The 72,089-nt window shown below is 37.0% G+C and overlaps 4 protein-coding genes and 2 pseudogenes across 4 annotated transcripts; 5 read left to right on the top strand and 1 right to left on the bottom strand.

Moving 5' to 3' along the window:
• The first annotated feature begins 14,531 nt into the window (after positions 1–14,531).
• LOC143569726 (F-box/FBD/LRR-repeat protein At1g13570-like) lies at positions 14,532–15,876 on the top strand (annotated as a pseudogene).
• A 2,560-nt stretch (positions 15,877–18,436) lies between these two features.
• On the top strand, positions 18,437–19,613 carry LOC143569725 (F-box/FBD/LRR-repeat protein At1g13570-like). Its single transcript, XM_077055567.1, has 2 exons — positions 18,437–19,249; positions 19,377–19,613. The coding sequence occupies exons 1-2, from the start codon at positions 18,452–18,454 to the stop codon at positions 19,611–19,613; spliced, it is 1,035 nt and encodes a 344-aa protein (XP_076911682.1). The 5' UTR covers positions 18,437–18,451.
• Positions 19,614–22,181: 2,568 nt separating this feature from the next.
• On the top strand, positions 22,182–23,758 carry LOC143569702 (beta-1,6-galactosyltransferase GALT29A-like). The gene has a single exon (XM_077055550.1). The coding sequence runs from the start codon at positions 22,395–22,397 to the stop codon at positions 23,553–23,555; it is 1,161 nt and encodes a 386-aa protein (XP_076911665.1). The 5' UTR covers positions 22,182–22,394; the 3' UTR covers positions 23,556–23,758.
• A 16,170-nt stretch (positions 23,759–39,928) lies between these two features.
• On the bottom strand, positions 39,929–40,811 carry LOC143569724 (cytidine deaminase 1 pseudogene; annotated as a pseudogene).
• A 3,316-nt stretch (positions 40,812–44,127) lies between these two features.
• On the top strand, positions 44,128–47,785 carry LOC143569716 (patellin-3-like). The gene is made up of 4 exons (XM_077055562.1): positions 44,128–45,093; positions 45,919–46,043; positions 46,963–47,113; positions 47,186–47,785. Exons 1-4 carry the CDS (start codon positions 44,185–44,187, stop codon positions 47,438–47,440), a joined length of 1,440 nt encoding a protein of 479 aa, XP_076911677.1. The 5' UTR covers positions 44,128–44,184; the 3' UTR covers positions 47,441–47,785.
• A 3,195-nt stretch (positions 47,786–50,980) lies between these two features.
• LOC143569717 (protein CENTRORADIALIS-like) lies at positions 50,981–56,423 on the top strand. Its single transcript, XM_077055563.1, has 5 exons — positions 50,981–51,229; positions 51,761–51,822; positions 53,063–53,103; positions 56,047–56,098; positions 56,202–56,423. The coding sequence occupies exons 1-5, from the start codon at positions 51,023–51,025 to the stop codon at positions 56,365–56,367; spliced, it is 528 nt and encodes a 175-aa protein (XP_076911678.1). The 5' UTR covers positions 50,981–51,022; the 3' UTR covers positions 56,368–56,423.
• The last annotated feature ends 15,666 nt before the right edge of the window (positions 56,424–72,089 follow it).

Below are 72,089 nucleotides of genomic sequence, written 5' to 3'. Positions count from 1 at the left end.
AGTAGTCGAGTTGATTAACAAAGTCAACCTGCTTACGTTCGAGAACTTCCATGTTGTGGATGGCCACAACAAGGATGTGACTTCCAAACTTAACTTTCTCAACCGAGAAATCGCCACGCTCAACAAAAACTTGACGAACTTTTGGAAGCCAAACGAGCACCACCACACATCTAGGACTTGTTCGGGAGAGGTGGTCGTTGAAGTTCTGACTTTGTTTCATGTTTAAGTTGTTCCCGCTAGTGCTATGTGTTAGGACCCGAGAATTGTTGTTGTACTTTTCATTTCATCTATCTTTAATTATGTTTTTAGTTTTATGTTTTTAATGAAAATTAGGATGTTTAAATTACCAAGTTTAAAATAACCAGAAAATAAAAACACAGTTAAAAATAAACCAGCTCGACAAATAAACAAAACAGTACTGTCTGCACTAAGCAGCACGGTACCGTGCTTCTAAAAGCACGGGGCCGTGTTTTTGGTGTCAGGGCAGTTACGAGTTTTAACTTGATAAAATAACTTTCTCACACAACCAACCCTATTTTTCACTGCATTCTGAACCGAAAACCGCCGACCTTCAATTGTTTTGCTAATTTCTTCATTAATTCGTCAATTCTAAACCTAAGGTATGTTAATTTAACAATTGTATTGTCCAAATTCGTCATTCTAGGTTTAGATTAACCCTAAAATTGTTCAAATCGACCAAATCGGGTCAAAACCCGAAGAGGGTATGGGTTATTATGCTTGTTTATGATGAATTGATTGTTGAATATTGATGGTTAGCGTATAATTGAAAGAAACAATTCGGGTTTTTGGGTTTTTGCATAAATACCCGACACACCATTAAACCCAATTGATATAACCGGTTAGAAACGAGGGTTCGAGTCTGAGTAAGTTAGAAATCGATATTAAAAACACGAGCCGTGCCCAAAACAACACGAGTCGTGGTCAACCAAAAGTCAAACATCAAAGGAATTGAACCAGAAGCAGCAGCACGGTATCGTGCTTCTGAAAGCACGCTGCTGTGCTTTGCTTTCTTTTTCAGCAAAATGAAAATTTTTCATGAATTTTTGACTAATTTAAGTGTGAATTGCAGATGGCTGAGTATGGGGAAGATTTTCATGCATTCCTAGTCTTCGGAAACCGCAAGACAAAGGACCGATCGACAAACGAAAGATTAACGTATCTCAACAACAGATATCCAGAAGCCCACTTCCGTGCATGTGAAGACACCCTTAGAAACGTAAACCAATGGGACCGCTATCAAAGCATTGTGAAGGGACCTTGGAGACGGGTTTTTAACCAGACAGGGGATTCAGTGACGGAACTCACAAAAGAATTCCTAGCCTCGTTCAACATAAAGAAGAAAAAGTTTGACATATGGGATACCAAGGCAATCGAGTTCCGATGTGGGGGTGTTTGGCATACAACTTCTGTCACCCAACTGGGAATTGATTTGGGTATTTACACGGCCGAGGAAACTGACACCGACATCTGGTTCGAAGCAAAAACAACATTTACAGATGAAGGTGACGATGATGAATCCGTAGCAGGTGCCATAAGGGAAGAATCTTGGGAACAATTGAGTTATGGAACAGCAACGTATAGACCAAGCGTCTCTAAAAGCACAGCCCTGCGTGACCCGCTGATGAGGTACATCCACCGTTTCCTGAGTCATACCGTCAACGCTAGAGGACAGAGTGAGGGGGTTGTTAACCTGAAGGATCTTTGGGCATTGTACTGCATAAAAAACGAAATACCATGCAATATCACTATGCTATTTTGCAAACTTTTCATGACAAATGCTACTGCCCGAGGAAATTCCCCGATCTTCGGTGGTCCCTGGATCTACAACCTCTACCAGGCCTATAATGAAGACACAGAAGGAACTCCAAGCCCAAACACGATCGCTCTCAACCTTGATTACTGTGAGAGCATGCAGATGGTTCAGCAAATCAGCCCGAGTGTGTGGAGATTTTGTGACAAGAACAACCAAGTTTGGGACCCAAAAGACCCGTCAGAGATGATGATACAGGATGTGCACGAGAGACGACAATCACCTCCCAGACAATACCGCCGCCGAACTTACCATCAGAGAGGGGGCCCATCTTCATCAGGGGCCGGCCCCAGTTCATCACACGATAGCCGATACTCTTTCGAGGGTATTTATGGACTTATTGATAAGTTCTCAGCTAATACTACCGCCTCATTTAACAGGATTATAGAGCAGATGGCTGCCTCAGATGCATAGTGACCGAATATGTAGAGACGAGGCGAGAGATTGATCGTTTGGGCTATCGCATGGACAGGCAGTGGGGACCGTTTGACCCCGGATGCGGGTAACCTATGACTGGCGGCACTGGTAGGTCGGGCACAGGCATGGGTTGGAAGTATTTTATGAACTTATTATGTGTGTTTTGAACAATTTACTTTTCGTACTTGTTTGTTTGTTTTTATGTTGGTTTGGATACTTTTATGGTCGTGGGTGCCAAAGACAGTATGCTAGGTACTAATTTAGCCCGATAGGGCAAGGGATGGATGATTCCATACCCAATTTTCAGCAGTTTATGCTTGGTTGTTTATGGATGTTTGCAGTTTTATATTATATAGGTACAAAAACAGGAAAACGGACGAAAAACAGGGGACGCTCTTTCGAAATTTCGTTAACCCGTAGGGAAGTAACTCTCCATTTTTACCCAAAATACTTAATTAGAATTTTTATATTTTCATGAATCTTGTCACATTGAGGACAATGTGAGATTCAAGTGTGGGGAGGGGAATTACTTGACCAATTGTTTGTCCAACTAATTATAACAATTCTCTAAAACAAATATTTTTGCAGCAAACAAAGATTACTTAAAAACCTAAAGCGGAAACCAAGAAAATTTTTTGCAAACAACCAATCATTACATAAAAGTGAAAAGGTAAGAAAAAGTTTTGTAATATTGAGAATAAATTTATGCAAAATATGGCGTTAATACCCAATTCCTCCGTTACTGTGAGATAAACCTCATGTCATATAAATATTTTTTCGGAAGCTTTGAGTGAGTCATATGTTTCATGTGATTTAGAACTTGTCGCAATTAATCATTTCAAGACCGCATGAAGCGTTGTATAAGGAAGAAGGTAATATCTACACAATTCCATCAAACCCATTATCAAATTACAAAACCCAAGAATCCGATCACCTTATCCACTTTCACCGGTAAAATACAACACTGGTCTTTTACTGGCAGACCCTAAAGAACTGGAAATGCATTCTTTCGATTTCAATTTTCTTTGTTGCATACACTTCACAAAACCTAGGTTGCCTCCAGAACTTAGGGAGAGAATCTTTCTCTTTAGCAATGAGGTGAGGAAAAAGTGGCGCCAAAACGAACAAAGGCCACCATTATGTGGAATTTCCAAAAACGCAATGAAAAGAAGAGCAAAAAGATATGAATGATGTTTAGGTTGCGGAAACTGGTCCCACGAAGGAAGATGTAGAAAAAGTCAAACTCAGTCTCAGCATGAATATACCGAGTTAATGAGGGTGGGGGCTATTAGGCTCAAAGTCGAACGATCCATTAGAGTTGGAAGTTATATTCAGAATAGGATTGAGGAAGAATTGATCCACATCCTCGATAAAACCGGTCTTGACGATCTGACCTTAAAAGAGTCATTAGGTATATAAAAAAAAACTCAGAGAAAAGGAGTTAACCAATGAAGACATCTCAACCTCCCGAGAATCAGTTGAAGTTGTATTTACCATTAACCCTTGAACCGCCACAAAATACCAATTCTTACTCACACTAAACCAAAACCCTTTTTACCTTCTGATCTATGCAACCCTTCAAAAGGTGGAGATTTGAGCTTGTTACAAGCTTATTTATCACAGGTTGCATTTTGGCTAAGAGTGTTCACATACAAACATCACAGGTATGATCAGATATAAAACCGAGTGTGAGTGAACATTATGAGAACGTTACGTTTTGCATAAACGGAAGCTCATAAAAAAAAGTTCTCTCTCTTTTATCACTAACATAAAGATTGGTTATTTTGTTTCGTCTTCTTGGAGCTCACTTAAGGGATAGCTATAATCTAAATTTGTTGTTTTTAGAGGATATTTATAAGAAGATTACTTGAGGACAAGCAATGTTCAAGTGTGGGGATGTTTGATGTACATAGAAATATACATCTTTTCGGCATCAAATAATCTCTAAAAACTGCAATTTCTATCTAACAAACATAGCATAAAATGCTACTTATCATAATAAACATAATTTCAGGTGAAACCAACCCCCAAACGAAGAAACAAGCAAAAAGACGAAGAAAAACAAAAGAAAACAAAATAAAACAAAGAAACACGCCCTCATGCCTCAAGAAACACGCCCCCATGCTTCTGACACAAGAAAAGACAAAATCTGGAAACAAAAGCACGCGGCCGTGCTCATCATGCACGGGGCCGTGGATGGGAATGCAGAAAAGACAAAGAAGAATTGAGCACATGTCACTAAAAACCACGGGGCCGTGCCTACTAACCACGGGGCCGTGGACGGGAATGAAGAAAAGACAAAGAAGAATTGAGCACATGTCACTAAAAACCACGGGGCCGTGCCTCCTAACCACGGGGTCGTTGCCACCTCACACAAAAGACAAAACAAATCTGGCACATGTCATAAAAATCCACGGGGGCGTGCCTCAGGAAGCACGGGGCCATGCTTACCTTCCAGAAACGACAAAAACAAATATGGCACATGTCAAAAAAATGCACGGGGGCGTGCTCACCAAGCACGGGGCCGTGCCTCACCATCCAGATTGCCTATAAATAGTGGCTCATGTTGCATTCATTTGGTGTGCCTTGAAAAGATTTCTATCCGATTCTCTCGTATAAAAACACACACTAACACTCACATAGAAGGTTTAGTGAAGAGTTTGAAAGCTTGGAGGTCATCACCATCAACCATCATCATCAACCATCATCAACATCATTAAGAAGGAAGATTTGTTATCATCATTCATCTTAATGTTTATCATCATGCTCATTATGAGCTAAACTCCTTTTACCATCTAAAATATATGAAGAAGCTTTGTTTTACTTGATAATTAATCAAGACATGTGGTGTAGTCTAGTAAAGTACATGGTTATATTACAATTATCTTTTGATGAGAAATGTTTCACCATCTTAAATCACTAATTCAAAGTTGGTGGTTGTAAATTCTATTGGCAATCGTTCATGATTGATTCATGTTCTTGAAAGACAGAAATACTTTGATACATTATCGAAACACGGATCCTTATATTATACTTAGAAATGATGAGATATAAGTTATGATGTATTTCTCTAAGTCTTGGTAATCCGAAAATGGCTTTGCCTAGGATATCATGCTAGTTAAAGAAATCATATGTTAATGGAATGTGTAATTATAACCTACATATCAACCAAGGGGAGGTTGTGTGAGTTAACTACAACCACCCGAAGTTAGAATTGGTATTTGAGAAATCGAAGTCAATCCTAATCTTTCTACTTTACGAAACTACTTACCAACTTAAATTGACATCATTGAGATGGCATGACATTAGGAAAGGATGGACTTTAAAATGCTCATGTTATCTCCTTAGTGCCAAAGATGCTCACTTAAGGTTTAAGGAGCTATCTATCATATATTGCTACGGCAAGTTTACCACATGTTTAAATATTAATTATCAATGCTAAAATGGAGTGGATTCTTGATCTTAGATGGTAACATTCGCATAATTGAACAACTCGTTTAGAATTTCTTATCTTGGTCACCTATATATTATATATAAGTTTTTATATTTTATAAAAAGTTCAAAAATTAACCCCAAAATGATTAAAACCTCGAATTAAAGTAAAACAACGATTTATCATTAAAACATTTGTGTCCACGGATCGATACTTGGTTCTTACCAATACTATTCTGCAAATACGATAGGTATATTTGCCTATTTTGTGTGTGTTTAGTCTTTGTAGAAATCACTTTTATAAATTTAAAACATGATCTTGTGCAAAAACAAATCATCCCATCATATCATATTTTATACCACACGCATGCACGCATCATACCACCATAACTCACAATGGAGCTACCGATCACGTCCCCATTACCCCCCCCCCCCACTCCCCGTTTTGCCCTTTCGAGCAATACCCAGCTACCGCATGCACCTTTACCGCCCCTCAAACACAGTTTTTTTAACGCCCCTTGCCACCCCTCTGCTTGCAAAAGTGATGTCACGTTGACGATGATGTGGGCAACTTAGATTGATTAACCCACAGCGTTCAGTCTAGCACATACATGCACACGTATGAATATAAACATACAGTCCACAAGCATTTTAACACATGCACGCACACACACACACACACACGCACGCACATACATACACTAATGCATACACATACTTACGCACGTACATACATTAACACTTACACGCAGTCAAACATAGACATACACTAACACGTATACACACGCGCGTACACTAACATCTACTTATAAAACACACTCTTATAGCTTTTACACATACACTGCTACCATGTATGCATACACACACTCACAGACATATATGCACTAACACATACGGGTAGACACTTCTACACGTACACGCACTAACTAAGACGCACACGACACACGCGATAAGGCATATGCGTGTATAAATACGTATACACATGATGTAAAAAACATAAATAATACTTAATTATAGATTTTTCTTTTTATTATAGTGTGTTCATAACAATAATATTCTTTTATTACAAAGTCTTTAACTATTAATGTTATTAAAATTATTAATTATATTTCAAAAAATTATTTATATTATTATTACTTATAATTAGTAGGCTTAATAAACAAAGTATTTAATTCTTAATGCTAAATAATAGCTTTTTCTTTATTTTATTAGTCGATTAGATGTATTAATAATTTAATAAAAGTAACTTCAATAAATTGTTTCAACATTCCTTGGAAAATTATCAGAAAGTTTATATTATTCTGACAATGTTCTGACAATTGTTAAGAAAGTAATAATTTTTTCTTTATTAAATTGATGTATTAGATTATCTAATAACCTGAATAAATAAAAATATTAATATTTTTAGTATTTGTCAGAAATTTGTCGGAATATTTATAAAGTCTTCGATAGGTTTCCAACGAAACATAAAAATGTTATTATTTTTCTTATTTAACTTAATAGATTAAATTTATTAACAAATAAATGGAAAATTTGTCGGTAAAGTGAAGGAACCCTATGAAAACTAGCGATGGAATTGCGCGGAAATTTAGTTTGAAGCTATTTAGTCGGAAAATTGTCAGAAAAATCATTGTATATTTTTCTACAATTTTTTTGTCGGAAAAATCCCGCTAAATTGTGGGAAATTTCATTTGCCGGTATTTTGTAGGAAAAATTAGTAGGAAACTTCCCCTTTTCTAGTACTATCATCCTATCAGAATTCGCCACGTGTACAAATGTTCTGTCGTATCCGGCAAAAAAATAGTCCGAGTTTTTAGTCATAAACCGACATCAAATTAAACTCGGACCGGTGGTTTAATTTCTGCTACCGGCGAATTCAACATATTAATCTTCTATCGAATTTCTCTAAATTGAATTCAATGGTTTGTCACTTTTTTGCACGAATTTCTTAACAACAAATGTAACTCGTGGGAATATAAACACTATGGTTGTGTTCTCCTCGAAAAACTAAGCGCATTACATTATGGATTTACTTGATTGTGTGGAGAAATAAGAAAAATGAAGATTGAGGTTGGTTATGGAGGTTTAGGGTTTGAGATGTAGAAGATGAAATATTACGTCGGAAGAAGAAAAAAAAATATATCGGAGAAGGTTTTATTTACGCCAGATCCGACAAAAAATGGCTATTTTGGGTATTATTTTTTTTCAAAATCATGACTAAAGTTAGAAAATAAGGGTAAGAAATGGCTATTTTGAAAATTTTTCCTTAAAATTCTGTTTACGGTCAGTTGCTGCCAAAAACCATAAACTAAACAATTCATTAGAAGACCAAACAACATGATACGTGGCGAGATTTTAGAGGCTCATCTAATCTATCAGAGAAGGTTTTATTTACGTCGGATCCGACAAAAATGGCTATTTTGGGTATTTTTTTCAAAATCATGACTAAAGTTGAAAAATGAGGGTAAAAAATGGGTATTTTAAGAATTTTTCCTTAAAATTATGTTGTAAATTTCTTACGATCTGATCCAATTTTTACGATCAGTTGCCGCCAAAAACCATAAACTAAACAATTCATTATAGTTTTCATATTTACTAATTAACATAAGTTAAAACACAATGAAGTATCAACCGAATAACACACCCAAATTTGTTAGTTCGTATTGGTCATTACCAATTACCGATATCATTAAAACTGAAGAGAATAAAGGAAACAAGAAATTGGAGTTAATTGAATTTAAAGTATAGTCACATAGATCATGGTATGAAAATTGGAGTGGTTCGTGCATTGTAACATGGTAGTTATGCAAAATTGAAACAAGAAATTAGAGTTAATTGAATTTAAAGTATAGTCACATGGATCATGGTATGGAAATTGGAGTGGTTCGTGCATTTCAAAAAATTGGTACTAGGGCCAATAGTTTAATTCGGAACGCCAGGTGTACCATATAGTCTAGTATATCTTATCATATACAAAACAACTTGAATAGATTTTTGTAATAATTTTTTATAAGTTTCTAACATAAGTTAATTAACTTTATATAAACTTATTTATGGTTTAATCTATAAATAACATCTATCTACAAAATTAAAGGTAAACTTTAATAAAATCTCAACTTCATGGGTGAAAAGTGTAATTTTTAAATAATAAATAGTCTTAGACGTTACTAATTTCTAAACCTAATGCGTGTTCTTCTCCTCTGCCGTCACCGCCTCCATCCACCGTCACCGCCTCCATCCACCGTCACACCCTCCTCAATCTACCGAATCAAGGAAATTACTTTGTCAGATGCTCGTCAGGCGTAACCTGGTAAGTCTTTAATAACATTTAATTTATAGAAGATGAAGTTACTTTGCGATTCAATCGGTTAAAAAGAGTGTGAAACTGGTTTTTGGGTTTTCGGTACAAAATTTTCATGATCCCAAACACCAAAATCGTTTACCGGGACTCGAATTTGATGAAATTATCACGCTTCCTTTATCAATCGGTACGGTTAATTTTTCCGATCCGTATAGAGTACCACTGGCGATCGATTTGATTCTTTACCTCGATCCACTATAGACGATTTGGATCGCTTCGTGGGACGATTTGGATTTGATTCTAATACTACCTTGTATCAATGCGTTTTAGAGGATTTGAACCAAGACACATATAAATACTTTCCTGACTCTTAAATATATATAAATATCAATTATTTTTAAATGATTATATATTTTGTAAAAAGGTATAAGTATTCACGCAAAAGGGGTTGAGCGTATTCACTTTTTGATGAGTTGTTCAATTAACAATTTCTTTGTTTCCGATGAACGATTACCTCGGACCTATAGTTCGAGAATAATAATTTAATAAGTTATCTAGATCGAATGATCTAGCTTCAGACCTTTACTCCGATTTATAGCTTTAAACATTGATAAAACATTTCTTTTGATATAAAGTCATTTTTATTCAAAATGATTACTTTAGTTCGAATGACGTTTGGTGTGGCATGTTTTGGCATAATAGGTTCGAACACTCTCATGAAGCTCTCAAGAAAAGTAAACGGGTCCGCGATTGATTAGGATTTATACGAATTACATTACTTTCCTTAGAAAAAGGTTCGACTACCGGTATTGCCACCCTTCCAGTTACTACATGCCCATCGCACTTTTCTGTTTTATTATTTATGTTATTTTTCTTTTTCATGAAGAACATATCTACTACTCTAATAAAAGAATACTACTATGTGCCACTTGTCACACTCTCAACCATCCTCACATTTTTTAAACTCATTTTGTTATTTGGATCCCATGTGGGTTATTACCCAACCCAAAATAACCTTATTCTTATGTATATATAAAGCAAGTGTGTTAATGTTTATTTTTCTTCTTTTTTTTTTGCTTTTTATATTTTAACGTAATAAAATGAAACAATTTAGATATAGAAAAAGAACATGTCAAATAGGATAGAAGTGGTCGAAACATTGCTTTATAATTATTCTTTTTAGTACTTTCAAGAATATAAAATAAAAGACAATTAAAATACTTTCTTCCTTAATACGATTTTGTTTTATATTATTCGTTTCTAATATTAATATATTTTTTTGGATATTAATACTATTTATTGTAAGAAAGTTATTAATATACTTAGGATTTGATGATTAAAGAGTTTCACTAATAAATGAGATGTTATAACCCGGTTTAAAAGCTATATGGGTTTGATGAGACCCATGACTCATTTTTTTACTATAAAATTGTTTATTAATTATAAATAATATCTTAAAAAAGACGGATACTAATTGTTAGTATATAATTTTAGGGGATTTTCATATCAAATATTTGATGAGATTAATTTTTAATATAATGATATGTTATAACTCATTCAAAAGGCTATCTGGGTTTGGTGATACCCATACCCGTGAATTCGGTTTGAATGTATGAGAAACATTCATTTACAAATAAAGCAGTCTGGTGGCTTGAGAAAATTTAATGAGGTTTCGCTTATATGTATCTAAGATTAAGATTTAATACATAATATTGCTTTTATTATTTATGGTTGGCTTGTACTTGAAAAAACCTGTGTTTTCACACGGACATCTATACGTCGCTTTGCCAAGATTTAAAGGCAGGCATTGACTAAAAGTTTTGATTATTGATAAACTAGGTATATTGACCAACACAACCGCAAACGTAGTATACAAGGAAATTTTTTCTTATTAGCAAATATTTGCGTAATGTTTCTTTAGTAACTCCTATAATTTTAATATAAATTATAATTTTATTAACAATATATAATAATTGTGTTTCCGATTGTATTTTGATTTATGTTCAAATTTAAAATTTTTATCAATTTCCCGTGTAATACACGGGGCTCAAACTAGTATGTTATAAATATCTTCAAACATATATGTTATAAATATCTTTCATCACAAACATATTTGTATATATGTAAAACTTTTCATTTCTTAATAATAAAGAAACATTTATTTATTTAAAGCTATATATATATATATATATATATATATATAGGATGAGTATCATTACAGAACTGTTAAATTATTTAAGAACTTGAAGGAACCTTTGAAAACTGATGTTTTATATAAATATTTTTGTATGTTAATGTTATTTGAGAGTTAGTTTTATCATTTTTTATATCTATATGTACGATTACAATTTTGAAAATTAGTTTATATACATATCTATGTTTTGTATTACACCTATGTAAATTTGTTTGTACATAAATTTTACATATATGTAAACTTGTGATTAATATATGTAATAAAAAATTTTATATGAAATATGATATAACTACTCTTAAATAATGTTAATATATAAAAAAAATTAAAAAATTGTTTGGTTGTTAAGGGTTCCTAAGAGTTCTTGAATTTTTTAGAGTTATTAAATGATACCATATATATATATATATATATATATATATATATATATATATATATATATATAACTTTCGAAGGTTTAGGCTATACCCTAGACTAAGGTCTAAGCTATATATTGAAGTGACTTAAGCATAACTTCTACCTTAAAATGGGTATAACGTTTAAGGACGAACAACAACACTTCGACTATGCGTAGGGTACCATCGGGGTATGAAACGTCGGAACTCCTGAATGGAGTCGGTATGGCACGAACTTCAAAAAAGTGAGAGTGATTTGGTATTTAGGATGCAACAAATGAGCATCTTGTGTCCCTTTGGACCATCGCTTGCCACCATTCACTCTTGTGATGACACATGTCCTTTCGTGTTGACATTTTGCCACATGTCATTCCATCTAAGTCACGTTTCGCTTCGTGAGCCTTTTATTAGTCATGTGTAGTTTTATATGATTAGTCATCAGCCACGTGTCGTTTCGTGAGCCTTTTATATTTTTATTTTAGCTAAATGACTAGCTGATCCCTTAACTTCCTTGTCAAAATTTGTATGAAAATTTTCGGGATGTTACACCGATGCTTTGATTAATGTAACATATACTTGTCAAAAGAATATTAAATACTATAAGAACAAGTGAATATACTTGTTAAAAGAAGGTTATGACAAGTTTGCATTAGTTGTTCCCAATTACCTTGAGGTAGGTACATTAATCCACTTAGTTTATGATGAAGAGGGTTGCATTATAATGTTTGCAACAACCCATATATATATATATATATATTTCATTGACTTATATACTAAGTGTTCTTAACCTTGAACTTTCATGTTGTTTCATAAACATGTAGGTCGGTGTTTAGGAGTTTTGTTTTAATGTTCGTCTATTATGGTTCTAAAGTATTATAAGCCACTAGAACAGTAGTGATTTTCAAAGAGACTTTTTGTTAGATTGGTAAGAATGTTCTTCAATAATATTCCTTATTGAGTATAACCTTTAGCAATCAGACAAATCTAATGTATTAACGTTTCCATTCAGATTAGTTTAGTTTTGAACTCTTTTTCGATCTTTCGGGCAATTCAATCAAATCTCAAGCGTTATTATGATTAATGGAGTCAAGCTTATCAATAATAGTTTAATTCCATTTAAAAGATTGATTGATGCTAGCTAATGCTTCTAAGTTAGAGATATGATCGATTAAATTTTCCAGTATTCATTTCAAGTTCAGCCACAGAGGATACATAATCATCAAAGTTAGTAGGTTTATTAGACCTAGTCCTAAATGACCTCATGATTGAATATTGGGTTTATAATGTGTTTTCATTTTCAAGTATACTAGGAGCATTATAGATTTTTTAAGTGTCTATGAGTTGGTGTACTAGTGGTGTAATGGGAGTTAATATCGGCATAAGCTTTAACGAGTCCCCACCCCCCCCCCCCCCCTACTTATGGCAAGTCATTATGTCATGATAATGCATGACTTTTACCACTCCTATTGACGTTAGAAATCTTTAGGAATTCAGTGTGCTTAGGGTCAACAACAAATTCTAATAGAGAAACAACTTAAATATGTTTGCGTTAGTTTCTCTTATTGAGGATTAATTTAGTTTTGGAAAGAAATCTAAGAGTGCTCACAGTTAAGTATCGCTTAAACTTTGTTAGGAGCATCATTAAATTCTTGATGAGATAAGTTGTGATGGAGTAGTGTCTTGTACAAGAGGCACACAGAGGTGTAATCGGAGGTAAGATCAAGTTTTTCTTCCCCCCACCTCTTGCAAGTTACGATTAAGACTCTTAACTTAAAATAAGGAAGACTTGTGGCGGCTAGGTAGGGCTTGGTGCTAGCCCATATCGTTACTACGAAAGTTGGTTGATATTCTATAAGCCTACGACTTACCCCTTTGTAAATAGTTTTAAGTATTTAATCAATCTTTTAACAAGCCAAAAAGCAAGGATATGAGAGAGAGATTGAAAGAGAATAATATGATTAATATGCATAGGGAGTGAAACTTCATGACCAAACTAATCTATATTAGTGGTTAACAACCATAACAATAAATACAACAATACTTGTATATATAGCACAAAAAAATCTAATATTTAAGAGAAGTATAAATATAATTACCATAGTGGGGATCACGAGTCCTTCATTCAAATTTGCTGATCAAATCCATTAACCCTATTCGTGGTCCACGTTGCACTGTCTGGTTCCACCATATTTGTCCTTGACACGACAAGATCAGCCGTTTTGCCAAGTATGATTGACAATTAAGATAGGTACCGTATCTATACTAAAAAAATACTGAAACCGAAAAGGAGTAAAACTATAAACTACCGACTATGGTTCGGTTGGTACCTGTCGGTATCGGTATCATTAAAATATGGAACCAAAGTGCGCTGATACCGAAAACATGAAGACCGAATACCGGCATTGATATGGCCGGATATTGATGTATCGTTGGTACTTCATATTGGTGTGGTTTGGCACAGTATCGGTACTACAAAAATTTCATTCATATATATGTCTGTGTGACATAGGCAGTTTTTACTAGTTGAAACTAATGAATTGAAAGACTTATGTTTTATGATTTAATTGAAGATGTCAGATTTATCTTTATTTTTTTTATTAATTAAAGTGGTTTACATGCATCCTCGTTCATCAACAAGTCATACCTTTCATTTTATTATTTAGAATAAGTATACCATTTATAAGGGTTTCTATACATGTTGTAACTATTTAAAGAGGCATTATTAAGTATCGTCTACCAATGAGGTTGGTGGTCCATTGTTAAAGGCAAAACCTTTTAAACACGAAGGGTTTAGGAGGTTGAGTTCAAGTCTCCAGAAAACAAAAATCAGACATCCAAAAAAACAAAGTATCACATTTTATTTTAAATCAATATTTACTCTTTACAGTAACTATATTTGCAGCATTAAGTATCGTCTTTGAAAAAAAATAGCTCGGGATGGAAGCAAAACGTTTGCGTTCTGATATGATAAGCAACCTTCCTTCTTCCATAATAGAAACCATCTTATCTCTTCTTCCATTTAAAGAGGCAGCAAGGATAAGTATCCTCGCTAGGGAATGGAGATATTATTGGACCAAATACCCGAAACTTGAATTTGTTGCAAATAAAGTAAAATTTTCAAGTTGGGATGATGATGAGGAACGCATGACTCGAGAAGATCGTAAAATTGTAAATGCTATAAACCAAGTTATGCCAATTTACCGGGGTCCAATACAAGAGTTTTCCCTATCCATGTATGCCTTTGACCCGTGTGTTGAAGTCGATCGTATTATAGATTATTTGCCAAGGAACAATACTACTCTCAAGAAATTAACAGTTGATATGTGTGGGTATTGTTTACCTAAATCTATTTTCTCCTTGTATAACTTAACCGACCTGTATCTCCATCACTGTCATCTTGATGTTCCGCCAACATTTAGTGGTTTTGGTAGCCTTGCAAACTTATACTTGGCGAATGTAATCATCAATAAACAAATGCTTTTGCTTTTCCTATCAAGTTGCCCATTACTTAAGACCGTCATTCTGGTAAGTTCTTACTACAATTTAAAATCGATCATCATGGGCTTTCATCTTATTTGAATGACGTATGTTGCTGCAGACTCCTAATCTTGAAAGCTTGCCAGACATTGATGATTTCAATGTTATCAAGCTGTTCGAGTGTTAGCCTATGATTGAAACTTTGACAATTGATCTTCTAATGTTAAAGGTAATATTTTTCGCATGTTTATAGTTGATTCAACCTTTTCACTTATGGTTAATCTTTTGTTTGCTATGGTTCAAGCATTTTGCCCAAGGCAGAGTTCCTAACAAGCTTCCAGCTGCATTAGTCCACCTTAAATACTTACGTATTATAGATAGGCCTTCGTATTACATGTACAGAAATCCTTGTTATGCTTTTTTGATCAGAAGCAGCCTGAACCTGGAGAAACTTAAGCTGATGGTAAATGACATAAATCTATCCTGTGTGTATCTTGTTTATTTACAAAAAATAATAATAATAATAATAATAATAATACATTACTCATGACTCTTGTAGATTTATCCTGATCTATATGGGAGATTTGATAAAGCGGAAAGTTATTCAGATATGTGGTTGGAACATTTGAATGAGCTAGAGATTCAATTTTGTGCAAGAAGGCATAGCTTGGATTTAGTGAAGCTTATCTTGGCTAAGTCACCTGTGTTGAAGAAGCTAAAGATACTGCGTTGGTACAAGGTTACTAAGGATGAAGAGTTGGAGCTTGTTGAAATGTTTTTACGATCTCCACGTGCATCACCGGTGATTGAAGTAATTGTTGAAAGAGATTGAGTTTTCTGAAATGTTTTAACCTTGGTTAATGTATTGGATTTTTTTCGAAGTATTTCGCCTGTTGGATGTTTACAACTTTTAAAATGTTAACTGGTTTAGGAGGGTATGTGCATTTTATATGTGATTCTACTCATTTGACCTGACTTTAATTTTCCTTTTTACTTCATGTTGACAGGGTCATATTGTACATCTTTGCTTAAGCAAATTGCACATAACGATCAACACTGCGAGCAATGAATTGTGTGCACGCACCGACTACTTATTGTACTATATATACAGAATAATTAACAATATGAAATTTTAAACGTATGTGCATTATACCAAGTATCAAGATAAATACTTCTCTAAATGGTTGAGGGTCTAGTTTCATGATTATTAAAAACGTGTAAATTTAAGAGTAAGATTAAAGGGCGTGCTGGGTGAACGATCAAGCATGGCCTAAACGTTTGAGGGGCCCTATATTATTTTTCCTTCTTTTACATATATAAGATAGTTCGGTTATTATATGGCTTTTTATCAATATGATCGTGAAAGCTTTCCGAATAGGTGTATGATTCTGTTAGCTTAACCAAAGCTTTTTCTACATTTGGATTGTCATCTTATGAAAATAAGAACCCGAACTCAATTGTGTCCTTCCTGAGGAGCCAACCGAAGTGACTCTTTCTTTGATTATCTTTTACCATTAGTTGGTTCACTTTATTTATTTAGCTAAATATCATTTTAAAGCCTCATTATTTGAATTTGATTAGACGATGACTGTTTTACGTATTGAAAGCCTTTGTGTTCTTGGACAATACCGGAATCTTACCAAAAGATATAATACTCGTATGATGGATTCACTTTCCTTCTGTATATCATAGTGAGCAGACATACTAAATCGTGTTTATAAATTTAACCTTTTTTTATGTTTAGAAATCATCAATCAGTTATATATACCACCACGAGCAAAATGTAGGGACTTTTCATCATGTAATTTAAATTCACCTTTACACTTTTGCCTATTAGAAAAATTCGTTAAGGGTTTTCACTTTCTTCAACCATTGTAAAACTAGTATAAATACCACACTTCATAGATACTACTAGGGATGACCTCTGGCCGGTAACGGTCTCAAATTTCCGGATCTCGAATTTTTTAAGAACTTGGCATCTGTAGGCAAAAATTCCGAAAATAGCGTTACTCTCTAATGCAGCGGTAAAACAATAGCGAAGATCGAATCACGTTGATTCTAAGAATTCCCGTGATGAACTTCCAAACTCCCAAATCTCACCCAAAGGTCAGGGAAAATGAAGAGAAAATACTTTATTAATTAAATTCAAGTCTCTCTTTTCAAATTACATTACAATCATATAAATAGACTTTCAAAATCGAAATGGGCCCGAAAAAGGCCATGGGCCAAACACAAACCCAAAAACAAAAATTAAAAACTGATGAAAAAACAATAAAATGCCCATAACTTATTTAGGAGGCGTTTTTGGGCTTCAGACAAGGCACAAACCGCCGTAGGCTGTTTGCCACAACGTGCTCCTCGTCTCAAGCTTTGATTTGACTGGTCGTGGGCCTGAAACGGAGCTTCGTAGGCCAAGTTATGCCCGTTTTCATGGGCCGCCTTTGGAAGCGCGATCATGGGCCTCCAAATATAACATGGCACACTCTTTAATACTTGGGCCTCCATCACTCTCCCGATCCCGATGTTCTTAAAAAACTTGATAGTTGTACCGAAATGCTCGTTTTGGTACCGGTTTTGTACCATTTGGTCATCCCTAGATACTACTACCTTAACCAAAGACAATCATTTAAAAGTAGTATTGCTTAACATTTAAAAAAATCAAATGGTTTTTGAGCCGAGACGAGATTGTTCAATTACATTTCAAGCATAGACAGGCTCGACTCGGCTCGCTTAAGTCCAAATTTTAACCTTTTATAGCCAAAATCAGAAGCCCAATTTTAATCTTCTATAGCCCAAATAGTCATTCAAGATCCATCCCAAATCAGCAATGCAGTACTTGCAGATACTTCTATATCTGCCACTGTATCAATCATTGGTGCCCTCACTTGCATTTTGCAGCTTGGATGGTTAGGTTTCTGCAAGCTGCATCTTCTAAACTGATTCAAATTAAACTGGTAATCTTCTGAACTTGTATTGATTTACTCCAAATCAATGTGCATATTTTATGTGACTAGTATTCTAGTAAAACACATGTACAAGTGTAAGGAAACAGGGTAAAGAATTAGAAGAATCATTTTAACAATGTCATTATGAAAAATAAAACATAAATATGTTCAATAATGCTATTTATCTTTGTGATTTAGAAAATATATAGTATTAATTACTTGGCAGTAAATCCATAAGACAAATCTAACTCATTCTTCTCATTTGCATACAAACACTAAAATACCTTGATTGATTTTTGTAGTGAAGTGTTATGTACTCTATTTAAAAAATAACAATCCCTGCATCATATTACAATATTCAAATAAGAAAGTATAAATTATAAAGCCCATGTATTGAACATAGTCGATCGTATATTTGTTTTCACGGTTGTTAATATTGTAGCATCAAGAATATATTCTCAGATGGACATGTTCAACAAGCTTCCTCAAACCATGATAGAAAACATTCTATGTCGTATACCGATTCAAGAGGCCGCAAGGACAAGCATCCTTGCTAAGGAATGGAGGTACCATTGGACCAAAATCCCTAAACTTGTGCTTGACGAGGATATGTTTAACGTATCAAGTTGTGTGGATGATGCACCGCCACCAGAGGAAAGGCTTTATAACTTACAAACTCTAAGGAAAGGGAAAAGCTATTGGTGTAAACTATACTACGCTTATTATCAAATTTTGTTAAAACATGAGGGTCCAATAGATGAGTTCACCCTTAGGGTTTGTGCATACGATGAATGCGTTGAAATCGCATATATAGTATCTTATTTATTAAGAAACTATAGTGTCAAGACATTAACACTAGAACTTTTTTGGGGGTATGTGTTACCCTTACCTGTCTTCTCGTTTCAACAGTTAACGGAACTACATCTCATTGGCTGTGACCTTGCCTACAAAACAATAACATCCAATGTATTCGATAGCCTTACAAGCTTATACATGAGTAATGTAATCACTACAAAAAAGGCGTTTCTACATCTATTTAGATGTCCATTGCTTAAGAGCTTAACTATTGTAAGTTCTAGTAAAAATAGAATATTGATCCTCATAGGCTTTCATGGTGTACCTCAATATTGCAAGTTGTTGCAGATTACTGATTCACAAGCTTTTGATGATTCACAAGATTTTGACGATTACACCATCACCGATCTATTTGAGTGTTTCCCTATGGTTGAAAATCTGTCTATTTGCCTCTTGATAATGGAGGTAATTGATTCAACTCAAATTTTATTTTATTTTATTTTTTGTATGTATTCGATATTTGTTGTGACGAAGTTTCTAATTAATCTTTTTTTATGCATATAATCAACCATTGTATTGGCTATGGTTCAAGTATTTTGAAAAAGGCGGGGTTCCAAAAGAGCTTCCAACGACATTAATTCACCTCAAATACGTGCATATTATTGAGATGAGTTTCATTTACGAATATGGGTTACCTTTCCTTCTCTTTCTGATTAGAAGCTCCCCGAACATGGAAAAGCTTAAGCTACGGGTGAATGGCTATTATGTTTGTGAGGATCTAGTTCTCCGGTCTCAGAAATGCTCTTCTACACTCATAACTCATAGGTAGCGTTTGGTTTGCAAGAATGGAGGATGTAATGAAATGACTCATTGTGAGGTAACGGAGAAAAGTGTGTTTGGTTGATCAAATGAATGGAATGACTCATTACCTAGTCCATTCTATTCCCTTTAAAATACCCCAATTTCATTCCCTCCATACCCCCATGTTTTTTTTCATTCCATTCCCTCCTTCACCCTACATCACCTCCACCACCCTCCCACCACCACCACCACCACCACCTACCATGGCCGCCACCTGCCACCAACCACCACCATCGTCGTCCACCTTCGCCACCACCCACCTCCACCCACCATCGCCATCAGTGCCCGCCACCCAGCACCGCCAGCCGCCCACCGTCACCGCTGTCCACCGCCGCCGCCACTGCCACCAACCGCCCACCGTCACCGCTGTCCACCGCCATCGCCATCAGTGCCAACCACCCGCCGCATTAATCAATCATCGCCCCACCATCACACCCGCCGCCCACCACCACCTCCACTGTTACTGCCATCACCCACCCCACCTCCACCCCACTACCACCACCCACCTCCAACCACCATTATCTCGTTGCCCACCACCACCCGCCACCCATCATCACCGCCCATCAATGCAAAACCGCCACCTACCTCCCACCACCACTACTCAGTACCATTTTAATTTTATTTTTTCTTTTTTCCAACCTACCAAACAATGCAAAGTAATGATTCATTTCATTCCTATGTGGTGACCAAACATTTCATAGGAATGGTAATAACTCATTCCATCCTTTGTCCATTTCCATTACAACGTTCATTACATTCCATCATCCATTCCATTACCTCATACCAAACAGACCCATAGATTGTTCGAATGTTTTGTTGGAGCATCTTAACAAGTTAGAGATTTTAGACTTGAGGAACAAAGACACGAAGGCTGCCTTGGATTTTGTAAAGTTTATGATGTTCAAGTCACCTGTGCTCAAGAAGGTGAGGGTATCCCTTAAGAAGGGCTTTGACAAAGAAGACGAAGAGTTGCAGGTTTCCGAAGGTCTCTTATCGTTACAAAGTGCATCGCCGGTGGTAGAAATCATTGTTGAAAATTGAAGTTTAGTTTATATATGGACATATTCAATGCAATTTTAGTTGTAACGACTAATTGTTAACCAGCCAAGTAGAAATATTTTCATGGACTTGTGTAACCGTAGGCATCAAGGAATGTAATGGTGGAGAATAACAATTAGGGCTTATCAAATATTCGGATGACAATTTTTTGGAAGTTTCTTTCCACCATTATATTATTTGATATTGTATTGGGTTGGGCTATATTTCTTGGCTAAAGATGTAATTGAGTTGGTCTAAATGACAAAATTCAAATAGCCATTATGTGATATACGGTTTAAAATTGAAATTAAAATATGGTATGGTTAAAGATAATGAAGCAAACTTGTAAGTTGGTTGAATTGTGTTTAAAATATGTAAATCTCTTAAAATTAAGTGTCTTAATTTGCAATTATCTCATGTATGTCTACTTTATTTAGTACATCTAATTTTTGTTTTTGATAAATAGGTCATGCTTATGCATTGTGATATACTTGTAATAATACATAATCAACTTATAGTAAATAATGTAGGTGTTCATAAACTGCTGATAAGGACCGAATCGTTCAAACCGAAGCAAATCGATCAATTTAAGATTTAGGTTGTTTGGTTTTCACTTTTTAACGGTCTGGTTTTGTCTGAAACTTTGAATCAACGTTTAACCTTTTAAATACTTAACACAAACAAATGATTTTGAAGAAAAAAATGGATCAAACTACTAAAATAGATAAACCAAAGTAGTTCGGTTGACCCACCCAACCCCGGTAGTTTGATTTGTTGCTCTTCAAAACCGTGGTTAGCAATTCAACCTAAAATTTTCGTCAAAACCAATTTCATAAACATCTATATAAATAATGACAAAATTCATTATAAAACAATACAAGCTTAACCATAATCGTAATTCTACACAAATTATTGAAAGTGTGTTCTAAATAAACAACACTATTTTTCTTTTCTTAAAAACACCTAACTAACAAACCCACCCTCTAATCATACTTCTAAACTATACATCAATGTTCAACATTTCACAAATCAACCCCCTATTGATGTGATTTGCTAGTATTCGACCGTATATAAAGAGCATATGTTCGTAAACCACACGATATTCTAAGTTATATACTCGTATACCAGAATTATACATCTTTATAAAAGATCTATATACACCTATACAAAATAGAATGATTGTGGGAGAAAAAAAAAAGATTGTGTAAATAAGATATCTTTATTATTAATATATACCATTATTATTTTCTAATAGATTTAGATCCAACCACAACCATATGTCCATATATGTTTTTAAAACATGTTATTGCACATTGTCCTTGTCTTCATCTCTCCCCCACATATAAGTTCTAAACAACAACAATAATAAATGTTTTCTAGAAAAATGGAAAGATAGTGACAATCAAGCAGCACTAATCACACTCACACCCTTTTAAGTCTTCAACAATAAAAACATAAACTCAAGTTCCATCTACTTACTTCACCCCATAACATCTTTAACCCTCAACACCCACTTGCTAGATTCCCCAAATCTTCACATTCTCCTATCCAATCTCCACTCATTTTACAATGAACAACAACAACCCAACAACAGGTTTGGTTTCTTGCTTAGATCTAAGTTGACTCACCGTCGACCCAAGAAAAAAAAGTAGTTGTTAATAATAATATTAATACTAATACTATTACTAATATTATTATTAATAATAATAATATGAAGAGATCAGTTCGTCCTATATTTAGTATAGTGTTTCTTCTCACCGCCGCCGCCACTCTATGCTTTAAAATCTTGGTTTCCGGCGGCGGCGGCGGCGGTAGAGAGTTTGTATACAATGGTTTGGCTAAGCAAAAGCCTTTGCCGGTGGTAAATGAGACAATATTAAAATTTGCAGCTATAGATTTAGCTGAAGATTCATTGAGGCAAGATGTAGAGCACTTGGTAGACGGTAATTTCCGCGGGTTAACGAGCGGTCGCCACCGCTCGTTCCTGTGGTCCGGGAAGTACCGGATCGATATTCGGGCTCGTTCGGCTAGAGGTGTGCCAATTCAGCTCCGGTCCCCGGAGTTTTACCGACTCTGGTTGGATTTCCGGGGACATTTGCAGAATTGGTGGTTTCGCCCTAATGTAATGTCGGGTTTGGTTAACATTGTCAAGGTTTTAAACCCTGGGAATGTTAATATTAATGTTAATTCAAGTAGGTATAAGACTTGTGCTGTGGTGGGAAATAGTGGGATTTTGTTGACTGCTGAATTGGGTCATGTGATTGATAGTCATGAGTTTGTTATTAGATTAAACAATGCGAGGATACGCGGGTTTGAAAGGAATGTGGGTTCGAAGACGAGTCTCTCGTTTGTGAATAGTAATATTTTGCATTTATGTGCGCGTCGAGAGAGTTGTTATTGCCACCCGTATGGCAAGAAAGTGGCTATAATGATGTACATGTGTCAAATGGTTCATTTTCTTGATTATGTTGTGTGTAATTCGTCGCACAAGGCGCCGTTGTTGATAACCGACCCGCAGTTTGATATCTTGTGTGCACGGATTGTGAAGTATTATTCGGTTTCTAGGTTTGTGAAAGAGACTGGGAAGGCGTTAGAGGACTGGGTGGGTTCACATGATGGATCGAATTTTCATTATTCGTCGGGTATGCAGGCGGTGATGCTTGCTTTAGGGATTTGTGAAAATGTTAGTATTTTTGGGTTTGGGAAGTCGGATTCGGCTAAGCATCATTATCATACGAATCAAAAGGGGGAGCTTCATATGCACGATTATGAAGCGGAATATGATTTGTATCGGGATCTTGTTGAGAGGCCTGAGGCGGTACCGTTTATTTCAGATAAGTTCAAGTTCCCTCGCGTTGTTATACATAGATGACACATTATATATACATGTTATTGTTGTTACAAATGGTTCTACATGGTTGAACTTGATGAATTGTTTTTGTTAAATTCTCTCAATTGTAAGTGTCCCTTTGGGGAATTAGTTACCAGTTAGTTACCAATGATACTTTTAAGAGGATGGTAAAGCTGTACAAGAATACAAGATGTAAAAGTGAACATAGAATTTGAAGTAACTCATGTTTCTTGTTGTGAATTGAATCTTGAAGATTTTTGTTTTAAGGATTATGAAAAAAAAAAATAACTAGGGATAGTGGTTGTAGATTGAATGGTTGATAAAATTTTTGAGGATTTGTGTAAGACACAAGTTTCTTAAAATATTTTTTTTGTGTATCGTGTAAAAGACGCATATATCTATTTTTGGGAATACAATATCCATAGTAGTTTTTACAGCCTGAAGGGGTATGTACCCGCCTTAACATCGAGCGGGGCGGGTCAACCCACAAGATATAGACAAGAGGCTTGAAATCAGGATGTCATGAAGACACAAAGCCAAAACCTATGCGCGTAGCGCATATCACATATGCTCACGCATCACATATGCTCACGCATATCACATCTGCGCGTGGCGCATATCACATGCTCACGCATATCACATCTGCGCGTGGCGCATATCACATATGCTCACGCATATTACATATGCTTACGCATATCACATGCTCACGCATATCACATCTGCGCATGAAACATCTGCGCGTGAGAATAAAGAGAAGACCTTGCGCATCCCCGGGATAGGCGCATAAAAGACAACACAACAAATGAGACAATAGTCTAATCCAAATCAGGATAAGGACAACCATGATTGTACTCATCAGACAACCTTCCATAAGGTATCTTTTAAGGAATAAAGAATGTGCTGATGTTGACAGCTGCCAATGAAGGGTGGACAACTCAGCAAGACCCATGTGCCACCACGTGATGGCACATGGGTCAGGTAAAATACCTTGGTCAGAGAATAATCAATGAAAAAGCACCAGGTGTCCTAAGTACACGTGGCGCGAAGCAATAGGAGGAGGCCAAAAAGGCCCTAATTAGGTCTGAGCCCAATCATTGGAAACCCTAATACTATAAATACCACACCACCTCCACAGTTGGAGTCAAGCAAGAAATATATTCTGAATCCCTTACTCATTTTCACATTCTTATCTTCTCCTGCAATATCTTATTCTCACACCGGAGGGTTATCCCAAAGAGGACCCCTCTGTCCCTTTCTGAGGGGTAAGCTCACGGTGCTGTTCGTTTTGTAGGTGGAAGAACTCGTATCTCGGAAAGCCATCGGTGATATAGCACACTCATACCCGAGGAACGTAGATCGAATACAAGTAAGTCGATACACGTTTCTTCATTGGCGCCATCACCTGTTACAACGGCAACAAAACCACTATTTCATCAGTTTTCTCTCTGAAAATCTTCACCATGGTTTCCGGTGTTCGAAACAATGATCAAATTCTGGAGGATAATGAGCTTGAAGATGTTAATGAGGGACATCAGGTGCTGAGGGCGCCGCGTGACACTGCGCGCACCACCAGTAACCATCCCTTCAACACAACACCTCATAGCCAGACTGAAACTCCCCCAGACGATCTCACGTACCAAAATCTGACTGGTACAAAACAAAAAGGACCAATGAGTCCGGAAGTTGAAACCAATGACCCTAAAGAATGGCTCATAAACGAACAACGGCGTTTAATGGACAAATACAATGAGCTGGTAAAACACAAAAAGTTAGCCGACTTAACACAAAGGCTCGCATTTGATAAACAAACCATTCAGGGAACAACAAAAAAGGCCCGCGCGCCGGAAGACGGTCATTCTGTTCACACCGAACACGCTGATATTAGTGATAAGGAAGAGGTGCACAGCATGAGGAAGACGCGTGATACTCATGCAGGAGGTTCACAGCTTCGCGCACACATGAACATAGCACCTGGAGCCAAAACTGATATGGATCTATACACACCATACAACCCACAAGCGAAAGAGCAAGTGGACGTAACCACACCATATAGGCCAGCCATCTTGGTAAAACATTCAAAATTCACTGAGCGCATTGCGAAGGCTCCCATTCAACACAAAACCAAGATGCCAAGTGGTTTAGGCAAGTACGATGGTACAACAGATCCAGATGATTTCTTACAAGGTTTTTACAACACTGGAAACCTAGAAAGCTGGACGATGCCAACATGGTGTCACATGTTTGCTCGCTGCCTCACGGGCGCAGTGCGTGTCTGGTTCGAAAGCTTGCCGACAGGACAAATCGATGGGTTCGAAGAGCTATTGGAAAAGTTCCAGGCTCACTTTGTACAGCAGCGCAGACACACGCGCGACCCCGATGACATCATGCACTGCGTGCGCAGGAATGATGAAACCATTGAGGACTACATAACTCGTTTCAATCAGGAATCTCTTGCAATTGGAGGCATCACTGAACAACTCTTGCGCGTTGCCTTTATACAAGGTGCGCGCAGCGATCAACTCCGCAGAGCTGTCGTGAGCAGAGAAGGCATGCCAACCACTTGGGCTAAGCTTATGGAAGCATCGCGAGTTTTCGCGCGAAATGAAAAACAAATTGCCCAAGACAGAGCAAGAGATAGAGGGCATCAAACAGAAGCACCACGCAACAATGAGAGTAGGGGCAAACAAAACTCCGTATGGTCCAGGTTGCAACAAACCAATTATTCTCCCGCATAAAAGCAAGCGCAACAAAGTTCACCCCAGCCCCAAAAAGACATTCTTAATCGCGGAGAGGGTGACAAGAAGGAAGGCGGCAGAGAGCCTAATAGACCTCTACCAAGAATATGGACTCCCCTCACCAAAACGCCTTCGCAAGTGTTAAGCACAGAGAATGTCCAGTTTAAAAGCCCCAGGCCATTACTCCATAAGGGACCACCAAACAGTGGCAAATATTGTGAGTTTCACAAATCCACAGGGCACAACACCGATGCATGCCACCATTTGAAGGATGCGATCAAAAAAGAGGTGAAATCAGGCAAGTTGGCTCACCTAGTAAAAAACCCAAGACCAGAGAACGAACAACCAGACGGAGCCTCAGCCAGTAAAAAATTCAAAAGAATCTGTGTAGCTGAAGGAGGAAGGCAAGGGCAAAGATCGAGGAAGATAAGCGCGCAAATCCAAGGGGATTGGCGCGAGCAACAAGTAATCTTTCCAAGAATCAGATGAGGCCCGTCTATCAGCAGTCCTCTAGTCATCACTGCACACATCGCTCATTATGAGGTGTCAAGAGTCCTGGTGGACACCGGTAGTGAGTCAGACATCATGTATGAGCAATGTTTCAGGAAGTTGGATCCAGAGGACCAAGCAAGGCTCGAAGTTGTGAGTGCACCAATCTCAGGTGTCTCAAACGAAATTATTCACCCCCTAGGTCAGATACAATTCGAACTAACTATGGGGGATGAGAAGCACAAGCGAGCTGAAATTGTCAACTTTCTGGTCTTGCCCACCACTTCATACCATAGTATGATCTTGGGTAGAGGAACGATTGCCCAATTCTACGCCATACCGTCACCAGCGCATGGCGCGTTGGGGTTCCCAACACCAACAGGAGTAACATTTGTGTATCGAGATCATTTATGCGCAGTAACAAGTATGCCTCGAGAAGGGAGAATGAAGCTTCCAGTGGCAAACAACGCGCCAGAGGAATAGATTCTCAACCCAAAATTCCCAGAACAAACAATCACAATCGGAGCTACGATATCAGATGACACAAGGATGAGAATGAAAAGATTGCTTACAACGTATACGTCAGTCTTCGCGTGGCAACATTCTGATATGACTGGGGTTCCGCGAGACCTGGCGCAGCACTCTCTCAACACATTCAAGTCTGTAGAGCCAATTGCTCAAAAGAAAAGAGTCATCGTGAGCGACAATGGCAAACAATTCACTGACAGGAAAATATCCAGTTGGCTCAAGGAATTGCACATCAACCAGGTCTTCACTTCAGTATACCACCCTCAAGGGAATGGCCAAGTGGAACGCGCGAACCAGAGCTTGCTGAATGGGCTGAAGAAAAGGTTGGAGGGAGAGTCCCATGCATGGGTCGAGGAGTTACCTAATGTCCTGTGGGCGCACAGGACATTAAGCAAAACCAGCAATGGCGAGTCCCCGTTAAGCCTAACCTATGGAACGGAGGCTATGATTCCAGCAGAAATTGGATGCCCATCCTATAGAGTGCTCATGATGAGTAAGACGGATAATGAGCAAGAAAGGAGGTTGGATCTCAATTTACTTGAAGGGCGCAGAGAGGCGGCTATCATCAGTGAAGCCAAATACAAGAAAAAACTAGAAAAATATTACAATCAGCGCGTGAAAGAATGCCACTTCAAGAAGAATGATTTTGTCCTTCGAAACAATGAAGCTAGTCGCGCAATACCCCCGGAAAGATGTCTCCCAACTGGGAGGGACCTTATCAAGTCTCGGAAGAATTGGGAAAAGGCGCATACGCTTTAAAAGATTTAAATGGACAGAAGATCCCGCGCACATGGAACGCAGCACAACTTAGAAAATGTTTCATGTAAAAGTTGTCAAGTTTGTAATCAAGGCTTTTTAAGCCATTATGAATAATGATACGCGCTATTTTCTCTTAATATGCGTTTTATTACCTTTTGCATACATGTTTCACACTTCCCTTTATTAATTTTGAGCAATATAACAACATTGTATTGACATCAAACTAAAAATAAAACGAAGTAAAACATACATGCGCGAGCTTCAAGCTCAAACGCGTTAACGAGTTTTAACTCTAAAACGTTAGGGCCTTAGCCCAATAATATGAGCCTTAGCTCAGGGCCTTAGCCCAATAATATGAGCCTTAGCTCAAATTACTCATAGCATCCATCCTACGTATTGCGCAGCTGGACCATAAAAAACCTAAGCACAACTAAGGCAAAGCACATGCCAAAGAATAGTTGTTAAGGTCTCAGGTCGGGGCCGCGCATGGGATTATAATGGATATAAGCAGAGTAACACATACTGACACGTAAAGGCTAAAAAACTCATTCATAATTCCCTATAATAAATGCACGATAACGTCGCTCAAAAGAGGAACAATGAAATGCTAAGGCACGTGTCAGCATATTCAGAATATTGCAAAATAACTTGAAATATGACAACTGTTAAGGATTAAATAAAATAATTTCCTTACAGCCTTGTCCAAGTTTCAATGTGTAAGCATACCTTATATTCAACGAGCACAAACATGCAATATAAAGAGACGAATTGGGAATGCGCAAGATGCGAATAAGGGAAAAACAAAATTTCATTCCACAAACATGGAAGTTTACAAATTTACAAATGATGAGGTAAAAACTACAAATACAAAAAAAAAACAAGATGGGCTTTTCAAGTCTCTATATCAATATCAGCCTCTTCATCGTCCTCATCATTACTTCCTCCCTCAGCATCTGGCGCAGCCCGCTCCTCGTCATCTCCAAACTTACCATAATCAAGCTGTTAGTCTTGAATATAGTCGTCTTCTATTATGATAGCGTCAGGAGTAGGTCCTTTGGCCACGCCAGAGCCGCTGGCAGAGGTAGCGTTGCCCGCGCCATCATCATTGCTACCAGTCCCTTCACATTCATCAAGTAATTTCTTTAAAGCGCCAAGATCGGGCTGGTCAGCAAGCGCGGCTATTTGCAAGTCACAAGGAACAGTATGAGTACAAAAGATTATGAAAATAAGTCAAGTAAACTCATTAAGGTTAAAATACCTGCTCAAGGATGGGAATTGGAGTATTCAGGTACTTCTCCCCCACCTCAGCCATGTCAATGCAGACAACGTCGAGCTGATAAGGGTAGTCGGATGGATTCTTCTTTAGCATGCCATATTCATAACCATCCTTAAACCCTTCAGCTCGACCCACCAAGCGCGACGCCGCATTACAATCCATCACAAGGGTCTGAAACTCGTCTGAGTATTTCATCGCATAAGCGCAACGAGTCACACCCTGTGAAATCAGCCATTGACGGTCCTGCGCGAGGGAAGAAACAGACGTCTCAAGAGCAGGATCTGAGAGTTTAACAACTCAACAGTTTCCTTGGCTTGTTTTAGCTCTTCTTTGTCAGACGCCGCTGCCGCCAAGGCTTCATTCTTTTCCGCTCGTGCAGCATCGAGCTCTTTCTTCAGGCGCGCAACCTCACTCTCCAATAAAGATTTGTCAGTATTAACCTGCGCAATAGTTTGGTCACGTGCCTCTGCTTCCAACTCCAGGTCACGCGCTCGACGCGCGTACTTGGCCGCGTCTGCCTCTGCCGCTTGCAGTTTCTCCCGCGCAGCTTGCAGCTCAAGCCCGCGCTTCACAAAAGCAGCGTTGGCACTTGCCCGGTTCTCGCTAAGTTCTGCTTGGAGTTTCTCAGCCCTCTCTCGGGCATCAGAAAGATTCCAAGCAGAAATCTTAGCCTTTTGCTTGGCCTCCGCAAGGGCATTACGTTTATATAATCATTGCGAAGCTCTTGGGAGGCAGCAAAGAACGCAGACCCAGCAAAAAGGTGGTCATTAAGCAAGTCCACGCGAGCGCGGTCCTCTTGAAACCTCCTTTCAGCTGGAGGAACAGAGTGAGCCTAAAAGTCTTCACATACGCCAATGGATTGGAATGAGCTCTCTTCAGTGATATTCCAGCTCGGGCGGTATATGTGATCGGCTCCCTACAAACACAAAGCAACGCAAAGAAAGGTTTTAGTTATCTAAACACTAATTTGGAAGTCTGCACAGCGGAGCAAAATAAACTTATACCTGCGGAGAACCGGCAGAAAGGTTAGCGCCAGCTGGCGAGCTCCTGCCCGCCCCATGAGAAAAAGGCCGCGCCACGAAATCTCGTGGCGCTATAGGGCTTACGCGGCCACCATCAGAATCTTCAAAATTAACCTCCTCATCATCCTCTATAACAGGTCTCTTCTCCTGCGACTTGGAAAAATAAAAAATAGTCTCACGAGGAGGGCTGCGCGCAGGAGGAGGTGAGCGAGGTCTTGACGCTGTTAGATCAGCGCGTAAAATAGTCTCGTGCTTCTTAGTGATCCCAATGAGAGGAGATTCAGTACTTGTTGGAGCAGGAGCAGAACTAACGGCGCCAGCGCTAGCAGTGCCACCAGCAGCTTGTGTGCCTGCTATAATTCCTATTAAAAAACCAACAAGGAGAAATGATTCATGACTTGAACTAAAGGAAAAAATCAGACAATCAAAGTGCAATAAATACCTTGGCGCACCGCAGTCCGCGAATTAAACATCGCCATGAAGTCCATTTTCCCCCTTTTCAAGGGTAAAACAGGGGACTTCAAAACAACCTTCGGCGTAGCCTCGGCACCTTGCTGCGCCTGAGGTTGAGCCACCAACGTTGCCGGCTCTACAAACACTTGAGTGAACAAAGCTTCATTAATGACTATCAGAATCACGCTCATAAAACCACAAAAAATAAACAAAGTATACCTGTTGGAGAAGACGAAACAGCAGGCACAGCACCGTTTCCCTTGTCCGCCGCGCGCAGAGACGAGGTGGCGGCACCATACCTCGTGTGGACGGGAGGACTGCCCACACCTTGAGGCAAAGAAGACGAGGAAAACTTGGAAGTAAAACCCTTGGTTTTCTCAAGTCCCTTCACCTGAGTAGGAGGAAGATTCTGGGCAACAGAGGCATCATCTTTTTTCTGTTTTTTACTGGCCCCTGCGCCAGTTTTGCCTTTAGCCTTGCGCTTGAGTTTTTGCGCTTCAGCTTCTTCCTCCTCCACTTCCTCTTCCACAAGCTCCAACTCATAATTAGCGAGCGTATCTACAATACGCGCAACAGAAATGTTAAAACCAAATTTGGTACTCTAAGGGCCTAAGCACAAATACAAAGGCTTACCAGGCGCATCGCTGTAAAAACAAAATTCTAAATCGACAGGGATGAACATATCATCGAAGCGATCAGGGAAAGCAACTTCCCCAGCGCTCAGCGCGACAGAGCCACCTTCCGTATGCTCGTCATAGGCGGCGTGGATGTATTCCTTGCTTTCTGCATAACACAAGACAAGTGATATCAGCAAAACGAATTATACTCGCGCAAAATTAATGCAATGAACAAACAACCCACCTGAGCCATCAACATGGATGACAGGCTCAGTCCCGCTGTCAATTCACCTCTTGCTCATGCCAACCCCCACCAACGCTTCCTCGCAAATTTTCCTGGTGGGGGATGGTTCGGCAGATAACTTCTTAACCCACGCGCCAGATGGATTCTTAAGAACGTCATCATCCGCGGGCGCGGAAGTAATCGCGCGCATAGTCATGCGGATGGGAATCACACCAGCCTTGATATAAAAGAATTTTTCAGCCCAGTCATGAAGGCTTTTGAAGGAAACAGTGCAGCACTTAACCTTCTGACTGCGCGGTGTGAATGAGAACCAAGAATCTTGGATTTTCGGCTTATAAAAATATTGAAAGCGCCGAGGGGTGGGCTCCTCGCGCTGAGCTTTGCACATGAACTCAAAATGAGTCATGCGCACTAGTCCACAGGGATGAACCTGAGATATATGAATCCCGTAAAACTAGAGGAGCGCACCTATAAACCTCGTCATTGGAAGACGAAGATTACAGTGGGTGAAAAAATGAGAGTATAAAGAGATATAGCCGGCGGGAGGATCCGCCGCCGTTTGCCCGGTCGCCGGGAGTAGACAGCCATACTCAGGGAGAAAACCCTGAGAGGCGACGAGATTATCAAAGTCAGATTGTTTCAACTTGCAGGGAATCTCATCCCATCTCTTCACCGCCTTGTTCTTCCCTCCCTCCTCCGACGAGGCCTCGGCAACCCGTTTACCCTTGCCGGTCTTCTTCAAAGTAGACATAACCACTGATTTTACACGGCCTTTACTAGGGAAAATTGTGGTGTCTGGGTTATCAGATATACAATTGCGAATCGAACAATATGGTTACTTTAAGCACGGAAATCTGGAAGCAACGATAATGGCTCTTAATCGGAATGTAAATTGAAGAAACAAAAGCTCTGGAAATGACAATGGAGATGAAGAAAAAACCGTTCAAAAGGTTTGGTTTTATAGGCCCAGGGGAGAGAAAGAGAAACAAGTAATAATCAGATCTACGCTCACGCGCCCCCACGCGCAGGCGTAGGCCAACATAAGCGCGACACGTGTTCCTGACACTGTATGAGGAGACGTGAAAGGCAACTGTAGCATCTCGAGCACGCGAAAGGTCTGACACATAACGTCTCCATCTCTGATGCATGTCAGCATCAACCAACCACGTGCATAGACGATTCGTTTTAACCAAAGGGATAGAATTTCGCGCAACGCACATATGAGAAACCCTGTTAAAGAGCAAACTATTAAGTCTAATATCTATCTTACCTCGCTCGCGCGAGACAAGACACACATTAGACTGGGGGGGCTTGAAGGGGTATGCACCCGCCTTAACATTGAGCGGGGCGGGTCAACCCACAAGATATAGACAAGAGGCTTGAAATCAGGATGTCATGAAGACACAAAGCCAAAACCTATGCGCGTGGCGCATATCCATATGCTCACGCATCACATATGCTCACGCATATCACATCTGCGCGTGAGAATAAAGAGAAGACCTTGCGCATCCCCGGGATAGGTGCATAAAGGACAACACAACAAATGAGACAATAGTCTAATCCAAATCAGGATAAGGACAACCATGATTGTACTCATCAGACAACCTTCCATAAGGTATCTTTTAAGGAATAAAGAATGTGCTGATGTTGACAGCTGCCAATAAAGGGTGGACAACTCAGCAAGACCCATGTGCCACCACGTGATGGCACATGGGTCAGGTAAAATACCTTGGTCAGAGAATAATAAATGAAAAAGCACCAGGTGTCCTAAGTACACGTGGCGCGAAGCAATAGGAGGAGGCCAAAAAGGCCCTAATTAGGTCTGAGCCCAATCATTGGAAACCCTAATACTATAAATACCACACCACCTCCACAGTTGGGGTCAAGCAAGAAATATATTCTGAATCCCTTACTCATTTTCACATTCTTATCTTCTCCTGCAATATCTTATTCTCACACCGGAGGGTTACCCCAAAGAGGACCCCTCTGTCCCTTTCTGAGGGGTAAGCTCACGGTGCTGTTCGTTTTGTAGGTGGAAGAACTCGTATCTCGGAAAGCCATCGGTGATATAGCACACTCATACCCAAGGAACGTAGATCGAATACAAGTAAGTCGATACACGTTTCTTCACAGCCAAAGATAAACAAGCTAACTTAATAGCGCAACTAATACTTGTATGTTTTCACCTAAAACTTGTATGTTGTATATATTGTAAATACTTTTTTATTTATAAATTGAAAGAACTTATTTGGTAATTGTTGGTTTTCTTTTCTTGTTAATTTTCTTTTCTTGGTAAAAATAGTGCAAATGAGTGTTTTTGCACTAAAATGTTAAAAGTGTATTTCCAATCAACGTTGGACACGAATGTCTATATTATAATTCTGTTTCTATAAGTATTTTAAACTGAATTTATGTTCTATGACTTGAGAGTTTCGCAACGAACCAAACCTGGTCCAAACAGAGTTCAGATAAATAAAATATCGATGCTCAAAATTGGTTTAAAGCTGTAAAAGCTATGAAAATTAGAAGGAAATAAGTGGGAACTTGTCCACATAATCAAAAAAAAGAATCATAAACAAACTTCAAATGCAACTTCCAAATATCCCAAGAACATTCAAAATCTTCAAGTTACTTTTTCTAACCACAAAGCTAAGAAACTATCCACTAATATGCTGCATTTGACATTACCATTTACCAGTAATGAGCATTCAAAATCTTCAGAACTTTCGATTAGGTTTACGAGCAGGCTTTCATTGTTTATTAGCCCTGTAATTTCATTTACGGTTTTAGAATTTTGTAGTTCCGTAGCCCAAAGTTTATGTGTGATTAAGTGAAAGAAAGTTGTCATCCTTGAATGGAAGCCAATTTTTCGAATTTAAAAATTAGTGAATTGGAATTAGGATTAACACTTTGGAATTAGGTGTTTGTGCACAATTGTTTACTCATTTTAACCCTAATCAATTACCAAAAACCACCTAATTACCCAACTCGACCCGAAGCACTACAAAACCAGGTGAATGTGAACAACACCTGATTAAACAACACCTGACTTACCCGATAAAACATAAAAAGCTACCAATCCTGAAACAACTCAAAACCCGAACAACCCGACCTTAGAAAACCGAAATGAGTTTCTCTTCTTTTTTTTATATATTAACCCGATTAAACCATCATACACTGAGTCGGTTTGTTGCTATAATATTAGATTTGTATAGTAAGCTTATGCTATCATGTAAGTTAGATGATTTGTATTGTATTAACAGTATTGAAGATTAAACAACTGTATGTTATTTTTAAATTTTTCTTCATGCTAGGTAGGTAGGTTAAACATGCATTTATGTTTAGGTATTACTAGGGCTGTAAACGAACCGAACGAACACGAACAAGGCCTTGTTCGTGTTCGTTCGTTAAGGAAATAATGTGTTCACGAACGGCTCATGAACACTTACCGAACGAGATTTTATGTTCGTGTTCGTTCATTAAGGAAATTAATGTGTTCACGAACGGTTCACGAACATAAACGAACACAAATAAAATCAGCATATCCTAGAGATTAAAACTGATGTATTCATCAATGTAAATAATGAAAGCATGTACACGAATTGAACGAACACAAACAAGGGTATGTTCGTGTTTGTTCATTTAACATTAAACGAACACGAACACGTAATCGAACAAATATTATGTTTATGTTCGTTTATTTAAAAATGGACATTTGTGTTCGTTTGTTTAAAATCTAAACGAATATAATTGAACAAAGATAAATGAACATATATGAACACAAACAAACATAATAAACATAAATGAAAACACTTAACTGAAGAAAAATTAACAAATATAAAACTTTTAGTAGATGACTCATCCAAACAATATTTAATTATTTTTTATTAATACATAAACAAACATAAATAAACTAACATAAATGAACGTTCATGAACATAAATGAACGAACGAAACATGTGTTCATGTTCGTTCGTTTAATTAAACGAACACAAACTTTTTGTTCATGTTCGTTCGTTTATTAAATAAACGAACATTAACGAACTTCCCGCCGAACAATTCACGAACAGTTCACCGAACGTTCACTTCGTTTACAGGCATAGGTATTACCTACTTTTGTAGAATATGAGATTGATTGTCATTTGCAGTTCTTTTAATCTTTATTAATAGTTTGAGTTTCTTCATATTAAAGATCGTTGTTAAAAGTTTAGCTTTATACAGAGCTTTACTTTCGTCCAGACCTTTGAGTTTTGAGAAAATATATAATGGCTTCTACTCAAGTTCTAAAGAAGCATTCCAACATGAACATTTTAAACATCCGAGTTAATTCACATCTAACAATATTAACCAGAGTTTACAACTCTCTAAATAGATTGTCGATGATAAACTTTGTTGTTTCTTCTCTTTTCCAAACAATAAATAAACAACCAGAACATATGCAAAAATTAAACGCCAACCATTTTTAACCCCGCCACGAAGCGCGGGTAATTATACTAGTTGGGTAAGATAAAACAATAACTAATAATAACCCATAATCAACTTCACATTTTAACCATCAACCATCCAACTTTAGACCAATTTACATTTCCATAACCACCAATAAAAATAATTACCACCCATATCCAGTAAATCGCACAAATAGTCAAATCGATAAATAGCTAACAACATTAACATTACAATTAATATTATCTATAAAGATAAAATTCTGAATGTCGGTGTCACACATATTTTGGTAGGATATTCTGTTTCACCTTTAATGCAATAAACTTTAGGATCTTGACGGTTTGTTAATTTAGTCTAGTGGCTGTAGTGTCCTTTATGGCCTCCGATTATTCATCCTTGCAAGTTTGATTCACTCACTGTATTTTTTTTTGCTTATTAATGTTTCTATTTGTATGTATTTTTTTATTACTTTATTAGTTCTCTTTTTTTCTTTTTTGCTTATTCTTCAACGTTTCTATATTTATATATTCTTTATTGTTTTATTAGTTTTTTTTTTCTTTCAAGTTTTTTAAGCATGTTTTATTTCTTTTAAATATGATAACTTAACGAAATTATTGTTTAGGTTTAGTTTACGTACCCGTAATGAACCTAATTGATATCAATCGAATTCACGTTAATTCGCCGTTGTGGCGCCTGTGTTTTTAACATGTTAACATGACATAATTTTTGTTGGCGTAGTTCTAGTACCATAACAAACGTAGTCGGAAATTTTTTGTTTTAAACATGCTAATAATTTGTATAATTGACTATACGAGTGTCACTACTATTATGGATGTTTCCATGTTTACTAATTTATTTTTTAGGTTTAATACATATATCGGTATGAAACTGACCGATAGCGACCACATTCATGTCACTTTGATTTTAAGTTGTATGTGTGTCGATCATGTTTTGGGTGTTTACAAAGTTATTGTTTTTGATTTAGTGTTGGTGACGTAACTAACTTGACCGAAACCAACCAGATTTGTGTTCCGCCGCCCGCAACACGGCAGGTTTGCTAACTAGTTATTATTATTTAAGTAATTTTAAAGTTAAAGATAATACTATTAAAAGTATTTAACTTAGATTCTTTTCTGTGGATTTGTGTTTGTCTAATTAAAGTATTATTATTATTATTATTATTATTATTATTATTATTATTAAGGATTTTTTAGAGACTTGGGTTTGCTTCTCGCTTCTCAGATGTATGTTGTGAGATATGTGTATATGTTGTGATATATAATGATAAAGAGAATTGAAGGAAAGTCGGTGTGCTCAATAATTCAAATGTACATGTCCTGTATATCACTATACGGGGCGTATAAGGTACGGATTGACAACCTAGGATTGTCATAGCAGTCCTATGTTTGATTGTACCCTATATTTGAGTGAGAATTTGAGTAAATTTGCATTTGTATTTGGTTTGTAAAACTGTAAATGGAATTAAACCTTTCTTCATCAATCTTTTGTCCCAACGGCAGAATGTGTAAGGTTGTTTTAGTGATCTTCCAACTTTTCTATGATATGTTTAAATTTCTTCACATAAGGGGTGGGCGGAGTGGAGCATGCTCATCTCGCCGCTATCGCTCAACCACAAAAGAAGAGTGATAGTGATGTTCCATTCTCATGAGCATGTTTCTATTGTCAAATCATCTTATGCAAAGTTTTATTGCATGTATACCACATGGTCTTAAGTGAAGTATATTTGGAAAACTTTTGATGTAAACAATTCTTATATCATCACCAATAGTCTAAACACATGTAGAGGTTACACATACATTTCACATCTTATTTGACATTTTGTTTGAAACTATGTCATTTTAAAGGCTAATAATGTATAAAACACCCGCTTCCCGACATGACAACCCTCATCTTCTCCGAGCCTCCGACTACCTTTCACTCGCCTTACCTTTGTCTTCTTTGGCTACCCTTCCCACAACACTGAACTCATGTATGCGAGCGAAGATGGAAAGGATTGTATGTAGAATGTCAAACTAGTGACCTGATCTGATAGCGTCGAGCAGTGAAGCAAGTATCCAACGATGTAGCACACAATGACAAGAGAGGAGCGTTAGGTAGTTGTTGGAGAGATGTAGTTTGAATAATCATAACTAATGGAACTTAAGCAAATGCGTACCTAAATATCAGCTAAACCAATAATCTTCACGACTGCATACTGATACTCCAAGCGGCCATTAAGGAGGAAAGTAACTATCTGCAGTATCATGACGATGTATTGCTATGTTAACTACAGAAGAGATCACATTAATGGATTGAATAACTGTTGAAGTCAAGTAGTCAACAAGAAAGAATATTCTTGTGGCGTTAAGACAACAAAAAAAAAAGGAGGATACGCAGACGAACATGTGTACCAGAGAAATGGATGTGAAAGCTTGATTTATTCATCAGTACAGTTTGTAACAGAAGGTAATCCTTACATTTTACTCAATTTCTAAGCTTTGCCTTTAGATGTAAGTATTATCGCTCAACCGAATAAACTATAAAAAGCTATAGTCTGAAAAATAAATACATCTATAACATGAAACCAGTTTTCATGCTTCACAAATTGAAAAGCTTCTGTATTTCAAATATCAAGCGTAGAAATAGAAGACTTGGCTAACATCAGAGCTTGAAATAATAACATGACGATATCCAGACTCGGGTTCAATCATATTTTGCAACATGTAAAGATAAGCACACACAGAGACGAACAATAAATTAATATTACAATCAGAAAGATAGCCATACCTCCCTACAAAGTACATGACCAGATAAGTTCTTCATGGATCATGTGAGTTCATTCATGTAAATGTAAGTACGTAACCAACCCCTAAAACCACCCTGATTGCTACTACCTACTACTATACCATGAACGATTGAACGCTCCACAATAACGCTTTACAGAATCTAAACGACAAATAGAATAATAATAATAATAATAATAATAATAATAATAATATAATAAACACAGTCTGCAATTCATCACATGGAGTAGAAAGTTTACCCTAAAACACACATTCTAATGGATCATCTTTGGTAATGAACCAAGATCCAAATAGAGTCTATTTATGATGTTATAATGACTACTTAATATCCCCTCCATCCAACATAAAAGGAAATCACACAACTTTGTAAGCTGTAAAGAAGAATTATTTACCAACCATAAAGATGATACTCTGTAAACATCAATGTTGAACAAGAAAGCATATAAATCACATAAGGGTGGTGAACCTTGGAGCAACAGTAAGATTGCAGCCATTCGACCTGCAGGTCACAGGTGGGTTCGAATCGTGGAAACAGCCTCTTGCAGAAATGCAAGGTAAGGATGCAGACATCAGGTCCAAGTCATATAGACACCAAACTTTGCCCTAAAACACTCTAATCAAACGTCTTTTAAAACAAACCAAAATACTAATAGAGAACCAATCTATAAAAATCAAGACTTTATAAGCTATAAAGATGAGTTATTTACCAACCAGGAAATGCAGACAATTTTTCCTGCTTAGAACATCTAAAACTCATTGCATATATATGTGCAGTATATGTGTGTGTAGTATATTTAGCATGCTTAGTTAGTTGTATATAAAACCGACGATAAAGATAAACGAAGGTGATATTAAATTGCCCAAAATTTACAGCTGTTAAGTTGCTACAACGATTATCAACAAGAACAAACTCTACCATCTACTACCATAACTAAAAGCTTTCACATAACCTCTAGTTAATATTAATATTGAACCAAAGTTATCTACTCCTCACAAACCATAATCATCAATATGATGTCTCAAGTCAACGACAATGAACCACCAATATCTCGCATTTCGGCGAAATATGCTTCAGGATCAACTTCGCCGTCTCTTCCTGCGCCACTACCGCATCTTCCTTCTCCACCAGCACCGCCGCCACTATCCTCTCAAACCCACCACCGCCACCCACCATATACGCCACCAACGCCGCCTGTACCGGCATCAAGCTCGGGTGGCACGCCACCACAGACTCCATGTACGACCCTCTCTACACCCTCCCCTCGCAGTCCAACACCGCCACGCCCGACGAACACCCGCTGTACGGCGCGTGTGACCCACGCGCCGCCGCCAAACCCTCCCTCTTCAGCGCCCCCTCGTTCCTCCGGATCAGGCGGTGAAACCCGCTGTTCACGTCCGACAACCATTCCTTACGCGCCACCGCCAGAAGATGCTCCTCGAAGGCAAACTTGTTCATTGCCATATACTCGCAAGTCGCATCGTCGGCCCCGCAATCACACTTCAGGGCGTGTGCCTCACGCGCCGCCGTGGCAGCTAAATCAGCGGTATTGTCAAGCGAAAGCTGGTTATTAACAGCTAACGGGGGCTGATCGGTTACTTCAAAGATCTGGGCCCCGTTGAGTTGTTTAGGAAACTGAAGGCAGTGTCCGCAAGGTGCGGCGGCGTAGACGAGTTTGGTGTCGTCGGCGTTGATGATGTGGTGGAATGGGAGGCCTGGGAACTCGACGTTGGCGCCGAGGAAGATCCGGCCGTCGGAGAGAAGTCCGGACGGGGCGGTTTGAAATGGGCGGACGGGCGAGGGTTTGTGCGATCTTGACGAGGGATGGGAGGAGGTGAGGGAGGCTGAGGTTTTGGGTTTTGGACATTTCTTCGGATGAGAACACGTATTTTGGTGCTTGTTGATTCATCTTCAATTAGGGTTTCAGATTGTGAAATTAGGGTTTTGAATTGAAGATGGTGAAAGAAATCAAAGTCTAGAGAGAGAAACAAAAGGTTATGTTTGAGTTTGAGTGTGAGTGAGGCTTGGTAAATGTTTTTAAACTCACTTGTCAAATTAAATGTTGTAAATTTCTAACACATTCTATGAATCTATTAACTCGGGTCTCGATCCAAGAGTTGACCACCTCCATATAACCGCTTCAATGAATATGGTTATAGTAAAGTTACTTAATTATGACGTAATGGGAAGAACTACAATGAACATGCCAATAAATAGATCGATCAAAACCGTCCCCCCTCTATGTCAATCATCAAGGACGCTAAATCAATCGTATGTACGAATTATAAAACCTAATAACTATCGTAAATAAGGTTTGCTCTTCAAAAGAAGGCTGCGGTACTTCCATCTTATTATAATCATTTAAATTTATATGATTGCCAGATTACATATTATATATAGGTTTTGATATACACTCAAAAAACACTATTGGTCCACACATGTATCTCACAATTAACTATTCATCCCGGTGACTTTCCAGTCCACCCTTGTATGATATAACCAATACATCCTTATCCCTTTTCCCTATTTACTTTTCACAGCAAACCAAATTGCAAACGACGAACTCGCTGAGCGGCGATTTGTTTAAGCGATTCCTTATCTTCTTTACCGTTTACTAATCAGATTTCACACGCTTAATTGCAGGAAAGTTTCATTCTTCTATGTACCATAAGATATAAGTTCATCCGCACACCATGATGACTTTATTTTTGCCTTATTATTTAACATTTTTTATTAGTTAAAGATTTATTCTATTGAGTTAGAAGATGACAAAATTTAAGGTGATTAGAAGTTGTATTTAGTAGATTAGGTTGAATACACTTATTCATATACTATACTGTCTACTACAAAATGTTTTGTTGAGCTTAATTCGGGTAGCAACGTCGTGCTTTAGGATTAGGTTTCAAGGCCAAATCATGTCATACGATTCGTGGTGTTTGACAGCTGCGTAGGAGGTCCTACGGGTCAGAATTCAGAAAATACAAGAGGCAAAGAGTGGCGGTGGTAACTGCCTGAACACTGTCGCAAATGGGTTAGCAGGTTCGATTGTTTCGGCCTTGGTCTTGGGACTGAATCAGGTGCACATGCCGTGGGTTCGTAGAGGAATAGCGATAATTACCAACCTAAGATTAAAGCCGTTGGATTTAGTTAGCATGGTAAATCGATATTTTTGTTGTATACGATTATATTTGGTTGAATTAAAGCGATTCTAATTGTGTAATTTCGTTATTGATTATAATATGTGTAAGAACTGTATAGCCATCACCACCTTAAGACACATACGCCAGCACGTCGCAACGCGAGTGTTAAACCTTGTTACAGTAAATTTAAAACAATTATACATTGCATTGATTTTTATTTTTTTTCTTTTAAAATTCCAATTCATGGTTTAAAGTTCAAAAGTATATAAGCCTTGTATGGTCACTATCTTAATTGATTTACCTACCAATAGTTATATATCTTGATTGCTAGTACAACTTTGGTCACATCACACACACCAAAAAAGTGATAATAACATTACATCTCACCAAACCAACTTTTCATGGTCCACAACTCATTTACTAAGAAATTATTTCATTTCATGTCATATAAAGTATAACATGTGTTCTAATTACTCATTATGATGGTATATATAATAACTATTATTCTATTAAACTTGTAGTTCTAGGTAAAGATGTTCAAACCGGTCTAAAGAAATTATGAAAACATAAGTTTTTTTATAAAAATCATCATGGGTCAAAGAATGTGCACGACTCGGTTTTGAGCTTAAAACAATTTCCGTTGTAGAAAACTGATAGATTTGATTTATCGTTTTCGGTTTATGTATGAGTTTGGTTTAATTATGCCTCGGTTTTACATCTACATTTGAAATTTTTCGGCATGAAATAATATTTGCTCAAGATAAAGCATAGGACCAGAACTTTGGTTTAAAAATTTGTTGATGTTTATTAGTTAATTCTGTATAAGAATGAAACTTTTCACCCAAAATAATGATTTGTGCTATCATTATAACAAACATAAAATAAAATTCGGTGCATTTTGTTGTTTGGTTGGTAAAAATTCTTTCATTTGATTGTGAGTTGATACGAATTCAACTAATATGGGTTATATTTGTGACAGTATCGAAACTAAATCAAATAATATCTTGATGGCGTGGCATCAGTAAAACCCAATCGTTGCAGGTGCGAGTCAAAACGAATTCGAACGGTATCAGTTAAGTTCTTGATGACACCAAAACTAAACCCAACGATAAATCAAATATTCAAAATATTAATAACAAGTAACAATATCAAAAGATTAGAAAAAATAGTCAAAAACTAAATTAATGGCTAAAAATCAAATAAAAAAAGGTCTATGATTAGGCCTAAAAATGAAAGAAAAAAACGTTTAGCAAATAGTTCGTGAACACTTCAGTGGGAAATCCATTCATATTTGTTTGTTTAATCAATGAGCGAACGTGAACACGAAGTTTTGTTCGGTTAATTAAACAAACAAACAAGAACAAATGTCACATCCGTTCAATTGTATTTGTGAACGTTCGGTAATGTTTTCATAAACATTCTTTCTTGTTCGTTTGTACATGTTGTCATAAAAGTCTTTTTTTACATTTATTTATTTTATATTCTTTAAATTATTATCCATATCATAAAATATGAAACCATATTATCACCCTATTTTTTAACCAAAGGGTCTTGCCCAATGGCCAGGAACATGATGGATGACCCGGGTGTCCCGGGTTCGAATTCTGATTCTGACCAGATTTTTTCAGAGCATTAAAAAACCTGTCGTGCCTTCGGGCGGGGTGAGCAAACTGGGTTTTACCGGGAACGCCAAGCCAAACTTGGATGCCAGCGTGAATCCCGATCATGTCAATATAGCCGGCCTGAGTGGGGTGGTGGGGCGCGACTTGGTCGCGTAGTGATAGCTTAACTGTGAAAGTCACCGTTCGAAAAAAAATATTATCACCCTATTTTTGCATGTTCTCCTTTCCTTTCTCATTATTCACATTAATACATACATCAACCTCAATCTCTAGGCTCCGTCAGTTTTGTTTATATTCTTAATCCGTTTATGAACATAATATTTTCTTAACGAACAAAAACAAAGGACCTTATTTATGTTCATTTAGTTCGTTTACAACCCTAGGGAACGCGTTTTAAAACCTAAAATAAAATATATTAACATTTTCAAATTCTTTATTATATATTTCCAACGGGAAACATAGATTCTCCTCACTTCTCCAACCTTCAAGACAACACTCATCTCGATACTCAACTCCACAAATGGCCGATGATAATCCCACTACAACCACCACCGCATCTCCGCCGGAACTCCCACCGGAGCCACCCACTTCCTCCCACTCTCCACCACCACAAAACCCAGAAACCCCAGCTTCACCATCACCAGTATCAGACAAACAAACCCAATATTCACCACCACCCACCACCACCACCACCGTAGCCACCGTTGCTGACGTCATCGAACAACCAGAAAATCCCACCAGCAGCAGCAGCAGCAGCAAAACCCCTGAATCCATGGCTTCTTTCAAAGAAGAAAGCAACCAAATCAAAGATCTTTCACCTTCACAGCAAAAATCACTCCAAGACTTCAAAACCCTAATCCAAGAATCCATAACCCACAACAAAGACTTCACCTTTTTGCAAAACCAAGACAAACCCATTTCAGATATCACAATTTGGGGCATACCCATTTTAAAAGACAACCGAACCGATGTCGTTTTACTCAAATTCCTGCGAGCCCGGGACTTTAAGGTTAAGGACTCCTTCACAATGCTGAAAGACACCCTCCAGTGGCGAAAAACATTCGGCATTGATTCGTTATTGGAAGAGGAAGAATTTGGGGATGATCTTGAGAAAGTTGTGTTTAATCACGGGTTCGATAAAGACGGGCACCCAATTTGTTACAATGTGTATGGTGAGTTTCAGAATAAGGAGTTGTATCAGAAGACATTTTCGGATGACGAAAAGAGGTTGAGGTTTTTGAGATGGAGGATTCAGTTTCTTGAGAGGAGTATAAGGAAGTTGGATTTTAGGCCAGGTGGTGTGAATACTATTTTTCAGATTAATGATTTGAAGAACTCGCCCGGGCCTGCGAAGAGGGAGCTTCGGTTGGCTACCGGACAGGCTTTGCAGCTGCTGCAGGACAATTACCCGGAGTTTGTGGCGAAACAGGTAATGCTGATTTAATTTGTTAATAAATCTTTTGTTTATAATAATTGCATGTTTTAGATATTTGTTTGAATTGACCATTTGAATGTTGTAAGATGATGAATATAAGTAAGATTGCTTGCATTTAGGTTCAAGTTTGTGAATTTATGTAGAATTAATTTTTTGTATTTGCATAGTTATATATTTATTCTTCTAAAAGTTTAAAAATTTACATGTATCTTTATTAGTTTCATTATATATCATATATGCTCTTTCAAAACACTAAGAATATCATATTCATTTTTATAGTAAATTCTAGTGAAGCCACTTACAGCAATATATAATGCTTGGTTTCATTGTTGTTTAATCGGTGAAGTTAGTTGTTATGTTGAAGTTCATTTATTTTATTTTATGTGATATAGGTAAAATATGATATCTTTTAATGTTTTGGAAAGGCAAATATGATTATATGATGTTATGAAATTGCCTTTTTTCCATATTAGAGAATTCAAGCTAATGTTGATGTGTTCAAGATCTGGTCCCAGGATGCACAATTAAACTTTTTACTTTAGTCGATCGGGTTAGGTTTTATCTCAAACTGGCCGAATAAAAAGTTAGGTAAAAAGACAAAGGGGAATAGTACATTTTCACCATAATTAACAATTAACACATTAGTTATTTGTAATAAATCAATAAAGGACAAAAAAAGCGATTCAACTCAAGCCGATGTACTAAAAACACTTACTCATTTTAACACGTTAGACAATCCATCCAACCCACCGTTTTTGCCACCTCCATTTAATTGAATAATTTTATGTGCGATTACTGATCCTAGAATCTTGTTTGAAGGTTTTCATCAATGCTCCTTGGTGGTATTTAGCTTTCTACACAATGATCAGTCCATTTATGACTCAAAGGACTAAGAGCAAGTTTGTTTTCGCTAGCACTGCAAGGACTCCCGAAACCCTTTTCAAGTAAGTTCTGCATTTATTTTATTTATACAACTGTTATTTTTTTAAAAACTACGTTTATTCAAGAAGTTTAATGTAAAATCATTGCAAAAAAGTGTAAGTGTCAAAACGGAATGTTGATGAAACTTTGAGGGTTAAAACATTATTAATCCAAAAGAAAACAGGTTAACATGGCAACTATTAAAATCTGCCTAGTGTTATTTTTAATACATACAACTCTTTAAATCGTTTATTGAAGAATTCAAAATGTAGGTCTTGTAATTACTTAACAAGCTAATTACTCAAAAAATCTTTTAACATGGTGACAACAAGGGTGATTCGGGTTAATCCGACTAGGGTGTAAACGAGCTCAAGCTTGACGAAGCATGAACTCGGCTCGTTTAACATATGAGAGCTCGAGCCTGGCTTGTTTCAAGCTTTATTTCTAGAGCTCGAGCTTCGCTTGTGATAAGTTTTTCTCTTGAGCTTGGCCCATTTATTATTTATTAATTTATTTGTATACATTAATATATATTTCATATGTATTTAGAATTATAATTTTTATATATAACATAATATATATTATTTAGTTATTTTTACAGTTATTTTCATTATAAAAAATAATTATTATGTAACTAAAAGCTAATAGGCTCGTTTAAGCTCGCGATCCTCTTCGAGCTTGATAGTTGAAGCTCAGGACTGCGCTCGTTTATTAAATGAGTTTATTATAGGTTCAGGCTCGAGTTCGTTTAAGGTCGGATCGATTTGAACTTTTTAACAAACCGATCCTGAGTCGTTCATGAGTAACTTGGTTCATTTACACTGCTAAACTCAAGCCAACCAGCTGGACCTGCTTGTTTGCCACCTCTACTCTGACTTTCAAATCTTGGTTCATTGACTGCTTTATATTTTACCTTTTAACTAAGTGGGGTTGTTTTAACAGATACATAAGACCCGAGCACGTACCAATTCAATATGGCGGGCTGAGTGTAGATTATTGTGATTGCAATCCTGAATTCACGATTGATGATCCGGCTTCAATGGTTACTGTTAAACCAGCAACCAAGCAGACTGTGGAGATTATAGTAAACGAGGTACGATCTACATGCCATTTTGCGTTTTTAATAGCCGGTCAAACCGTTGGTCAAACCTGTAATTTTTTGCAGAAATGCTTACTTGTATGGGAGCTACGCGTAGTCGGTTGGGAGGTAACTTATACTGCTGAATATGTACCCGCTGATGAAAGCCATTACACCATAATCATACAGAAGGCTAAAAAGATGGCTCCAACCGATGAGCCGGTGATTAGCCACAGTTTCAAGATCAATGAGCTTGGCAAGATACTTTTGACCGTCGACAACCCGACTTCAAAGAAGAAAACTTTGATCTACAGGTTCAAGGTGAACCCGCTTTCTGAGTAATATGCTTTTCCACTTGTTTTTAAGTTTTGTTGTTAAATGTTTTTAATGTGGTTTGGTATGAATTTGGTATCATGGTGTTATGTTTATGTTTAAAAGGCATGTAAGGTTTGAGGAATTATTATTATGAGACTAGCATGTTCTTGGGTTGGGTTGATGGTTGTCTTTGACTTTTGACTTTTCACATTCATGTAATCCGCTGAATTTGACTTTCATCAAATGATTTTGTGGGTCATCCAATAGTCTTTTGATGAGTTTTGTTAAGTTACAAATCAAGAAGACAGGTCAGTTTTGCTTTCTTTTTGACTAATTTAAAGTTTTAGTTCCCCTTTAGTTTTTATATAAAGGTGACATGGTTTATCTTTTTGAAAAATGTCAAGGAATTATTATTTTTTTTTCTTCATATTTTGACATATTCTTAGCTTGGAAATATGTCAAATGGTCCCTTTTATCTTGGAACCTACTAATCATTAGTAAAGCCCATGAAAATTGGCCCATAGTTCTCAATCAATTAAGCATGTAAACAAACCTAATGAACACGAACAAGGGCATTTTTGAGTTCGTTCATGTAACTTTAAAGAACGTGAATACGGACATGAATTGTTAATCAGACACATGTTTGTGTTCAGGTTCATTTATTTAAAGAATGAACATGTACGTGTCTGTTTATGATCCGATGCATTGCTAGATTCATTTCATTTTCGGGGACCTACAAATCTACAATCGGTACAGAAGTTTGGCTCAACTTTTTAAAGGTTTGGGATCCTTTTTGAATTTCGCTACTCGATACACCAATCTAGATCAGATTATAATGGATTTTGGCTCGGTTTGATACTGTTCTTCATCACCAGCTTCATTTGCTCGCAAACTGAGTATTTCACCTAAAGATCACATTTTTACTTGGAGTTTTGGGAAGGTTTTTACACATGGAGTCTACTCATCATAAACTATCCATATCTAATGGCTTTTTTGGGTTTTGTGTAAATTAGAATTTAGTCCGCAATCGCATTTGAAAGTAGCTAGCAGTCGCATTTAGTTTTAGCACTAATTCATAATAGCATAGATTTTAAATCGCAATCGCATTAGCTTCTAGTTCGCAATCGCTTTTGTTGTTTTGCGATCCATATACTTATTCAATCCAAGTCATATTGTGAGCCTGTTAGTTTTGCAATCCACTTCATATTTGCGAACCATATAGTTTGCAAACATGTTCAACTCTGCAAACAAACAAGTTTTGCAATCCAGTTTCAGGTTTTGGCGAGTCTTAAGTATTTTTCAAGATGTCGTCTACAACCGATTACCTTCTTCATGACCTACCTTCACCTAGACCATGAAGTCGATTCCAATTCTAAGCCACCAAGGCTTATCAATATTGAGGATTTTGACGATTGGAAATTTAGATTTCATGGGTTTGTAAGTTTCACTTGTATAATTTAAATAGATCCAAATGAACCCAAATGCAACACAAAATGTTATATATTATTTTACAAACAATCTAGACCTTGTTGCATGCCTAGGTGGTTCAACAAGTAATAACACACGACTGTAACAGCCAAAATTAATATCATCACGTGTCGAACTCAAACATAATATGTTTCGGGCTTGGTTTTCATCACAACTTACTAGTTAAGCATGTGATCTCTTCTGATCATCAAGCACATAACCATGAACCAATGCAGGTTAAACGAATAATATCATGATCATGATATAGTATTTAAATGTGTTATAGTGGTGGATTCATGAGATGATGCAAATTAAACAAATTTAAACACTCGAACATGTATAGTTAGTTATTTGGACCTGAAGAAAACAAGTATATCTATTTCCCAGTTATGTAGTAGTGACATTTAATTGCCAATTTATTGACAGATGCAAAGCCTTTAAGGGGGTGTTTGGCCTAGCTTTTTTAACCAAGCTTATAGCTTTTTTAGTTTTTTTTTTATAAAATAAGCTTAACTTGGTGTTTGGCTTAGCTTTTTAAGCTTATGCTTATTAGCTTATATAAGCCCATTTGAATAATCTTATTTGAAGATGGTTTTTTAGCTTATTTGTTATAAGCTTATTTGTTTAAGGGTGTAAATTACTCATTTGTCCTCAAATGGTGGTGGATTAGTAATTATTACTATAACAAATTAAAAAATGTTGGATTTAACAACTTATTAAGACACATAATTAACTTGTATAATATAAGCTAATCCAAATACTTAAAAAAAGCTTATCAAATAATAGAAAAAAAGCTATAAGCTCATTTTATATATAAGCATAAGCTTAAAAATAGAAGCTAGGCCAAACACCCCCTAAACACTTGGATTTAGGAGGGAGAGGTCTTGGATTTAAGTCCCATGATTATGAGAATTAAAAAAAATCCCTTAAAAAAAATGATACTAGAACATGTATAGAATATAATCCCCCAAAAAAGTTGTACATTTATGGTAGTAGATTTCTGTAAGTAGAAACCCTTGAGAATATCTTTTGCTTTGATGCAATGACTCCTGATCACTTCCTCAAACAAGTAAGCCTTGGTGGAGTCGCTTTATACTCCAACTCTCTTATGCTCAAACTTAACTATAATATCCTTTCCAAAAAGCTTTGATACTAAACATATATAAAATAGTAGATTATAGTTTTGGTCCTTGTGGTTTGTCATCTTTAACCATTTCGGTGCAAAAATTCCACAACCAAAGTCACATTAGTGGTTTAGTACGGTAGTTTGCACCACGACTAGATGTAGTACCAAATTAATTTGGCATTACTTTACTCCATTGGATGAGGGCACTTGTATTTTCATATTAATGTGAGAACAAATTTTTTGAAAATTCTTTGAAGTTTATATCTATATTTTAGTCTATGCTCGTTGTGGAAAGCGAGAAACGAAAAACATTTCTCAATCAATGAGTAAAAACAACACAAACTATGGAAGACATAAAAGTTTTCAATTTCTTATGCCTCGGAAATAGGGTGAAACAAAATCTTAAAACGGAAGGATTGGTGTGCCTTTTCCTTCTTGTAAGTATGCTGTAATTTCTTTGTTGTTTGGTTGGTCTTGCTTTGGCTGGGGTGTTTCCGTTAATAAAACTTGCCCTTCGAAAAAAAAATCAATGTTTGTTGGCAATTTAATATAAAATTGATAGGTTTTATTTTTGTCGTGAAAAAGAGAACCGCAGTTAAAATTTCACTTGAACCCTTAAATTTATCAAAACCGCATTTCGTGGGATGTCTTTGAATAAGATACGTCTTTGAGTAAGATGTACATTTTTAGTGAAGATAATTTTTTCTAGCGTATAGAATCATGCTATTTTTTGCATGTTTCTTTTTCAAATTTAATAAAGTTCTAGCTAGAGAAAAATATAATTTTCCTGTTCTTTTAATTAACTTAATAGAATACCAATCATTTGTTTGATTCCATATGTGACAATTAAAAAACGACAAACATTAATATGGAGCAAGAGAAAGTGGTGTCTCTGCATGAACCCTACAAATATATAAATGGCCATACCATGCTAGCTGATGACCGTACTAAAACTTAGTACTCTAGTGACTATAAAACACATTTTGTCACTAAAAACCTACCGGTTTAACTAACAAATGGCAAGACTAACGTCAGATCATCCTCTGGTGATTGGCCGGGTCGTCGGAGATGTCGTTGACAGCTTCGTCCCGAGCGTGAATATGCGTGTAACATACAACTCGTCAAACCAAGTGAACAATGGTCATGAGCTGTTTCCTTCTTGTCTTACTGTTAAACCTAAGGTTGATGTTCAGGGTGGTGACATGAGGTCCTTCTTTACATTGGTACACCACCTTCTGATTAAGTCTTATATTTTCTTGCAAATTACTTTTACATACTAGTTTATGTTTATAAGTGGAATCCGATACAAATAATGTAATTAATATACTAAACGTACAAATAAGTAAAGTAATTATTATTAGTCTTCCAGTTTCGAAATAGAGTAATTACAATACAAAAAATAAGTACAGGAGCAATAATTTTTCTGGTTCTGAACTTCAGAATCCATAGACTAATAATACATATTCTAATTTTAACACAGTTACTCTAGTTATTTATACTTTCTTACTTTAGATGTTTGTATTTGATTATAACACTTATGTTTGTAGTTTAATTTACTGTAACAAACTACTATTTAATTTGAATTATTTGTGGAAATGAGCATTTTAACTACAAATGTTTATTTCTAACATCAAATAACATCTTTGAGATGCCCATGATTCCAAATGCATAACAAACCTTAGAATTTATTAATTTGATTATTTTAATCGACATTGTGATCAATCTAATTTATCAAATATGTTTTTAATTTTCAGATAATGACAGATCCAGATGTTCCGGGTCCTAGTGATCCATATCTAAGAGAGCACTTACACTGGTAATTAATATTATTATTGCTATAAATAAATAATCAATAGTTTTTTGGTTATTGAAGGAACAACCTAAGTATTTTTAGTTATATTACAAGTTTTATTGGTTAATTATCTCATGCTCAAATTGCCCTGAAACCCCAATGGTAATGTAATTTTAAATTCCGAATTTAGAGTCACAAAAGAGGTGTACGTTATTAGTGTGCTTAATTTCTTGTGTGAAATGCTGAAATGATATCATGATGTTTTGTACTTTACATGTGCCAAAGGACTTCTGGCCTTAAAAAAACATAAACATGTGAAAATTTATTATTAGCACATGTCTTATTTCATTATAATATACATATTACAAGCATAGTAGTATATGTTCTATATTTATATTACTAAGTATTTCTATCCATACATTGTGTTGGAGTGAGTTGAATGCCTTGCATGTTTGAAGCTACCGGTGGGAAGTCGGTCGATCGCGACCGATTCAATTCGTTATGGTAAAAGTTTTGTGAATAAGTTTAATTACCCGAAGTTGAGTGCTAAAAAGGTAAAAACGTAAGTTGAAAAGATAAAATTTTCATTACCAAAGTTAATACGGCTAAAAAGTAAATATATGAAACTAAAGTTGAAGAGTCAAAATAGTATATATGTAGAACTTTTTGTGTCAAAAATCTAATGAATCAAAGTTTGTAAATAAAGTTGAGGATCCAAAAACATAAATGTTTAAAACTTATGACACATGTATGTGTATGTATACATAAAGTGGCTAGGTACCTTAAGGTGAACAGAGTGCTCCCGCCACCCTGCTCATCTCTCTTCGATACCTAGATGGGCGGGGCGGTATTCCTCCTCCATCCCAACCCAACCCACAATCCAACCTCCATCCCGATCATCTGTTCCGCTATATTTTTTCTTCTTTGTTCGGTATGACATCTGCCATCCGGCATGTAGTCCTCGTTGCAGCTTCATTTTTCTTGATACCACAAGAAGCGTGGTGGTGTTCCTGTTCGTACAGATGCGGCACTGCCTGAGTGCCTAGCTCTAGACCCCATTGCCACCACCCTTAGTAGTTAACGACTTAATGGTTGTCTTAAACTGAAATTCTAAAGATCAATTTAGTAAAGAAGAAAAGAAACTAAAAGGCTTAAAAGTATAAGTATAAATACACCAATGAAATATTTTTAAGATTGGTATTTTACAATATTAGCCTTAGCAATGAATTGACACTTGTCTTCTCTTTGTTTCCTTCTTTTTCAGGATAGTTACAGACATCCCAGGCACCACTGACTCTTCTTTTGGTAAATTCTTCTTTTTCTTAATCAAACATCCTCTTTTACTATTTCATTGATTAATGTCAACACGTACTTAACGTGGCATCATAGTATAATAGTACTATTTATGGGAAAATATCACAAATTCGAATTCTATATAAAACAGGATTGCAATATTTGATTCACGGATGCTAACATGATTCGAAATTTCAAAAAAACTAGATTCAAAATTGTTTTATTTTTCTAGTCAATATATGACGAACTACTTTAGTTTTATGCTTTATAAACTATGAATGACAATGACTCCGTTAAGGCACTTAACAACTACTTCAACTGTTTTTCCTAGAGATTCCAATTTTCAACGGATAATATCACGTATAATTCATTTAATAAATGTGGCATGTTCATATTAATACGTTTAATTAAACATGGCGTGTCCGAGTTAACCTTTTTAGCTAAACGGTCGTGTTCTGGTTGATTAAACAGATCAACATGAACACGACATGTTTAAGTAAACATGTCGATCCGCCAACCTGTTTAGATAGATACGGGTTGGGTTGTGTTCAGGTTACACTACTTTAAATGTGAACGGTTGGTTAATGTTTGATACACGACTCAAAGTATTTGTTGTGTTCGGATTGAACAATTCTACCATGAAACTCGACATGTTAACCCATTAACCCGAAACATCTAACAACCCCTTGTTTTTCCTCTTTAAAAGTCACCCCTACTTTAATAAAGTTGGGTAACAATTTCTTGACTTTGTTATGACGAGATAAACATTTCTTCATAATTCATCTTTTAAGTGTTCTAAATATGTTCATTCAATTACTCTTTTGTTTAGAAAACCATGTCAGCTTTGAAATGCGTAACACTCTTATTGGTTTATTGATCGCACAGGCATAAAAAACGGATTTTAAGACATTTGTATACTCTCATTAGTCATTACTCATCATAAATTTGTTTAAAAAAAGAAACTTTATTTACTTACAAGTTACAACTACCGATATGACCCAAAACGTTTCCCACGTGAACGTGAAAAAAAAATATAAATCAAATTGTGTGTAGAGTCATGTCATGGAACGATAAAAGAATTGTTGCTCAATAACTATTAAACATAAAAAACTTATATATTAAATCATCGTTTTAAAATATAAAAAGGAGTGATAAGTACAATAAATCAATATATTATTTATGTACTTTCGCACTCGTTTAGTAAATGAATATCAGTTTTAAATAATTATAACTATGTTCATTGTTATATAATAGTCACAACTTTACACTTGGCTGATGACAGTTCCAACTAAAGGTGCATTTGTTTCTAATGGGATGGCCACATTAGAAACAGACTAACGGAGTTAGTCATCTGTTAGTCGCAAACCGTTAGAAACAAATACACCTTTAGTTAGGACTGTCACCAACCAAATGTGAAATTGAAACTGTTATATACCAATATGGCATAATTAGGATTATTTAAAACCAATATTCATTTTGTTAATGTGAACACTTTTGTTAGGTTATTCATATCTATAAGTGTGGAGAAAGTGTATGTTGGCACACAATTATAAGCACAAACAATTTATGCTCATATTTATACGTTATATTCTTCAAATTGTTTTAATCATCTTATATTCTTCAAAACAAGAGGATAGTAAAGAAATTGATTGTAATAAACTTGTCCTACTTTTATGGCGCCAAATATAGTTGGTTTAAAAGCGCAATAAGTTAAATGATATATACTAATTACTTAGGCTTAGTGGGTCTAAAAGCGCTCCCTGGTCATCTCCCCCTTCGCCCTCCCTCCTTCTAATAAGTTCTTGACGTTCTTACACAAGAGCGTCCATCCTCCCCCTCTCATTCACATCATCATCATCTCTCTCCTAAAAAATGTCCAAAATCGGCCTATTATGGATCTCTTAGTGTTGCTTAAACAAAGCATGTTCTATATGTTGCTTCTAATATCTTGTTGAGTGCAGTTTTACACTATACATTTAACTTTTTTTAAATGGCAACACTACATCATAATGATATATTAAGCTTAATCTACAAATCTTTATTAGGACTTTTCTTTCTAGATTATGACACTACACCATAATCACATAAAGGAACACCTTTACCGAAGTTTTTAAACCATATCATGTCATAATTAATTTAGTTTTTTTGAAAAATTATTAAGCTTATACTCTATTAATTGAATGTTTAAAATAGTATTATATTGTTAGTTTAGTCGTATTTAAAATTATAAACGAATCAAGAATCATACTTTTTTCGGAGTCATCATCTCATTAAGAACATCTCTTAGGGGCTATTAATGGTCATTAAGAGACTACCTCTTAATGGTTTATAACCTCTTTATAGTTAAGAGGCAACCTTAATCTTATGGGATGAAGGAAAGACTTACACTCTTCTCATCCTCTCGTTCCCTACCTTATTGTAGGATACTACCGTGTAATTTGGTATAGTGTTTTTCTTAAAAAGAAAATTTTTAAAACAAGATAGTGATGAGACCTTTAAATCCCAAAATCCTACCTTACATAACTTGTAAGCATTAATGACCAAACCACATAGGAAGCACCATAATCAAGAGAATACAGTTACACAACGTTTATATCATTCAATCTAGACAAGTGTTAAGAACTCTATCCACTTAAGTTTCTAACTGTTTTGACATCACTTATATGAGTGATATTGTCACTTCTACGAGTGATTTCTCGAAGTTGGAGGTGTTTATAGAATAGGATTTCGGTTGTGTTATCGAATAGGCTCCGTTGATTAATTCGAATAATTCTGAGAAAAATACACAAAGTAAATAGTATATTATGTATGTTTAATATAAACTAAATAAAAATGTAGATGTAAATTTCATCAAAAAATATTTATACATAAAACAAAATTCCGAAAACTGATAGATTGCCAAAAGATTGTTGCTCACACATATTTATATGGTTGGATTGTGTGTGTTTTCTTCAGGAAAAGAGAGAGTCAGCTATGAGATGCCAAGGCCAAACATCGGCATTCACAGGTACTTGTTCATATTTCTTGTTTTCTTTTACACCGTACGAATAAATCATCAATCATCGATGTCTCTAACCTAATAAGTGCATTGGTGTGCTGTTTGGACATAGATATGCCTTCTTTCTTTACAAACAAAAAGGAAGACACACTGTGAGCTGCCCATCTACAAGAGATAGATTCAACAGTAGAGCCTTTGCTCATGAAAATGAATTGGGTTTGCCTGTTGCTGCTATTTACTTCAATTGCCAAAGAGAAACTGCGGCTAGAAGACGGTAGTTATTGTTGAACTCAAACCGTAAACAAATCGAGAACGCTAATGTATCATCTAAATAAGCACAAAACTAGTATCATAAGTTTTATTGCATAATAATCGTTGCGAATTGTGACCTACGAGCTATAAAGATTTGATCCATATAAAATTTGGTTGGATAGAGTAGTTTTTTTATGAGTTGGATCTCTTTTATGATTTTATACATTTTTTAACAGTTATTTGGATCACCTACAAGACACTGACCCACCCGATCATCTACGATCATGATATTATACTTGTCTTTTACATTTTATGATATTTTAGATAATATTCAATTTATCCTTAAATGTTTGATCTCTTGTTAGATAATGCTAGATTTTTTATTTATAACAAGCGTGACACCTAAGTAAATATAATGATGGTTATTATTTAGTTCACAGTAATTAGTCCTTAAAGATGTGTGACATGCTTGATAATAGCTGCAAATCAATAGCAAGACTGGATGGCGTTTGACGCATGGAGTTATTGAAAAGATGAAAGCACACTAAGTTTTTCTTTTTTTTTTTACCAGAAAAGCACATTATTGAAAAAAGGAAGTTAAAACTCAAAACTTTTGGACTATAAATGGTTATTTTGTAGTGGTGTGTCTATGAAAATTTTTAAACAGGGTGAAAAATTATAAGGGCCTTATGGCTTTCGGTATATAATAATTTTTTTAGTTCCTATCGTCGGATGTTAAGTCATATTAATTAAAAAAGTTAATCAAACTAAAAATATAAAAGTACGTCAAAGTGTCAGACGTCATTACTGATGCATAATGTATATCGGTTTCCTCATTTGTAACTTAAACTATTATAAAAAACTTAATTTTATGACCTATTTTTGTTTCTTTCTTTCTCACTCATAATTATATATGTATATATAACACACTAAAATGCAAAAAATGAAAGTGTACGTGATCGTGGTTTACGACTATCCTTTCAAGTTTTATTTGGACGAAAAATAATTTGATCAATTAACGAACCGTAGTTATAATGACTAACCTTTTCGGATGTAAGTATTAAATTAAACGAACAAACACGAACAAATGTAAGTATTATATTTCCTTTTGATTTTTTGTTGAATTATATTCATGGAGTTTCTTCTTTATTTATATCATGTTGTGTGAATTTTACTCTTAATTTCTTTCCTTCCATATCGATACGTATATTTGTATTTATCAAAAGACTTTTAGGCGAATTAAAAAATAAATGAGTTAATTTATGGTTTGTTTGGTATAAGGTAATGAAATAGATGAGATAATAGGATTTTTAGGGAAATGAAATGAACAAATAATTAAGGTAGAATGGAATGATCTATATTTAGTGTTGTTTGGAATGATCTATACTTGTAAGGAATAAATAATATTTCTCTTCGATCATTTCATTGTCTTGTTTGGTTTATCCAATGGGAATACAATGATCTATATTTTGTGTTGTATGGAAGTTAGGAAAAGACGAAGGATTGAAACACAAATGTGATGGTAGTGATCGAAGGTGGTGTTGGCCAGTTGCGGGCGATGGTGTTGGTTGGGTGACGTTGGTGGTGGCGATGCTAGGTAGTGTTGGTGGTGGCCAGAGGCGGTGGTGGTGATGATGGTGACTCCCTATAGTGGTGGTGTTGGCAACCAGAGATGGTGGTGGTTGCAGCCAAAGGTGGTGATGCTTGTAGTCGTGGTGGTTGCGGCCAGAGGTGGTGATTGCTTGTGGTGGTGGTCGTTGTGATGGTGTTGGTGATGGTGGCCGATGGTGGTGGCGAATGAGGGAACATAATGAAAAAAGAAAACAACTGGGAGTGAATAAATATTTTGGATTGTTAGAGAGAATGAGATTTCTTGCGGAATATGTTTTCATAAATCAACTTAAAATATTCTTTTTTATTTCTTCACAATAGTCCATATGATTTTGTATGTGATTAATACATACCAAACACTATTTTATAAAACTTGTATTAGTAAGTTTGTGACAGTCTATTGTTTAAAACACACACACATATATATATATATATATATATATATATATATATTAATATTTAACATGTTGCATTTATTGGTGGTTTAATTATAACTGATTGTTCCTTATCGAAGGATATATTTTGATTATATTTTATTCTTGATATCGATATATTTGATGTGTTTGGATTAAATACAAATGATTTTTATTATTAGAAATGTATGAATATCTAGCTTAATTATGTTAAGAATAATTATTATTACTCTATAATTTCTAAAGTGGAGTAATTATTATTACACTATTTTATTTTTTATAACATAATTACTTTAAAACTGTAATCACTCTAGTTATTTATATGCTTAGTATGTTAACTTTATTTATACTTGATCACATCTCTATATAAAACTCAGTCATCTACTCTTATATCAGCTCAATAGCATCAATTTATTAGATAAAGTGGAGTCACTCTTGAATAGTGATGTTGTAAAGGTTGAAGTCTTAAAGTGAACAAAGTGTGTAAATTTAAGAGTAGATTAGTTTGTTATTATAAAGAAGAAGAAAAAAACACCCCTAATTTTGTAAAGGACGAATTTCGTGTATACCTCTACACACTTTCAAACTATCATTAAAACTTGGGCCAGGTTATTCTACAAATAGTGATAAAAATGAGAATGATAAGAAAAATTTGTAGCAAAACAAAATTCCTTAAAAAATAACAAAAAAATAAATAAATAAATCATAGCTCAAAATTTAATAAAAAAACAATAGAAAATACAAAAATGTTTCCACAATGTTGAAAAAAAAAATTATTGTCTTTTTATATATCATTGTGTTTTGTTTTTATTTTCCTTATTAATTGTGTCTTTTTTCCTTGACACATTGTCATTTTTTCTTGATATTGTTTTATATCACTAAACATTTGTGTTATATTTTATTTAGCATTGTGTTATATTTTGCGATCTATTATGTCTTTTTTTATTTATTATTGTGTTTTTTTGTTTATTTTCATTATTGTGTCTTTTTTTTTCTCGGTATTGTGTCTTTTTGTCATTTTAGTTTTTTTTTCATTTTTTGTTTTTTTATTTATACTTTGAGTAAGATTTTTTTATTATTTGTTTTGAATATTCTTTTAGGGTTTTTTTTTTCACAAATCCTTCTTACATTTCTCATTTTTATCCCGCTTTACATTGAACTTTATCCTTAAAACTCAATGTAATAAAATATCATATATTTATTTTATAACGATTTTATATCCCTTTAATTGTATTACATATTAATCTTTGTATTTATTAGTTTACAACATCATTTACAAAATTTTGGGATTTTGTTTCTAAACCGAAACAGGTTCTACTGATTTTGCTCTGACTTGCTTCCACAACACCCTTCGATCAAGGTAAAAAATATCGATTTTGTTCCTCCCGTTACTTCAATTGCACCGATATAGAAAATTCTTATTGAATCGCAGTTTCCTTGTATCGAATTGCATGTGTTGAATTACATTTGAAGTTTTTTTTGTTGAATCATGTATGTTATTTTATTGAGCCACATATGTGGTTGAATTGCATTGCTACTTTCCATATGCCAGAGTAAAAGGTTCCATTGTCTTTAGTTGGAAACTAGAATTTGTGCTAAATTGATGTGTTTCGATTGCACCTCTACATTTGTTACCATATTGGTTCCATGGTTGGATTTTTTTGGGTCAGCCTAAACGTACCCCACCTGGTTGCTGAATTAAAATTCTTTCAATATTGTTATTGAACGCTATATTTTTTTCATTATTAATGGGACATTAAAATTCTTTCAATATTGTTATTGGACGCTATTTAAGGATACTTTAAATTTGATTAATTTTTTTTTCAAAAAGTACGAATTTGATCCTTTTGTTTATTACAATAAATGATTTTTAATTTATTTATATTTTCTTAAGGTTCCATTGTCTTTTGTTTGTTTTTTTACACCAAATATACTCGGATTAAATTGATTTTTCCTATAACTATATTTTTTATGACGATAAATTATAGACTATTATCTACTCTACTTTTGAATTATATGTATGTAGTTTTTAACCATCACGAAATTTGAACCATCATTATTTAAAAAGACAAAATGTTATTCAACATTTAATTATCAAGTGATTTTTATCTAACAGACCAAATGATTGTTTTGTTTATTTAACCAAATTGAATATTCAAGGGAACAAATGCACCAATTGAACGTGGTTGATATTATACATATAATTGAATGTTGTGTTGTGGCAAGTATGAAATCTTAAAGTTTTGAGAGAATACAAGTAGAATCGTAATACTTCTCAATTGATGTTAATGAAACCAGTGAATATGATAAATTATATAGTTTTAAGGGGTATATATGATATTTTACTTTTCAACTGGATATTTATATGATATTTTTTAATTAGAATTTTATAAATGACATCCTTTTGTAAAAGCTGTCATAATTTATGATTTATAGATGGACAAAAAACAAAAGTTAATGTCGAATTTCCCTCATTCGCTAATTACTCGAGTGTTTGGTTTGTGTTTTGTGTTTTATGCAACCATTTTGGCTTGTTTCAATAGCTTAATAAACTTGTTTTTAGCTCTAAAGTGACATGTAATTGTCAGGTTTTGAAGAAAGTGATATCAATTACGAGTTACCCATAAAAAGAAAATGTGGGAAAGAGCTTCACAACTCACGCCCGAACACTTGAGGTCAATAACCATTGAGGGGTATTTGGCTTATGTTGACGTGGGAGATAACCAAGTTCAAGACCTAGGAAATGCAGACATAAATATACAACTCGATAGCTCTCTAGAAACTTTAAACGACATTTTGCAGGATATCCAACCAGACCAAACACAAAGACAAGTTGGCGATAACCAACTTCAACACAGGAAATGTAGACACAAGCTTACAACTCGATAACTCTCTAGAACCTTTAAATGATATTTTTCATGGTATCCAACCGCACCAAACACAAAGACAAGTTCAAGAACCACAAATTGTGACTAGCTTTCCAAATATCAACAATCAAAGTTTCTCACAACAATGTGACTTCGGTGAGATGACATTCAAAGAGCTTTTGATCGGTTTGGGTTTAGTCCAGGCCCCACCACAAGTGTCGTACCCCCAACAAGTGGTTCAACACCATAACGGCGTAGTACAAGATACAAATAAGAGTGTTTTCTCTCATGTGACAGGTATATGCATATTTTAGATCTGTTTATATTTCAAATTTCAAAAAAATATAAAGTAACATATTTACGTAAAAGTTAAGTTATTAAGATGAAAAGATTGTGTATATAATGAATTTTTTTTTCTTTTAGGTGCTTCTTTGGGCTCTCATTGTTCAACAATCACTACTGTGCCAGTCATGGTGCCTTTGTGGATTTCTTGTAGTGGAACCAACCAGACCACAGGACTCGCTAGTTCGAGGGCTACTAATGCAAGATGACGTCGGCGAATGTGCATGCTCAAGCAACGGGTTTGTAACAATTTTCGGCTTTGAATATAGATAGTTTGTTTCTTTTTTTTTGTCATGATAAATATTTCTTGAATTTTGTGTAGAAAAATCGTATGAAAGATAGAAGTCGGGGCAGCAAACAAGCTTGAGTATGGACCATTGAAATCGACTCTTTAGACATAGAAATTGTTTTTGTTTCGCCTTAGTTTATGGATTGATGTTTAAGGTTGAGGCAAAACTTGTGTTCTAATAATAGTTGTTTTATGACTCTATGTTTATTCTGTTTAGTGCTTTATTGATTTGAATTTTTGTTTGCATTTCTTGCTATACAGTGATGGATCCAGAAACAAGTTGGTTAGAACAGGTCGGTTAAAACCGATCAAAATAATTACACTAATAATAAAAAAAATGATAACAAATAAAAAATAAGAATTAAGTTGTAAGATTATTTCAAACAACAAAAGATCCAAAAATCTAATGCAATACATACAGAATTTATCAAATGTTACTGTGTTATTCACAATTCATCGAATAATTCTAGCCAACAAATGTACTATCAATCAATCTATCATGGTATCATGGATTTGTTATAACTTTAACTTACTCAATTTCCTAAGACACTGGATATATAAGAACATACATGGATTTGTTACAGTCAGTAACTATGACTCATTGAGCATACATGACCCATCAAAACAAATATGTTACCAAAATTTTCAAGAACTCTTCATTATCCAATGTATATATTTTGCTTCTAGTTTTTGATAAGTTCATAAGTTTTGTGTTTATTCTTTATTTATATGCATTACCTTACCAAAACATAGTATCATTCAACCATCAAAATCTTACGAATTAGAATTTTCCTTATTTTGCCACTTTGGGCTTGTGATTCAATAAGAGGGTGTATTATAATGGGCTTTTGATCCAATAACATGGGCCTAATTGGATCTTTTAGAAAAAAGCCGAAAAAGTAATTTTTTTGAGTTAAGTGTCATTTTAGTACATGTGGTTTGGACAACCATGCAACTTTAGTACATATTCTTTATTTTATGCAAATAGCTACCTCAGTTTCCAAAGTCTTGCATTTTTAGTACTTTTTTTTAACTCCGTTAACTTTCATCCGTTAAGTCAGGGGTATTTGTGTAATTTATTATTTAAATGAAGGATATTTGGGTAATTTTAGTATTATATTTTTCTTTTTCTTTTCTTGTTTTCTCTCTCCCCGATTATAAACCCTTTCCCCCAAAATCATCATATGAACCCTAATTCTCTAAATTCACATAAACCTCAAAATTGATCATGGTTATGTACTCTTGTGGTTCGCCAACCAACATTCAAAGCCTCATCGAATTCAGTCTTCTTCAAAGGATCGGATAACATGCGCCACGTGTAACGAACAACATCCAACGCTTCATTCGCAAAGGCGAATTGGTTGACGCTAATGTTTAACAGTCCGTACAGCTTATCATACTTTTGTTTGATTAAACTGAAGTCGTTTGAGTACCGATTGATAAGCATTACTTGGTACCAGTCGGGAATACTTCCGGCGAGTAATACGGCGGCGACGGCGAAGATCTCGTTGACGCCGGGGAGGTCAGGGTTGAGGTGGTGGCTTGGAGGGCGTATTTCCGGCAGTCGTAGAAATGGCGACGACAGGGAGGTCAGGGTTGACGTGGTGGCTTGGAGGGCGTATTTCCGGCAGTCGTCGAAATGGCGGCGACATGGAGGTCAGTTTATTGACTACTGATGAGCGAAGTTGGGGAATCAATGGTCAATTAGATTTATCAGTTTGGTGTTTAGAGAATTTGGGTTATTAGGAATGAGTTAGGATCTGATAATAATGAAATGGGGAAGGAATAAATAAAAGAAATAAACAAATAATAATAAAATTACACAAATACCCCTAACTTAATGGATGAAAGTTAACGGGGTTAAAAAAAGTACTAAAAATGCAAGACTTTGGAAACTGAGGTAGTTATTTGCATAAAATAAAGAATAGGTACTAAAGTTGTGTAGTTGTCCAAACCACAGGTACTAAAATGACACTTAACTCTAATTTTTTTTTCTCTTTTTTCTAAACTAACGATCTTGTATCAGCTCCCGAAGATGGGCAAATGAATTAAAGTTAACATGACATAATTCGCACAAAGTAATATGAGTTAGTGTTTGGGATAAACAGGTTTTGGTTATAAACATGTCGACACATTAATTGTGACATCTGACCCGATCCGACCCGACCCAGGTACCCGTTTCTCTTATCCGATCTCTTTCTTTTATGATTTAATATTTATTTATACTTATATTTTACTTTTAATAATAATAATATATTTTCCTTCCCGCCTCTTTCCCTCTCTTTCTTTCCGCCGTCCCGTCCCTCTTCTTCTCTCTTTCCGCCTTCTTTTCCCTCTTGTCGCCGTCCCGCCCTTAAGCCTTGAACCCCTGTCCTTTGTTCCTTCCCGCCTAAGGTTGTCTGCGCAGCTCCACGCGCCAGACTCCTTACAAGGAAGCCTGCGTGAAGACCACCTGTTACTGCGATACGCGAGACGAACTGTCCCCGCAGCGCGCTAAGGATTTTAGTTCTTTCCGCGGCGCGCTATGGATACTGTTCTTCCCGCGACGCGCTAAGGAATATAGTTCTTCTCGCGACGCGCTTAGAATTGAAGTTCTTCCCGCGGCGCGCTTAGAAATGTAGTTCTTCCCGCGACGCGCTAAGGTTGGTTCTGTCTGCCTTCGCGCTCGCGCACTCTTGACCTTCTGTGTCTGCTTTCGCGCTCCAGCCTTCTCGCGCTAAACCCTTTGAGTTTTCTTCTGTTTAATCCAGTCGTTTACTTTTGTGAAGTCTTATCTTCTGTGCTGTTGACCTGACCTATCTTATGTCTAAAAAGTTACTTTCGGCGCAGCATGCGCACCAACCCCATTGGTTGGCAGAAAAAGTGACTGACATTATCTTTTGAGATCTGCTTTTTCCATGCTTGACCAGTACCTTTATCTGACCCTCCCATGCCTGTTACTGTTACCTGTCAGCTTTTCCTTTGCCCCCTGCAGCTGCCATATCTTTTGATATCTTTTGCTTTTGGAATCTTTTACTTTTTGGAGATCTTTTCCCCTTTTCTAGGGATTGTGTTCCCTAGGGTTTCCCTATAAATAATAATGTTAATTTCCTAACACTACACACACAAAGCACTTAATCTCTCATGTTCTCTCTTACTCCTTGCCGTTGTTCTTCCTCTGCCGTCTTCTCTCTTTGCCTTCGTCTTCTATCCTGTTCTGCCCTGCTTTTCCGGTAATATATATATATATATTATATATAATAATTTACTTATTAATTATGCTAACTTATAATCTAGACTTAAAACCAATCATTAAAACAATAATCTTATTTATAGGTTAACTTGTGCTTGTTTAAAGTTGGTTCTTGCTTTATCTTACACCGCATCGTTTGTCAAGTGAGTAATCTCGTACCTAATCCTTTTTTATTTTTAATGTTTTGGGATGTTCATGTGTTCATACAAACTTAGTCTTAAACTTGTTTATGAACTTTAGTCGCGCAGTATCCCATGTGTTGAGGACGTAGACTTGGCTGTTTATTTGTATGTGTGGATCATTAACCGTCTTGTCGGTCTATTCCGCAGTTCTCATGGTACCATTAGATGAACACGGGAGAACAATCGTTTATGATTTTCTCTTTTGTTTACACTTGCACAGTTTTTCTTGTTTGTGAGCTCAATTGTGAGCACTGGCAGTCTATGAATCTTAGAGTTGGTCCCGATCAGATTACACCCTTGTTGAAAACCAGACATACACATGTTGCGCGCAGATTTATTGTTATCTATGTATTGTATTAAACTTGATTTCTCACCAACACGCAAGTGTTTGACGTTTTATTTTAACACATGTTCAGGTTTGCTGTAACTACATTTGGAGCTTGTGGACACGTAGGACGTTTTTACTTTTGGACTTAGATTAAAATGTATCAAGACAAGTTATTGTTGTTCAAATATTTTGCCTTATAATATATTGATTTATGTTGATTTATGTTATCTTGCGATTGCGTTGCGCGTGCGCGAATGAATATATTTATTAAATATTGACACCCAATAGTGTCACGAGTAATGAAACAATATGTGGCGCCCCGATGTATAATCCGCCTTTGGTCGGGGTGTTACAGATTGGTATCAGAGCTCGTTGGCTTTAGGATAGGTGGTTAGACGTAACGGCCTAGGATACCTAAGAGTCCCTTCTCGCGCATGAGAGAAATCTCATGTTTGCGCGCTTATTGTTAATTACTCGTTATTTATAAATATGCTTGCGCAGACGCAGTATATGATTTTATGTTTTATTTCGCGATATTTCGATTTTTGTTGAATTTCGATTTTTATTGATTTTTCTTACATATTCGTTTGTTGGGATTTGAAAATCCGAAAAGTCATGGTGATACATGAATAGTTGATTTTCAATTTCCATTTACGATTATGTTCTGAGGTTGGAGACTTGAAAAGTCATGGTGATACATGAATTGTCAACCTCCAATACTCATTTTCTTGTATATTTTATATTGAGGATTGAAAAGTCATGGTGATACATGAATCGTCAATCTCCAATACTCGTTTACTCGTCATTTTAAATTGAGAATTCGGAAGGTCATGGTGATACATGAATTGTCGATTCTCGATTCGAATTTGTTATCTATATTTAGTTTGCATTCAAATTCATATATTATTTTAACTGTTGATGGTATCTAATCCCGCGAAACCAAGCTTTATAAGATTATACTTTGCGCTAAGATATTAACAAAATTAAAACTTTTATAGAATGCCTCCGCTATCTCGCCGATTTCAGAGAAGAGAAGCCTCGCGCAGACGTAGACAGCAACGTTCCCAGGAAATGGCCGCCGCAATAGCCCAAGCTTTGAGCCAAAACAATACCTCCAGTTATAACATTAAGTCCTTTAACGCGGGTAACCCTCCAAAGTTCACAGGTCTTGAAGGAGCCACCGTGATGCTCCAATGGCTCGAGAAGATTGAAAACACTTTCCTCCATACCCAATGCCCTCCAGACAGACGAACCCTATATGCTTCCAGTATCCTGGAATCTAGAGCGCTTACATGGTGGAATGGAGTAGCTCATGCGCGTGGCGCAGAAGCTGCTTCTAGCATGTCATGGGAGGAATTCAAAGAAATTCTGACGCGAGAATTCTGCCCTCCCAACGAAGTTAAGCGCCTGGAGGAAGAATTTTGGAACTTGAAGCAATACAGCGGTGAAGCGCGCGAGTACGCGACGCGCTTCCATGAACTAAGCCTGCTTGTCCCTCATCTTGTTACCCCTTCCCGCCGAGCCATCGAGAAATTCCTTGGGGGTCTCCCCATGGAAATTCAAGATTCTGTATGGGCCAGAAACCCAGCAACCCTCTCTGACGCCATCGAGTTGGCCGCTGTGCTCAGCGACAACCATGTCAGAGCAGGAACCCTGTTCCTGCGGGGAGCTGAGAAGACCAAACCCACCAAGACTGTCCCTGAACCAACAGAAACCAAACCAGAACCCTCAAACCGTAACAACCTCAAGCGCAGACGCAAAGCCTATGCGCTTACCAACCCGCCCATTGTCCAGCAACCCACCTACCAACCTCCAGTTTACGCGCCTAACCCACTGTCGACTTACCCAACTCCCCCTGTAGTCCACAACTATGCCTTAACCAATCCCGCACTCCCTGCCCCGCCAATTAAGAAACCCTACACAGGAAACCACCCCTTTTGCCCAACCTGTAGATTTCACCACCCAACCCAAACCCCGTGTCGACTTTGTCACCGATGTGGCCGCGCTGGTCACATGGCGGAAAACTGTAGAGTTCTTCCCGCCAATCCAATTGCGCCAACACCACCAGTCTACCCGCAGAACCCACAACCAACCTACCAAAACCCACGACCCAGATCGTGCTTCAACTGCGGTGATCCCAGTCATTTCCGGAACGCGTGCCCGAGACTGCAAGTGCAAATCACACAAGCGAATCCGGTGAACCAAATTTCGAACCAAGTAGCGCGTGGCCGAGCTTTTAACATAACCGCGCACCAAGCGCAAGCGAATAATGACGTAGTTAATGGTACATTTTTGCTTAACGGATTTTATGCTTCTGTACTTTTTGATACTGGCGCCGATCGAAGTTTTATTTCTCGCGCGTTTGAGCAGAAGCTTGCGCGACCGCGCAACGATTTAAAAGAAAATTTTTCAGTTGAATTGGCTAATGGTGAAACTGTTTTAATTAACTCAGTGATTAAAAATTGCACGCTTAACCTTAACGAAAACGATTTTCTAATCGACCTCATCCCCATGCCTCTTGGAAGCTTTGATGTTATTATTGGTATGGACTGGCTCTCGAAGAATCGCGCCGAAGTTATTTGCGCCAAGAAGTTGATTCGCATTCCTCGAGAAAACGGTGATCTTCACATCTATGGCGAGAAACCCTCCAGTGGTCTTAAGCTTATGACTTGCGCCGAAGCCCGAAGACTCATGCGGAAGAGGTGTATTGCATTTTTAGCCCATGTGGTTAAACCTGCTGAAGAAAAGAAGCTTCGCGATATCCCTGTTGTGCGTGATTTCCCTGAAGTTTTTCCTGATGATCTTCCTGGTATCCCTCCCGCTCGTGAAGTCGAGTTCCGTATTGATCTTGTCCCTGGTGCTTCCCCCGTAGCTAAATCTCCTTACCGTCTTGCACCCGCTGAAATGCAAGAATTGGCAAGTCAACTTCAAGAGTTGACCGCTAAAGGATTCATTCGCCCTAGCTCTTCGCCCTGGGGTGCTCCGGTGTTGTTCGTTAAAAAGAAAGATGGTACGTTTCGCATGTGTATCGATTACCGCGAGTTGAACAAACTCACCATTAAGAACCGGTATCCCTTACCGCGTATTGACGACCTCTTTGATCAACTCCAAGGTGCCTCTTGTTTCTCCAAGATTGATCTCCGCTTTGGCTATCACCAGTTGCGCATCCGCGATGAAGATGTTCCGAAGACTGCTTTTCGAACTCGTTATGGCCATTTTGAATTCTTGGTCATGTCCTTCGGTTTAACCAACGCACCCGCCGTTTTCATGGATCTAATGAATCGGGTGTGTAGGCCTTTCTTGGATAAATTCGTGATTGTGTTTATCGATGACGTTCTGATTTATTCTAAGACCAAGGCCGAGCATGAGCAACATCTTCGATTGGTATTGCAAAAGCTTAGAACCGAGCAGCTCTTTGCCAAGCTCTCCAAGTGTGAATTCTGGTCTGATGAAGTACAGTTTCTTGGTCATGTTGTAAACAAGATGGGTATTCATGTCGACCCATCCAAGATTGAAGCAATCAAGAACTGGATTACGCCGACCACTCCTACCGAGATCCGTTCCTTTCTGGGCTTAGCTGGTTATTACCGGCGCTTCATTTCGAACTTCTCGAAGATCGCATTGCCTTTAACAGCTCTAACGCACAAAGGTAAACCGTATATTTGGGGCTCGAAGCAAGAAGAAGCCTTTCTGACGCTCAAGCGTTTGTTGTGTGAAGCTCCTGTTCTTGCGCTACCTGAGGGTAATGAAGATTTTGTCGTATATTGCGATGCATCCAACCAAGGTCTCGGTTGTGTTCTTATGCAACGAGGCAAGGTTATCGCTTACGCATCAAGGCAACTCAAGGTTCACGAGAAGAATTATACAACTCACGACCTCGAACTAGGCGCAGTTGTTTTCGCCTTGAAGATCTGGAGACACTACCTTTATGGTACTAAGTGTATCCTCTACACTGACCATAAAAGCCTTCAGCATATCTTTGATCAAAAGGAACTCAACATGAGACAACGCCGATGGAACGAACTCATCAGCGATTACGATTGTGAGATCCGGTATCATCCTGGTAAGGCTAATGTGGTAGCTGATGCGCTCAGCCGTAAAGACAGCCAGCTTAACTGTATCTTGCCGCGCACGCAGCTTCACTTTGCGCCGATTCAGAGCAATCTTGCATCACGCATTCGCGACGCGCAGCGCGCATCCATCAGCAATGGCAACCTTCGCGCCGAGTTAGCGTGTGGCGCGGAAGCGCATTTTGTCCCTAATCTGAGTGGAATTCTCTGTTATCTCAATCGCATCTGGATCCCCAATGATGAGAATCTTCTCTCTGTCATACTGAGTGAAGCGCACAAATCTCGGTATTCTATTCATCCCGGCACTGATAAAATGTACAAAGATTTGCGCATTACTTATTGGTGGCCCGGTATGAAAAAGGATATTGCTGTGTTCGTAGCTAAATGCCTGACTTGTTCGAAGGTAAAAGCTGAACATCAACGCCCATCTGGTTTACTCGAACAACCAGAAATTCCTACGTGGAAATGGGAATGTATAGCGATGGACTTTATTACCAAGTTACCTTTGACAGCAAGCAAACATGATAGCATTTGGGTAATAGTGGATCGTTTGACTAAGTCTGCTCACTTTCTGCCCATTCGTGAAAACTACCGTGTTGAGCAACTCGCGCAGCTTTATGTCAAGGAAATTGTCTGCCGCCATGGTACTCCTTTGAGCATCATATCCGATCGCGATGGCCGTTTTATATCTCGCTTTTGGAAATCTCTCCAATCTGCGCTAGGAACTCGCTTGGACATGAGTACGGCATATCATCCTCTGACTGACGGTCAGTCTGAGCGAACTATTCAAACTCTTGAGGATATGCTCCGATCTTGTGTTCTTGATTTTGGAGGTAATTGGGATTCACACCTGCCTTTGATCGAGTTCTCTTATAATAACAGCTATCATTCCAGTATTGGTATGGCCCCATTTGAAGCACTTTACGGTCGTAAGTGCCGCTCCCCGATTTGTTGGAGCGAAGTGGGTGAAGCTCAAATCACAGGACCCGAACTTGTTCAAGAGACAACCGATAAAATCGCCAAGATCCGTGATCATCTGCTGACTGCCAGAAGCCGACAGAAGAGTTACGCAGATCGCAGGCGAAAGCCTCTCGAATTTCAAGTTGGTGATCTTGTTCTCCTCAAAGTGTCGCCCTGGAAGGGTGTTGTCCGCTTTGGGAAGAAAGGTAAGCTTGCCCCTCGATATGTTGGACCATTCAAGATTCTCGCGCGTGTGGGAAAAGTTGCCTACAGACTTGACCTGCCGCCCGCGCTCAGCAATGTGCATCCAACGTTCCATGTATCCAATCTCAAGAAGTGTTTAGCTGACGAGAACCTCCACATTCCATTCGATGAAGTTCAAGTTGATGAATCTATGCATTTCGTTGAGAAGCCTGTTGAGATTATGGATCGCGAGGTTAAGCAAACCAAGCGCAGTCGCATCCCTATCGTAAAAGTTCGCTGGGAGTCCAAGCGCGGAGCCGAGTTTACATGGGAAAGGGAAGATCAAATGAAGATCAAGTACCCGCACCTGTTCTCTGCGCAACCTACTTCGAGATAAATTTCGGGACGAAATTTCTTAAAGTAGGGGAGACTGTGACATCTGACCCGATCCGACCCGACCCAGGTACCCGTTTCTCTTATCCGATCTCTTTCTTTTATGATTTAATATTTATTTATACTTATATTTTACTTTTAATAATAATAATATATTTTCCTTCCCGCCTCTTTCCCTCTCTTTCTTTCCGCCGTCCCGTCCCTCTTCTTCTCTCTTTCCGCCTTCTTTTCCCTCTTGTCGCCGTCCCGCCCTTAAGCCTTGAACCCCTGTCCTTTGTTCCTTCCCGCCTAAGGTTGTCTGCGCAGCTCCACGCGCCAGACTCCTTACAAGGAAGCCTGCGTGAAGACCACCTGTTACTGCGATACGCGAGACGAACTGTCCCCGCAGCGCGCTAAGGATTTTAGTTCTTTCCGCGGCGCGCTATGGATACTGTTCTTCCCGCGACGCGCTAAGGAATATAGTTCTTCTCGCGACGCGCTTAGAATTGAAGTTCTTCCCGCGGCGCGCTTAGAAATGTAGTTCTTCCCGCGACGCGCTAAGGTTGGTTCTGTCTGCCTTCGCGCTCGCGCACTCTTGACCTTCTGTGTCTGCTTTCGCGCTCCAGCCTTCTCGCGCTAAACCCTTTGAGTTTTCTTCTGTTTAATCCAGTCGTTTACTTTTGTGAAGTCTTATCTTCTGTGCTGTTGACCTGACCTATCTTATGTCTAAAAAGTTACTTTCGGCGCAGCATGCGCACCAACCCCATTGGTTGGCAGAAAAAGTGACTGACATTATCTTTTGAGATCTGCTTTTTCCATGCTTGACCAGTACCTTTATCTGACCCTCCCATGCCTGTTACTGTTACCTGTCAGCTTTTCCTTTGCCCCCTGCAGCTGCC

The sequence above is a fragment of the Bidens hawaiensis genome, unplaced genomic scaffold (assembly GCF_021521415.1).
Source record: "Bidens hawaiensis isolate Kalapana, Puna unplaced genomic scaffold, B.hawaiensis_p1.1 tig00024638_1, whole genome shotgun sequence".
In the NCBI taxonomy this organism is placed as follows: Eukaryota; Viridiplantae; Streptophyta; class Magnoliopsida; order Asterales; family Asteraceae; genus Bidens; species Bidens hawaiensis.
The sequence above is the reverse complement of the archived record's forward strand: the minus strand, read 5'-3'. Positions and strand labels throughout refer to the sequence as shown.

Excerpts from the sequence above, each read along its gene's own strand:
- LOC143569717 (XM_077055563.1), top strand. The coding sequence starts at position 51,023 with ATGGCAAGACTAACGTCAGATCATCCTCTGGTGATTGGCCGGGTCGTC. Across the intron at positions 53,104-56,046 it reads CACCACTGACTCTTCTTTTG|GAAAAGAGAGAGTCAGCTAT; the intron begins GTAAATTCTTCT and ends TGTTTTCTTCAG. Across the intron at positions 56,099-56,201 it reads CCAAACATCGGCATTCACAG|ATATGCCTTCTTTCTTTACA; the intron begins GTACTTGTTCAT and ends GTTTGGACATAG.
- LOC143569725 (XM_077055567.1), top strand. The coding sequence starts at position 18,452 with ATGGACATGTTCAACAAGCTTCCTCAAACCATGATAGAAAACATTCTA. Across the intron at positions 19,250-19,376 it reads TTTGCCTCTTGATAATGGAG|TATTTTGAAAAAGGCGGGGT; the intron begins GTAATTGATTCA and ends CTATGGTTCAAG.
- LOC143569702 (XM_077055550.1), top strand. The coding sequence starts at position 22,395 with ATGAAGAGATCAGTTCGTCCTATATTTAGTATAGTGTTTCTTCTCACC.
- LOC143569716 (XM_077055562.1), top strand. The coding sequence starts at position 44,185 with ATGGCCGATGATAATCCCACTACAACCACCACCGCATCTCCGCCGGAA. Across the intron at positions 46,044-46,962 it reads ACTCCCGAAACCCTTTTCAA|ATACATAAGACCCGAGCACG; the intron begins GTAAGTTCTGCA and ends TTGTTTTAACAG. Across the intron at positions 47,114-47,185 it reads TGGAGATTATAGTAAACGAG|AAATGCTTACTTGTATGGGA; the intron begins GTACGATCTACA and ends AATTTTTTGCAG.